This window comes from Podarcis liolepis (genome assembly GCF_965112155.1).
Source record: "Podarcis liolepis genome assembly, chromosome: Z".
Classification (NCBI taxonomy): Eukaryota; Metazoa; Chordata; class Lepidosauria; order Squamata; family Lacertidae; genus Podarcis; species Podarcis liolepis.
Genome location: NC_139570.1, coordinates 21,772,371 through 21,844,459, shown reverse-complemented (window position 1 = coordinate 21,844,459; position 72,089 = coordinate 21,772,371). Strand labels below are relative to the sequence as shown.

Below are 72,089 nucleotides of genomic sequence, written 5' to 3'. Positions count from 1 at the left end.
AAAACACACACACACTACAGTACTTTAAAGGACATTGAAGATCACAGAGTATTAAGAGTGGGACTTCATTACAATAAAATGGGCACAGGGAACAATGGTGTGTTTTATGCCTATCAATTACATTTTTCTTTTAATAAGAACAATAACATTTTTATCGAGCAATATAGTGATACTTAAGACTGGAAAGATAGATTTAAAATAGCGTGCGAAATTAAGAAACAAGTGCCTGGTTAACTATCAAAACCTGCCACCAAATAGTTGACTGGTTAATTCAAAATAATGTGAAACTCAGGTCACATCCACACCTTACATTAAAGGGCAAATTTAAAACATGTGACTTCCCCCCAAGATTTCCGAGAACCATTACTTAGACCTCATAAAATTACAATTCCCTTACCTTTAACAAACTACAGTTACCAGGATTATTTGAGGGAAGGCATGTGCTTTAAAGTGGGACGCGGGTGGCGCTGTGGGTTAAACCACAGAGCCTAGGACTTGCAGATCAGAAGGACGGCAGTTCGAATCCCCGCAACAGGGTGAACTCCCATTGCTCAGTCCCAGCTCCTGCCCACCCAGCAGTTCAGTTCGAAAGCACGTCAAAGTGCAAGTAGATAAATAGGTACCACTCCGGCGGGGAGGTAAACGGAGGTTCCGTGTACCTCTGGTTCGCCAGAAGTGGCTTAGTCATGCTGGCCACATGACCCGGAAGCTGTACGCCAGCTCCCTCGGCCAATAAAGCAAGATGAGCACCGCAACCCCAGAGTCGGTCACGACTGGACCTAATGGTCAGGGGTCCCTTTACCTTTATGTGCTTTAAATGTACTTTAGATGTGTTTTAAATGTGTGGATGTGACCTCTGATCTGCCACCCTACTACCCAAAGATGTGCTCTCCCACATGCCCAGCATGTTTGCACTCCTGTTGCAGTGGCATCCACATTGGCTTGGTCATAACTACAGACCAGAGGATGGCAGGATCTCCAAGGAAGGCATTTATAGGGCATCAGGCATCAGACCTGGTGGTAGACTAAATGTGTGTTATAAAGATGTCTGCAAATGCATACCCTCCAACATGTCCAGGCCAAAAAGCGTGGCATGCATCTTCTGGGCTGTGTTCCTTGGTGAGTCACATGACCTTCCTGTGGCCCTGAAAAAAGTGCTTTTTTCAGGGCAAGATTGCAACGTGTGTTTGTGCAAGATCATGCGAGATCACAGTGTCCAAAATTGCTGCCATGCCCTTGCACAAAAACCCCGAGATGTCCTGGTTTTCCTAGGACAATTCCTGGGAATGCAAATGTGACATGAAGGCTGGCAAAATTAACCCTGCTGAAGAGGAATCCCTTGCAAATTACTGCAGCACCTAGTCAGGCTGTGTATCCACAGCAGTGACCAGAGAAGAAATGACTGCTAGGAGGAGCATAGAGAGAAGAAATGCCATGGTACACCTGCATCAGCACAACTGGATGCCATCATCTGTTGCAACTGCAACAAAACATGTCTCTCCAATATTGGTTTCTACAGCCACAACAGGTGCTGCAACTCTCCAAATGTTTTACTGCACCTTCCACGGTCTCCTGAGACAGGTGGATGCCAGCTTTAGTTGCCCCTTTAGGGTCAGAATGGTACAGTGGCAATAGAAACTATACAATCTATATCAGGGGTGGGGAAACTTTTCAGATGGAGTCCGCATGCCTGTAATGGGTGGGGCTAACATAGGCAGAGAAGAGGCAAATGTGGGTGGAACAACAGGCAAGACTCTTCCCTTTCTACTGTAGGGTACGTTCCAGCCCAGGCAAAAGCTAACCGTTTCTACAGACACACTCACACATCTCCATTCTCCATCCTCCATCCAGCTAAGCAAAAGATTTTATCACATTTCTGCCAGGCAAAAGCATGAACACAATGAGAGCACAGAGCAGGTCAAGAGGTCAGGAGGGTCATAATTAGCCATTGACCTTCAGGTTCCCCACCTAGCAATCTTATGCATATATATATAATGTTTTTATTTATTTTCATACTTGACTCCCTCCTTTGCCTGCCCATACTTCCCCTATCAATGGTTCACAAACGTTCCTGCCCCCAGAACCCTTTTATAGTTTTGGCACAGTCCTACATTTCCCTTGGCTTTTCTTTAGCCAATATTGGGTTTCTCCACACTTATCTTTCCTCTGTGCTTTATAGGCATGGTCTGTGCTTTAAAGCTCTGTGTCTGAACACCCTTTCTTGTTTTGCCCTGGAGCCTGCTCTTTAAAGCTCATTCATAGCAAATGGCAATCTACAGGAAACTCAAATTGCCATTTGTTCACATTCAGCTTTAAAGAGGGGTTTTTTGTGGGGAAAGCTCTGAAGCAAAGAAAAGGGTACTTGGACACAGAGCTTTAGAGCGTGGACCTGGGCCTGAACAAGCAAGGCAAAAGGTATGTGTGGATAAGCTCCCTGTGACTTCACACCTCCAGATTTCTTTAGCTTCCTGGTTTTTCATATTTTGTCTCACTTCCCTTTGTCACTCAGTACCTTGAACCAGCCTCCTTAAAATTTCATTTTTTCCTCCTCCCAGTTTCTCCTCATTTTGGTGAGAGGTTTCATCAGAGCACCATTTCTGATTAGAAATGTCTTGCATCATTTCTCTGTACTCCTTTGTCCTTTTCCTTAAGTATTAATTCTTCACTTTTCCTTCAGGTTCCACTTTATTGATCCATTGCCTACTCTCTCTTCATCCTTTGGGATACCTGTTCTTTTGTTTCCCTAATATCCAGGCCTCTTACCAGCTGTGTATGGAATTTTAATCTCCATCAAACTGACAATTCCATCTTCCCTCACTGGGGTTGGACCACCAAATGCTTAGCTCCTGAACATTCTGTGCCACCATGCAAGCTCAGCCAACCAGAGGCCCCACTGCCATGAGTGCAATGCAATATAGATGGGAAACAACACTGTGCTGAAATGCACTTCATGGTGGGAATGGAAACAAGAGCAATACTGTTACCCCTAAATGTACTTATTTGTTTGAGTATTGGTATTAGTTGAGTTTGCTATTGTGAAAGGTATACAAAAGGTTAAATAGAATATAAATACAAGTAGTATACAAGCAATTATGTTTAGTATAATAAGATCTCTATAAATAATATATAATAGAATAGAATAGAATAGAATAGAATAGAATAGAATAGAATAGAATAGAATAGAATAGAATAGAATAGAATAGAATATACAATATAAATACCATGAATAGAATATTAATATTTCAATAAATATTTTCAAGCGCTTTATTTTACTGTTTCTTTTCAAAAAGAAAATGATGGTCTTTCCCTGCCCCTCAGTTTGTTTGAATTTGTTCTCTCTGATCTGTCCTCCCCGACTTCAAACTTCCTCAGCAGAAAATATGAATTCACTGAAACTTGCACTTTATTATTCCAAGAAGAAACAAACAAACGCCATTTCTCGCCTTCCTTCTCTTGCTTTCACCGGAATTGTTAATTTCATCATATATGCCTGTAAAGTAATCCTCCTTTCTGGATCATTGTAAAATGGCTTTTTAACCCAGAGTCCTGGGTACAGCATCCACTGAGGAAGATTTCCATAATTAGTTTCACCTTGCCACCTGTGTCTAATGCAAGAAAGTGTCAAGGTCACCATGACTGTGCAAAAATTAACTGAGGGCTCAGCCAAACTTTTTGCCCCATGCTTTCTAGGCAGAGGTCCGCACTTTAATGCGCTATGTCTGAGCACATTTTTTTGGCCTGTGGCTTTCTCTGTGAAAACCCACTCTTTACCCCTAAATTGGAACAAACAGGGCTTAAAGCTTTAATCAGACATAACGCTTTTAAAGCATAGACCTGTGCCTAGAAACACAGCAATGGAGGAGGCTCCCAGTTGGTGAGGCCCAGCAGAGCTCAGCATAAGCACATCCTAACTCCCTCCAGACTGGGGGTTAGGGTTACTCTGCCCCCAAGTCTTGTGGCACCTTAATGATTAACTTTTTTAAAAAATAACAGCAGAAGCTGTATGGCAGCCCTAACTTTGCATCTGTTGAACTGAATTGCTGCTTTCTATACTTCTGGCATTTCATTTCCCTCTGACTCCACTGCTTACAACCATGTTTATAAATACCCGCAGCTGAAGATTACACTGCATGCAAGTGGATCTTCTTAGCTCATGAAAACTTATGGCAATTTGTTAGCCTTTAAAGTGCCACAACATGCCTTGTTGTTTTAAACTTCCATTTTTTAAAATATTCTGTTGATCATTTTGATTGTTGCAGTAGCCATACTCAGGAAAGCTATTGACTCACTTTATTTATTTATTTAAAAGCATTTCTGAAGCACTTTATATCTTTAAAATCTCTAAGCAGCATATAAAATGCAATATAAAAACAATAAAACAGAAAAATAAAAACAGTGATACAGCATTTTTAAAAAATAATAAAATAATAACAAGAACAGTAAAACAGTTTAATAAAAGCAGATAAAAACAGGAATTTAGTGATAACAAAGTCCAATGTTTTAGGTCATGGAAAGCCTGGGCAAGAAGACAAGTCTTTACAAGACAGTTGAAGCGACTGATGGGTGATGTTCCATGTATGAAAGAAGGAAGAGCATCACAAAGTACAGGTGCAATGTCAGGAGTTGGTCCTGTCATTTTCAGGTCACTTCCCTATGATATTCTTCAGCATGTGGTGCTGTGAGTAAAATTACTCCAATGATCTTACAGGTCTTTAGAGGGGTAGGTGGTGTTTCAGGTAACCTGGTACAGATATGTGCAGAGCTTTATATCTTGGCAACAAGATCTTGAACATGGCTTGTTAGCTGATATACTACTTTAGCTGCATCCCAAAACTTGCAGAGGCTCAGCAGAACCTTTTGTCTGAAGGTTCGCACCATGTCATAAACTGCCCTTGATACATTCCCATGCTTCAGAAGTGGCTCTGCTGTTAATGTCCCTTTGAGCCACTCCAGGAATATTTTATAGAATCCTTGATCTGTATCTCTCTTGCTGTTTGCTATTGCTCATGTTCTTATCACTAGCTCCTTCAAAAGAAAGCTGGAACTTTGCCAAGCATCAGATGTGAGACCACAGTCTGGCTAGACCTCTTCCTTTGTTTTCGAGACAGGGGGCAGCCAATGTAGTGCCCTCAAAATGTCATTTGACTTCAGCTCCCATGAGACCCACCCAGCATGGCCAATGGCCAGAGATGATGGGAGTTGTAGTACATTAACTTCTGAAATGAGTCACATTGACTACACCTGCCCTACATGGTAGAAAGCAATTTTTGGACCAAATTCTATACTGTTGATTTTATCTTAGTTTGAAACTAAGAGCAGCATCCACCAGGAGATTTGCTTGAATTTCTTACTGTGCTAAAATTGCTGGACCTGGTTGTTTAAGGGAAAATGCTCTATCACAAATTATGCTTGACTCAGATGGTTGCTACTAGTGCTAGGAAAACTCGCATTGCTTGAGTTTGGAATCGGCTCATTATTTAGAAGCATTCTTGGTGAGCATTTGGTGACAGATAATCCCATAGGAAATGCAAGCTTTTGACAGAAGAAAGGTTCCCCATCATGCTGAACATATTTACCTGGGAGTAAGCTCCACTGAATTCAATGGAACTTACAGTACAGCTCGGAATACCAATAGCTGGGAATTGCAAGTGGAGAGAGTGCAGCTGTGTTCAGGTTCCTGGCTTCCAAAGGGCATTTCCTGCTCACTGGGAGAACAGGATGCTGGACTAGATAGGCATTTTTAGCAGGGCTCTTCTTACTTCTGAGTAGCCATCAACAGAATTGCAATGTAGTGGTCTTTTCTGTTTCCTCCATTTCTGTTTCACTCCATGTGGACCATTTAAAAGTCACCCCCACCCCTCAAAATCAGGTTGCATGCCCACAGGCAAGCTGCATGCCTGATCAAGATCTATATTCCTAGCATTGTTTACGGAATCACTTGCTGGTCATAAATTTTATGGAAGGCTAATCAAATGCAAAGCACAGGAGTGGTAGCACTCAGAGAAATGGACGCCACAGGGCAAATAGAAACTGCAACAGCATGCTTGTTGTTTTGGTCACTGATATACCAGTAGGATTCACGGATCTCATTAAAATCCAGCCTACAGTTCCGAGGCAAGAAGCCTCACTAAGGATTTCAGACCCTTAAAGCTAAATATAGAAAAATAATGTGTTTCCTTTCGCCTTTTAAACAAACAAACAAGCAGAAAGAGGCTATGGTATGGTAGGGTACAATATAGGTCGAGGTTATCCTAATATTTTTTTGAAAAGAAGTTTATTAATCCCACCAAGTATATATATAATAAAGTTTGGGGGGAGGGTTATTTTAGGAGGGAATACAAACAGAATTTACATAGTAATTCAGGAGGACTATTAACACCAACAATAGCATTGTTAAAACCATATTGTGTGTTCTCCAAAACAAAATTAAAGATTACATTTCCCCTCCCCCCCAAAAAATATCTATAGACATCTATTTTGACCTCACTTAATGTAACACAACTCGTGATACCCCTCACCACCATCAAAACAGATTTTTAGTATATTTATTGTTCTATCCATATATTCAAAATAAATAAAATCTATTTGAAAAATCAACAAACAGAATTTTAGGGTGCTAGTTCTGACAATTATTTATCAATCAACAGTCACATCTTTTTTTCGGTCTGCTAAACATTCCCCCACCCGCACACGGCTGCCTATAAATATTGGATTAATTCCAGATCCCCCATGGCTAGGGTTCAGTGGCAGAATACATGCTTTGCATGCAAAAGGTCTCAGGTTTAACCCCCAGCATCTCCAGGCAGGGCTGGGAAAGACTCTTGCCTGAATAACTGGAGAGCTACTGCTAGTCAGGAAAGGGACGCGGGTGGCGCTGTGGGTTAAACCACAGAGCCTAGGACTTGCTGATCAGAAGGTCAGCAGTTCGAATCCCCACAACGGGGTGAGCTCCCGTTGCTTGGTCCCTGCTCCTGCCAACCTAGCAGTTCGAAAGCACGTCAAAGTGCAAGTAAATAAATAGGTACCGCTCCAGTGGGAAAGTAAATGGCGTTTCCGTGTGCTGCTCTGGTTCGCCAGAAGCAACTTCGTCATGCTGGCCACATGACCCTGAAGCTGTACACTGCCTCCCTTGGCCAATAAAATGAGATGAGCGCTGAACCCCCCCCCCGAGTCGTCCGCGACTGGACCTAACGGTCAGGGGTCCATTTACCTTTACCTTTACTGCTACAGTACACACCAATCTTCCCCAACCTTGTCCCCTTCACATATTTTGGATACAGCATGGCCAATGGTGAGGCTCCTCACCCCTGCTATAGTCTCATGTGCAGAGCAACAGAGTATTCCAGCCTTTCAGAAGTCAAATTAGCCCAACTCTCCCTGCCCAGGAGGACAGAAGTTGTTCAAATTCTATTCCCCCTGCCTCTTTCACAAATCTTAGGGGTACAGCTGGATTTCCCAGCAATAAATGTAAATGTCTGGAATGTCAAGAAACTGCCCATATGAGCCCCCAGTTACGAACATAAATGGACTTGTCTGTTCTGTAGAATTTTGGACACACAAGTAGCAGTCTGGTAATGTGTACACAGACTGGCAGCAACTCTCCAGGGTTTTAGATAGGAATCTTTTTCAGGTCTACCTGGAGATGCCAGGGATTGAACCAGGGACCTTCTACATGCAAAGCAGGTGGACTCTATCACTGAGCCAATATAGGAGTGGCCCTCACCAGTATGACCTCAGGGCAAATTCTGGACTCCAGGTGTCACCATTCTAGACCTTCCCTGGTCGATCAAGGACCCAGAGTTCTGGAACTCATGGGGAGAAGTGACTCGGTTAAAAATTCAAGATGCCTTGTCAACAACTCGACCATACGCCCTTGTTTAACAATTCAAAATAAGGGAAACACAATACAAACACAATACTGCTGAACTTCTTGTCTTTCCAATACTACATTTTTGAATGCCCCAAGGAGGGATGCCATATCAGTTTCATGATAGATTGTCTTTCCTGTGGTCACAAGGTGAAAGGAGCAGTGTTGTTTGGTATGCTTCCAAGCCTACTCTTTTTCCCTGTCTTGGCATGCTTTCTGTCTATACCATGCAAATCTCTTCCCCCTACCTAACCTTTACAACATCACCTTGCTTTTAATGTACTCTTTGTGGCTGTCTCTTTCATCCTTGCTATTAACTGACCCTTCCTTTCCCTGCCCCTGTATTTCATCACATTGCTTCGTTTTTCATATGCTTTCTAATGTATCCTAGCTCTCTTGATGTACTTTTCGCCCATTCCAGCCAATGAACAATAGAAAGCCGCTTCAGACATTAGACCTTCTGGCATCAGACCTTCTGGCAGCTCCCTCACTGGGAGAAGTGAGGTTACAGGGAACCAGGCAGAGGGCCTTCTCAGTAGTGGCGCCCGCCCTGTGGAACACCCTACTGCCAGATGTCAAGGAAATAAACAACTTCCCTGTTTAGGGAAGTTTCTAATGCTTGAAGTTTTTTCCTGTTTTTAATGTTCTGTTGAAAGCTGCCCAGAGTGGCTGGGGAAACCCAGCCACATGGGCAGGATAGAAATAATAATAATAATAATAATAATAATAATAATAATAATAATAATAATAATATTGGAACTGTACGTAGAAATAATAATGGAATAATGTAACAGCAATGTAACTGATATTATACTTAGTTATGTAAATGCCACAAACAGGGAGCCACCACAGAAAAGACCTGTTTTCATGTTGTCACCCACCAAACCTCTTGAAAGTGTGTGGGGGTGGAGAGTCCAATTATCAATTTTGTCACCAGTGGCTTGAATCAAGGTTATGGCTTTTCATTATTCAACATGTGTTAATTAACTTACCAAACACCAGATTGTTTGTGTTGCCAGCAGTGCTGCCTTGTTAAATGGTCACTCCAACTATTTTGCTCTCAGATAATTTCCACTGCCTGTTCTCTGATTTTCCTGTGAACTCTTCTACATTCATACCACCACCACTCTATGTATTTGTCTTTGCCAGTTCAAGATTACCCTTCATTGAAGTGCCCTGTGGTCATTAACAGTTTTTGCCATCATGCTGCAAAAGTTGGGTTACTGCAGTGCTTGATGTGGAACTCCCTTGGGCTTAACCCTCAAGATGCAGCTATTGCAGAATCCAGCCACTAGATTAACCGGGGCACCCCATTGACACCATATAACTGCTGATGGAACCGCACTGCTGATGCAACTGCACTGGCTGTCAACATGCTGCCAGGCTCAGTTTAAGGTTTGCCTTCTAGCATTTAAAGCCCTAAACAGCTGGGAACAGGATATTTAAGGGACTACCTCATCCTCTATTGTATATCCCTGCCCAGAATTTATGCTCCTCATATGGGGCACTGCAAAGACAGTCATATGCCCTGGAGGTGTGCTTGTCCTGTACTAAAAACCAAGCTTTTAGAGTTGCAACTCCAGCTCTCTGAAATTAATTACCAGTTGTAATCAGGCAGGCACCCACTGTGATTATGTTTAGACACCTACTGAAAACATTTTTAAAAAGAAGAAGGCGGCTTTCCTTGACGTGCAACCCACTAATTTATGGAAGGTCAGTTCTACAGCCGATGAAATAGTTTTGTGACAATAACTCACCAATACTATAATTACTCTGCTCAAAATTAGGGTGCCCAGTTGTTGGGAGTCGCGGGCAGGCAGAGCACAAATCCTGCTTGCCAGGGGTGGAGGAAGGGGGTGCAGTGGGGGTGGGCCACCCCAGGTGTCATCCCGGGTGTGTGTGTGTGAGAGAGACGAAATGTCGGGGGGCACGCACCACAGGGCCTGCAGCGCACCCAAGTCACTTGTCTCTCCTGGGAGAGACACAGTGGCTTGGGCATGCACAGGCTCTCCGCTGCCCAAACGGTCTGCCTGCTGCACCCCCCCCAGCTGTAGGGCGGCTGAGTGGGAGGAGGCAGGCAGACTCTGGGGGCCCCACGGTGCACCCTGCCCCTATGGGTGGCCTGCGCCGCCCCTGGGCGCGCTGCCCCAGGCGCCCTAGCGGTTTCATCCACCACTGCTGCTTGCTGACTTCCTATCAGCATCTGGTTGGTCACTGTGATAAAAAGATGCTGGATTAGATGGACCTTTGGTTTGATCCAGAAGAGCTCATATTATGTTTTTATGTTCAGAATGGGATGAGTCCAAAGGGGGTGGGAAGAGAGAAAAGAGAAACATCCAAACTTCAGTGCTGTCTTTGGTAAAATAAATATAAAAATAAGGATTGCAATTTTCTAATGGATTTTTCTAAGATAGTGAATTACATTGCCAGGTAAAGTGTTTTCCCCTACTTTCCCAATGTTATTGTGAGTTTTAAGCGCATCTGAGGCTAAATGGAATGCGGGAAGTAACAAGTATCTAAATTCATTGGTAGCTCTTTTGTTTGCTTATCAAGTGAATCGGTTGTTAACAGTCAGGCCTTTTATATGCTTAAGTCCACTTGCTAATAGACTTCGCATTCTTATCGTGATGTTTCCTTGAACTCGAACTAGGTGTAGAAATGTAAAGATTGGGACGTGGAGAAATGACTAAATTACAGAGCAGCGTGCTGCAACCGGTACAGAGAAATTCTGATATTTTTTCGTGGGGGGGGGGGAAATATTGCCAATTATGGGAGCTGTCAATTCAACAATGGGCTTATTCACTCTGGTGTTTGATTAATGTGAAATTATTCAGTTGGCTACCTTGTAGTTGGCCTATTTTTGTGTCCAATTAGTATGCTAATAATGGTAATTATGTTCTATACTGCATGTCTCATCACCTAGAGGGTTTTTAAAATGATAAAATAATGAGAATAAACAAGCTGATGCTGACATTCACTGGGCGATTCTAATTACTTACTGAGAGCACGCTGGGGAATCAACACTCAACCAAAGAAAATGATTCTTGCTTACTTTGTTAAAACTCCTCTTTTCAAAAGAGCATTAATAGTTTGCCACTGTTTCTTTTTTTTTCTTTATTGCAAGGGACCACAGTGCTTCCCTCCCCCCTCCCCCACCCCTCCGTTGCTTTGTTTATGTACGGCATGGGTGTAGACATATATAATCCAGTCATATTTGGCTTTTCTAATAACTGTTTGCTGGCAGTGTCAGCAAAACAAATTGTCATAATTGCCAAATTATGCACCTTTGTAATGGCTACCATTTGTTTCCTCCTTCTCCCTGATAAACACACCGTCACCTGTGACGTTTACAGTACCTGGTGCATTTTCAGCTTAGGCGAGCAGATAATTGGCACTCATTTTGCCCCACCAGGGCTCGACACTATGGTACCTCGTCATGGCAAGGGAGGTGAGATTAGTTTCAGAGAAAAGGAGGCAAGGGAAAAGAAAGGGTGAGCATTGAAATTCTGTGCCTACTTCATCCAAATGCTGTAGCCTGAAAAGAACTAGATTACTGGGCTACTTCTTTCAGATGGGAGTGGGTGAGACAACAGGTTTCAAAATGTGCTCCTGGATGCTCGAAATGAAATTGCTAAAAAGAAAATGCGGGGAGCAGCTGTACATTTTGAGAGCCCATTTAATAATTCAGTAAGTATCATTCACTTTATTCATTAATCTATCAAGATAGGAACATAGGAATTGCCTTGTACTGACCATATAGTGCAGTTTTGCCTCTAAACTGACTGGTAGCAGCTGTCCAGAGAGTTTCAGACAAAGAGCTTTCCCTGGCTTACTTAGAGAGGCTGAGGACTGAACCTGAGACCTCCTGCAACCAAAACAGATGCACTTCTAAGGAAGTGCAGATAAAATCAACAGGCTTTTGAAACAAGTAGATGTAACAAAGTGATCGAAATATTGATAAACTTGACAGTTTAAAAATATGCTTTATAAAAATCAATATAACAGTGTTTGAAGCAAGTAAGGAAAGTTAGAGGGTTTCTTGATTTTATATTGGAGGTATTGGCCCCATTATATGCACGTATTGCTGCTGTTCTATTGTCCCTATTCTGTTGTATTTCTAAGTGTAATGTAGTAATTTTGTGGGCCCATGTGCAGTGAAGCCATGAGGGGTGGGTGTTGAACACACAGTTAAGACATACTGTAAAATAAGCACAAGCCACCAGAGCTGGGATCAAATAAGGCTACAACTTTGTTAATTGCAGGTGCATGCAAGTTTTAGCATATGCATGCACCTGCAATTAACAAAGTTGCTGGTGTCGATCAACCAGCAAGCAGACTAGTTGACTACTCTGTATGTATGTGTGTGTGTGTGTGTGTGTGTGTGTGTGTGTGTACACACACACACACACACACATATACATACATACAGAGTAGTCAACCAGTCTGCTTGCTGGTTGATCGACACCCCCCTCCCCAGCAGGAGGTGCTAAGGCCCTTCTGCCCTTGAGTTGGGCATCCGGACAGAAGGCACCCCACCCACTCTCTTAAGGGGATACCTGCTTATGGCAGGGCCCCCAACCTCTTGCCTGCCTGGACTAAGGATGCCTGAACCAATGCCTCATCCACCAGAAAGTTGTTAGGATTGTTATGAGGTAGTCAAAACCTGCAGACAGGTCCTATTAGGCTGCAATGAAAATTCCTCCCTGGCTCTGAATATACCAACTGATTGCCATAGCAAGGTCCACATTTGACCCAACCCTATGTTACCAACGGAAGTCAAATAGCCCCATTTTGCGTGGGGGTTCAGTCCCTGGCCCCTGCATGCTCCACCCCGTCCTGTCCCTGTCCTGCCCCCACTCTCCCCTCTTCTGAGTCCCAAAAGACCCACATGTTGGCAGTCTCGCATCATCCGGAAGCGCACAACATGGTTGACACCTCTCTGTGTGTGTAATTGCGGTACTTTCTCTCTGTGTCTCTCTCTGTGTATATAGTCCCTGAAATGTTAAGAAAACACACTAAAAAAAGAAAAGCACATGAAGAAAAATTATAACCAAGGTTAGAAGCTTCCTGGGGCTTTCACCCTTGTTCCATGCAACTGCCCAGATAGGGAGTGTGTCACAAATGGAACAAGACGCTCCATCTCCACATTGTTCATTTGCTTGGAGAGGGCATTTGTGGCAAGAGACGGCAAGTGAACAGGCCAGAACAGCAAGGAGGACAGTAAGCAGTGTGCCCCATGCAGCATAGTGAGTGTTGGCAAATGCCCAGTGATTTTGACCCCCATGCTGGCCTTGGATGCTTGGAATTCAGCCTGGGTCATTTACTTGCAAAGGAGGTGCTCTAATATAACAATAAACATCATCTAATAAATGATCAGGAAGCAGGGAACTATAGTAATATTAAACATATTTAGGATAGACCTCTGAATATTCTATTCTACAAGGCAGTTGGGTACAACTCGGTGAAATCAACAGGCATGGCTAACTCAGGTGCGTTAATTTTAATGGATCAGATCAGGAAACCTGATTTATTATTTGTTTTATTATTACATTTATATCCCACTTTTCCTCCAAGCAACTCAAAGTGATGTACATGCTTCTCCCCTCCTCCATTTTTTATCTTCACAATAGCCCTGTGAAGTAGATCAGGCTGAGAAGTAGTGACTGGCCTAAGGCCATCCAGAGTGCTTCATGGCTGAGTGGGGATTCCTGGCCTCCCAGATCCTAGTCTGATGCTCTAACTGTGACACCACACTAGTTGGACACAACCCATGATGGGCAAATGTTTTCCATGTCACTGAAAACTTTTGCCCTCAAAGACACTTTCCTTAGGAAGAAACAGGATTGCATAAGGTACAATAACAACCCCTTGCTGCATTGAAACATCTCTGTTCTCAATGGTCACATTTCATTAATGTGTAGATAAACACGAAAGAGAACTTAAGGCCTCCTCCTCCACCTGGAGATGCTTAGTCACGTCTCCAAAGATCAGCTCCAGTCGCGGCATCCTCTACCAGCCTCTAGCCCAGAAAATAATAAGATGTTAATTCATTTCAAGCTACAAGCCAACTTGGGATGTTTCCTAGTGCACGAGTAATGTAAACATTGGGGCATTCGGTTCTCTCTCTGGGTTACGGCTTTTAAAATGTAATTAAATCATGTTAAAAGATACATTTACAAAATAGCGGTCCAAGCAGACGTGCCTGATCTGCCAGCATTTCTCCTGCTGCTGCTCGTTTTCCAAAATGTGATGCAAATAACTAGTTATTTGCTGCATCATTTACGTTTTATTTTAATGAGAAACATTTGGGGAGGGATACCAGCTATGCAGGTAGCTTCAGGTGACTCTCTGTTGATTAATATTGATTCATTCATTCAGCACTGTGCAGCAGTGCTGTGGAACCTCTGACTCCTGGGCATAATTAAGCCTGCCAGCTGTCCTCGTTTGGCTCATAAGGCCATTCTGACCAAGCCACACCCTCTTGCCCTATCACCAACACTCTATATGACATCAGTTGTTGGGCATGAAAAGGCATAGTTGCACCCACAAAGCCCTCTGCAAAGTCCAGGATTTGCCTAGGACAATGCATGGAGCTTTGAAGCCCCAACAATCAGCTGACCATCAGTGCTTCAAAGCACTGTGCATGATGTGCTTGTGCCCACAAGGTTTAATTCCAAACCTTGCATATGAAAATGGGTCACCTGCCATCGCTGTGACATCAGAGGATTGACAGGTGTGTGGCCCTTCTGATCTATCATACTCGGTCCACAGGGGGTGGGAGATAAGGATCACGTCATCTTGTTGTATCCAGGGTAGTGCTAAGTTAAAGTCACTTAGCAGTATATATTTTTCCGCTGGCAACGTGTATTGCACCAGAGGAACATTGTTCTGCAAGAGAATACATAACCAGGTTGCTGGTAGATTTGCTACACAACACATAGTACACCAGTGCAACTGTTGTGTTAGGTTCCTCTGTTGTGCAACATTTAAACTCAACCATCCACTAGTGCAAGAGCCTCTGCACTAGCAGACAGAGAATGTTGACAATAAGTCTTAGTATTGATGTTTTTGTCTCAGGTATGGTTTTATTGCTGTTGGCTATATTATGGGATCTTTGTATTCTAAACTTTGGGCTGCTTTATGACTTTCCTGCGGAAAACTACAAATAAATTTCACAAAATTTAAAAATTAAAAATGTGATCGTCTACTTTCCCTAATTATTGTATAAACAAGTAACAAAAGGCTAGGCCCATCAAGACACCTTGTGGGGCCTTCTGGGGTCTCAAACAGTACACACGAGATTCTTAATCTTGGGGTCATGGTTTTGAGCGCCACATTGGGCAAAAGACTCCTGCATTCCTCTATGTTTTCCTCTGTCTATGGCCTTATCTGCACTATAGATTCTCCCCGCCTCTCAAAAAAAGAATACTGGGAACCGTAGTGTGTTAAAAGTGCCGAGACGTCTTAGAAGGCCTCTATTCCCCTTACAGAGCTCGAGTTCTCAGAGTATCCTGGGATTAACTGTCAAACTATTCTGAGAATTGTAGCTGTGTGATGGGAATAAGGAGCCTCCCACCAACTCTCAGCACCCATAAAAACTACAGCTCCCAGGTTTCTTGGGGGGGGGAAGGCATGACTGTTTAAAGTGGTATGATACTGCTTTAAATGCAAAGTGCAGATGGGGCCTGAATTATGTGCTTGGGAATTAAAATGCTGCATCACCTTCTCCCCCTTCCCGCTTTACCTCCCATCCATGGCAATTAATTAGCTAGTTATAAACAACTGTCATTTGTCTGCTGGATGTGTCAAGTGCTTTCCTGCTACCCACAGCTACTGCTATACTCTGCCAGTGCCAAGAAGTTCCAGACCCATCCTTGGCTGAGAATTTCATTTGCAGGGGGAAAGCTATGGGAGGTCCCTGCAGCATGCTCTTGCCAAAGTAATTGAGCGTGCAGTGGGAGGACCAGATCCTCAGGAACCTAAATGTGTGCATGTTACTGAAAATAGAAAATAAAACATTTCAACCGTCCGTGCACTTTCGTTAATTGTTCTCTTGATAAATGAAGATCATTTAGGGAGAATTCCCTACTATGCCCAGGAATAATTATTTTCTGCTTTCCCAAAATGGCACATCAAAATGTACAAATCCCTGATTTCATTTTCCTTCCTTTTAATGCATGGGGGGGGGGAGGGCATGCTGAGTGTGTCATAAATCTATTAAAATATTAGAAATGCCCCACAGCTTTATAGCCACAGACGTCACTTTCCCCTTCTGGGTGCCTTTTAGCACATTCTTACAGTGCCATCATTCAGAACTTGCCAGTATGAAAAAAGAAACATTGGTGATGGTGGGGAGGAAGATGAGGAAGAGACAACCACTTTGCCAAGAGGAGTGCCAGAAAACCTCGATATTATAATGGCTAAGATCATGCAGTTCTCTACAGTTCCAGCCAAAAGCTCATTAAAACAGGAGGGTTTGGATTTAAGCTGATTAACAGCCAGCTGACATAAGCATTCATGTTGCTAGATCAGTAAGTGAGGATTTGCATGTGACAAACAGTTATGCCAGGTGAAAAACCACAGAGAGAGCCTTCACACCACCTTAAACACATTCCTTTACAATGCAGCCATTTTACAGATGGGACCAAATGATAAAAGAAAGAGCCCTCTTCATTGGTTACTGAAGTGAAGAGGGAAAAGGAATATAAAAGGGCTGTAAGGCCACCTTTTCAATCCCACGTCCTGTGCCCTCTATCATTTTAAAAAATATTATGGTGATTGTTGATGTTCAATGTGCATCAGTGAATTGGGGTGATTTGAGTCTGGATCTTATGTTCCCAAACAGGATTGCATTAACAAGGTGTCTCAAAGCAGATCAGGGACCCACTAAGCTTCTGAGTCACTTTGTTCTTGGTTTTCCCAAAAAGTTGGAAGCACAAGTTTCCTGCCTCTCCCCCCCCCTGCCCCCGAGAAGCAAAACCAAGCTGACTGGGAAAATCCCCAGAACTCAAGAGGGGACAGGGTGAAGAAGGGAGGATAGGGGAATCTTTTGTTTTGATGGGCAGGGTTATCATTAAATTGCAGTAAATTATTTTCTGAAACCACTCCAATCACAGTGCTTTGGGGGGAGGGTATTGAAGTAAATCAGGTGGTTGCATGCCATCAACAGGAATAGGCATGTAGCTTGTGGGTACCCCAAGGTGCACCTTTGTCACTAGAGGCCCAAGTGACCTCTGTGATTAGAAGTGCCTTTTACCAGTTTTGTCTGGTTAGCCAGCTTTGGCCATATCTTAGCCACTGTAGTCTATGCATTGGTAACCTCGACTGGATTACACAAGAGATCCAATCTGAGTTGAAATATAATTTAGGGACAACATTACTAAGTAGAAATCCAGGGGTCTAGTAGATAGCTGGACGAGACAAGGCAAAGGAGTCCCATTCAGAAGTAGAGAGCTAAGTGACGTTGGGATATATCCAGTCTCATATAGCCAGCATACTTAACTCTAATTAATGCATGAAGGGGTTAAAATCATAGAGTAAGCTGTTCTGCCAGGCTTAGCAAGTTCACATCCCCTCAACTTGGGAGCAAGGGTTTCCAAACTCTTTGTTCTCCCTTATTTTCCACCATGTAAGCCTACCAGAAAGGAAGTCTGGGTTGGTTGCTCCAAGCCCAGACCACATGGCTTAAGCAAGCTATCTTTGTGATTCTATAAAATAATTTGGAAACATTTAACATTTTGAAACTAGGTTATACTGCCTGTCTTTTCTTGCTGCTGCATGGAAAAGCACATGAATATGACCTTTGAAGAGCTTGTAAGTAAACCATGTTTAACTTATGAAATGTGTGGTCTCTAGCAATACTAAGGGAAGTGGGGAAGTTTTGAATAAATTTAGAAGGGGAGATTGTATAGGTCTAACAGCCTATATTTCCATGCTTTACTTTGCTGCGTGTTTTGTGATTTTAAATCTCTGCTGTGGCTCTCATTGAAGAATACTTACCCCAAACCTGGAGCTAGGCACCCAGGAAATTCTCCTATTTTACCATATATAGCAATTTATTCTTTTCCCAACCAACAGTGACATGCATTGATGCAACCTCCTCATCTGACTTGGCCAGGTTCTCTCACTAGAAGTGGGCCACGAACCCACATTGAGAATTCTTCCAGGCCAGGTCGTCCCCTTGAGGTGGGCCAGAGGAGCTGCTTCTCACTCTACCAGCAGCTTTAACTCTGGAATCAGCTAGCTCTGTCTGCTAACAGTTATTTGGAGGTCTGGGTCCTTGTCAGATGATTTGTTGCCCTGGGTAGGAGTAGAACCCAGCATTAATATGTGCATCCAGACTACATGGAAAAGACCATGCCATGAGCTTTTGTAACCCAGCTGTAACAAATGCCATGCACATTGCACAGGGATAAATGTGGCATTGCACAACTTAGGAAATCCTGGCAACATAAATCTCTTTGCCCAATTGCACTTGGCTTTGTATAGTTTAAATAGCTTCACTCCCTGCTCCCCTGCCTTCTTCTGGAGCCAAACGGTTAAGAAGGGTCAGCTATATGATATGCCCGAGGGAAAGGAAAGCGAAAGGAAGTACTGGTGGCTTGTTCTAGATAATAAATAGCAGTATTATATAGTGTGTCAGGGGATCAAAACATTAGAATAGGATATACAAACATCAATGGGAGTCTTCACAAGATGTGAAATGAAAGAAAGAGGAGAAAAATGAAAATAGGAAAGGGGGGAGGGAGAGAGAGAAAGAGAAAATGAATGAATGAATCATGGAGCTGCACCTAACATAGGGTCAGCGGTGTAAACCTCCCAATTTTTGGTGGTGTGGGGCTCAGGATTAGGCCAAACCTAGGAAAAAGTGGGGGTGGGACATAGTGGCCACTCATTATGTCCTACCTTTTAATTTCCTTTTTATCTGCAAATGTACAGAGAAAGACCACTTACCTGTTTCCAGGCAGCGGCAGAAGTTGTGGCTCAGCGTAGCTGCCAGAGGGCCGAGTAGAGGCAAATCATTTGCCCGCATGGCTGACTGACATCACAACAGGCCTCAGCTGGACAGAGGGGCTGGTGGGATTGTCCACCAAAACTTAAATTCAAAACAGGCAAATCATGGCCCAAGTGGGCAGGGGAGTTTTCAGCAATGTACCTAACAGAGCCAGTCTTCACTCAGGTCTGCTGCCAGGGCATAAAAGCTGACTGTTGTTCAACATCTTTATAAATGACTTGAATGAAGGCATTGGGGGGATGCTCATCCAAATTGCAGATGACACCAAACTGGGAGGGGTAGCTAATGCCTCAGAAGACAGAATCAGGATCCATTTCCTGGGCCTGGTGGTGAGTAATGCATACCCTCCAACATTCCTCAGATGAAAATAGAGACATTCTATTCTACAGCAGTATCACTGCTTGAGGATTTCTTCCTGGTCAAATACTAAAGTTATTAGAGGAAACACGAAATTGCAGTATTTTAAGCACAGAAATCTTTGAATTTATGTATATCAATAAATGCAACTAAATAAGTGTGTGTGTGTGTGTGTGTGTGGAGACTATGCAGTGTCATCAGGCATTTATGAGTATTTAGGCAGAACCATTATTGTTGCAGTTGTGCAAGTGTATGATATGGGGTATTCCAATGTTCATTTTAAGGTATTTAGATTTTTGAGTTCGGGGTTACATAAACTCCATTTTTAAAACAAAAGGGAGAAGTTTATGTACACTTATGTTATGCACACGCACATGAAAGCCTATACCAATAAGAAACTTAGTTGGTCTCTAAGGTGCTACTGGATGGAATTTTTTTATTTTGTTTCAACTACGGTAGACCAACACGGCTACCTACCTGTAACTAGAACTATGGAAGGCACCACATTGAGCTGCATGAAATGGAAGTCCATCAACTTCTCCCTTTTTAGTCTTTCAAACTTCTGAACAAATTCGGTCAAACCACAGAGCCTAGGACTTGCCGATCAGAAGGTTGGCAGTTCGAATCCCCGCGACGGGGTGAGCTCCGTTGCTCGGTCCCTGCTCATGCCAACCTAGCAGTTCGAAAGCACGTCAAAGTGCAAGTAGATAAATAGGTACCACTCCAGTGGGAAGATAAACGACGTTTCCGTGCGCTGCTCTGGTTCGCCAGAAGTGGCTTAGTCATGCTGGCCACATGACCCGGAAGCTGTACGCCGACTCCCTTGGCCAATAAAGTGAGATGAGCGTCGCAAACCCAGAGTCGGCCACGACTGGACCTAATGGTCAGGGGTCCCTTTATCTTTACCTTTAAGTAACTGCAGCATCTTGATATGGGGTGAATCTTGGATGGATCAGCTGCACATACACCCCCCTCAGGGATCTCCTCCCCCCAGCTGCCCTGAGACTCCCCTTCACCCAAATATACACAATGGGGAGACTCACCAGGTTTCACAAGGGGCCACTAATTCAGCTCATATGAGAGATCTGAATTTTGCAATGCAGTTCTCCAACTAAGAAATGTGTATAGATATGGAGATATTTGAGGAAAGTGTCTATCAAAATCATATATGAGGGGGCATACAAAATTGCACTATAGTAGGTGCAAGTGCTTGCAAAGATGTCTAAGACAGAAGAAATGAGTATTAAATTGCTGAAGAATTTTCATGAGGAATTAAAAAAGATGTGGAGATGTGGAGATAAGGTGAATTAGACGGGGGGGGGGGACACACACCACAATTTGAGAGAAATCAAAATTGACAGATTCATTAATCTTTTATTGAGGCCACAATGGAAAAAAAAATAGAAACTGACCATAACAGGCCATTGGACCACCTGACCCAACATCGTCTCTCTGGACTGGTGACAGCAGCTTTTCAGGGTCTCAGTCGAAGTGGGAACTTCCCCAACCCTGTTATCTTTTCATCTGCAGATTCTGGGGGCTATATATGGAGCTTTCAAACCTGCAGTCACAAGTTTGAAGTAAGGGAGATCTGCACCTGAAACCACTTCCCATACAGAGAGTTGTGTGCGCAGTTGACATTACTGTAGATGCACGTCGTCAACACAGTGCTCACCCCCACCCCACCCCCACCCTACACATTGAACTTGATATATTGTTCATATATTGTTGCCTATAACTAAAGCTGGAACACACTCATAGTGTATGAGTGACTCTTGCAATGAGATGTTGCAGTTTGGAGTGCTCCTGTGATTCTAGCCACTGCATTCCATTTCCCTCCTCCAGTTTTCCAGGGTGTCCTCCCAATAACTAGGCAGAATTCCATAGCCACTGTGCATGCTCAGTTCTCAGTGGTGAATGAATGAATGTTTAATATTATGGCCAAACAGCCAACATAATTCTCATTGGTGTGTTTTTGGACATCTCTCCATTTAGGAGTTTTCTAAATAAATCGGACTTATACAAACCTTAGGGTTCCTCCAATCTTACTATATACCCTCTTGTGTGTGTTTAGGGATAGGTGAATCTGTCAGTTTCATTTTTTTCTCCGTTTCTCATTTTTCCAGTCTTAAATCCTTTTCCCCACATTTCTGCAGCAATTCATAATTTTGGTGTGTTTTTAAAATATCCATATGAAAATTAATCAGCATTTGAGTGTGAATTTCTTCAAAACAAAAAAACCCGTTACATCTTATATGCAGTTTAATATACACATTTGCAAACAATTTCCCTGAAATAATTTTTTTGTATGCCATTTTCACTAATATATGCAGTTTTATGCACATTTCCCACAACAGATGCATTTTGTACCCATTGTTTGGTTGGAGAACTGCATTGCAAAATTCAGAGGAGTGTAAAATTCCAAGTATAGTTTTGCTTCAGTTTACAAATCGGTTTGAATTAGGAAGTTGCTCATGAAAATGCCAGCAGATTTTAATTTCTCCTGCATCTCTATGTGTGGGTGATAAGGTCTGGTTACAGAAGGAATGACACAGCCTGAATATCAGCAATAGATGGAATGCTAATATTTCTTTTCTTTGGTGTGCAGGGTCATCACTTACAGCAGACACAAGTTAAGCCACTTTTGTTGTCAGCTATCATGATTCCAAAATGGGAAAAGAAATCTCTTAAACAGTTTGAAACTGCCATGTCGTCGAGTTCCTAATTGGGATTAATGTTCAACTGAGGAGGAGGAGGGGTGGGGGTGGGGTAACAACACAAGTAGATGGGATTTCAGCAGAGCAAAATTTGGAAAGGAAAATAAAGCAGGAAGTGCAAGGTGAAATTGAAGAGGACAAAGCAATGAAGGGAAAGGACACTGAGGGGAAATAGAATGTGTTCAAAGACAAATTAATGCGTGCCCAAGGGTTATACATGCCATCTAGCAATAATTGCCCAAGCACTGCTTTTCAGGGCCAGCATTAAGGAACAGAGAAGTGTAAAAGTAATCAAGGGTGAGAAAGAGGCAGGCATGAGTTATAAAGCATCAGATGCAAAACAGTGTTGGACTGATTGCATAATGAAGTTTAAGGGAGCATGAAAGGGGATAAGAATAGCAAAGGCATAGAATGGAGAGAACTTTCACCAGACAATAAAATGAAGTACCGGATTTCTTCTCTCCCACCGAATCACCCTTGTTTCCCCTTAAGACAAGCATCCAGTCAAGCGGATTGTAGAATTCTGATACGTATATAAGAAAGAATACATTGGTGCAGTATTAGATGCTCAGGAGTGGGGTTATGCTATAGATCAATGGTGAATCTTGGGCTCATTTGGAAATGCAATGGGCGTGGTGACACCAAAAACATGGTAAATCGTCGTCCTTGTCATTGTTGCATTATGTTTCCTTTCCCCTTTTCTTTTCTTTTCTTTTCTTCTGGAACTTTTCTGGGACCAGCCAGTCAGAAAATCTGCATTTTGCTCAAAGTTCATTGAGGAATACATAATTCCTAGCCAATTCTTAGCCAGAACAGCTCAATATGCCTGGTCTGGTAACAGGAGAGGCTCCTAAGTCTTTGTTACTGTTCTATTGAAGTGAAATAGTGCTCTAAAAGAGCCACCAGATTTACTAAAATCAACATTCCCACATTAAATCCACAGCACATTGATTCATCTAGGAAATAAATGAGGTTTTTGAAGAGACTGAATTTTTGTGAGGGATAAAAAACCCCTCATGCAATATATTAAGGGCTAGAAATTTGATAACAGTTTTTTAAAAACAAAGAAAAATGGGAGGATGATTCTGAGTTCTGTTAATTCAACATTTGTATGTCACAACTGTAAAATCACAGAAAAGCTGAGAATCTTGCAGACTGATAACAATAATCGTAGGATGCTTTCGAAGAGGCTTCTACTGTAGATTATTATTATTATTATTATTATTGTAGCCACTAGAGGGACAAATCTGTTATTTGGATTTCCTGCATTCTATCCTGCTTTTTCTCAGCAGACTTGTGATTATAAGAAGACTTGGAGTCCATTTTGTTTGGGATGGCTTCTAATTACAACAATAGTGACTGCGGAATAATTTTAAATCAGTGTGGAACTTTAGCACTTTAAAAGGCATTTCATTTGTCCTGGGGTTTATTGGGCTGTTAGCATTAGAAATGCTTTCCAGTTCAAGACCATGGAATGTGGTTGATTGGAAATCAGAACTCTAGACCTGCCAATATATAAGTGGGGGAAAGTATATGAAACTTCTTTGGCAAAAAACCTGAAAAAAATCTTCATATAAATATGGAGTAAAGATTTTGTTAGCCCATCTCCATGTAAATGCCCAAATCCAGTGATACCTTGCAAAATTTCCCCCTTTCCAAGTCTCCATTCACTTCAGATGGAGCTGTTCCATGACCAGAGGAACACAACCCTGTAGCTCCCCTACATCTGGAATCTTTATATGAAGTGCTATATAAAAAGATAAGCCATGGCCCTGTCTAGCCTAGTAAAGCCTACTCCAGCCTTCCCAACACAATGGCCACCAGATGTTTGGGACTACAGTTCCCTTCAACCCTGACCATTGGCCATGTTGGCTGCGGTCGATGGATGGACACTCAGTTGGCAAAGGATGGTTTATTGCCAATAGTCCTCCAAGATCTCAGGGTCGTTGATTCAGGCCTCACATTATGCAAATGATTCCTGCATTGCAGGGGTCTGGACTAGATGCCCCTTGTGGTCCATTCCAACTCTTCAATTCTATGATTCTGTCTTCTAAATGAGACAATAAAGTATATTCCTCCCTGATAAATGGAGGTTGTGGATAACCTCCCTCGTTTTGCTAAAAATAATAAGGTGCAGGCAGTTGAGGGTCACCCCATCTTTGTTATTTACATTTACCTTTCCTCAAAGGAGCTCAAAGTGGTATGCATGGTTGTTCTCCTCATTTTATCCTCATCACAACCCTTTGAGGTAGGTTAAGCTAAAAGACAGTGACTGGCTCAAGGTCACCCAGTGATTTGCAGGGCTATGTGGGGATTTGGACCTTGGTCTCTGAGGTCCTAGTCTGGCACTCTGACCACTACACCACAGTGGTTCAATCTTGACATACCATTGGGGTTAAGAAATTCCCACTCTCCACCCCCCCCCTCTTGCATTGCTTGATCAGCTAAAACCCACATTAAATATTTGCTGCAGAGTGGTTTGTTTTTACTTTTTATTTTAAAATTGTTACTCATGCCTTTAGAAACTGCAATTTTCTCTGTGGCAACCACTGTGCTTTTAAAGCAATGTTTTCGTACAAGAAAGCATTAAAGAAACATTCCTGTTGTGAATATAACAGCACCTCCACCAGGGTAATATTTCATTGTAAAAGGGTTTCTACTTCCCGTCAGCCTGGCGAAGTTATATGGGGGATACAGTAAACATGCCATTCACAAGCATCTCTTTTAATTGCAAAGTTTCAAACAAGATGCACTTCACATAAACCTGAGTTACAGGTTGGGCTGCGTTTTAAAGCATGAAACGTGAAGTGAGATCATAACATCTAAATTATTCCGTCTTCCCTTCCTTTCATTCCAGCACTGCAATATCAGCTTGGCAAGCTCTAGACTGGGGAACCTTAGACCTGGGTTCTGAATGCGGCCCTCCAAGCCTCTCCAACTGGCCCTTGGAATTCTCCCCAAGCCAAGCTACATCTCTTCTCTGTAAGGCTTCACACCCTCCCTGGTCTTACTTCAACCCCCCCCCCCATGTATTTTTGCCTGGCTAAAATGTGTCCTTAAACTCTGATACCTCTTCCTTGTTTGGATAGAGAGGTGTGCATGTGCACACACACAGAACTAACCAACTGTACAAAATTAAAGCTTCCATCTATTGTTCTGACTTTATTTATTCTTTTTGCCTCTGGAAACATGCAAACCATTTTCCATTTCTAATCTAGAACCAAAGCTTTCACTGTCCTCAGTTGCATGCCCCTCTTCCTTCTGCCATCCTCAAGTGCTTTTGCCTGGCGGGAATATGTCCTTGAACTGCGATAAAGCCTCATGTTTGTCTGGATAGAGAGGCCGCATGCACTGCAACAGAAGCAAGGTCAGGGTCAGATCACTAACTGCAGTTCTGTTTCATACATTACTCAGGAGCAAACCCAGATGTACACCAAGCATATATTCAACAAAGGTTGGGAGTAGCAACCCCTGGAAAACATAGCTGTAAGAGGCATGAATTTGTTAAGCCACATGCCTGCGCACTGTGTGTGATGTGGCCCTCATAAATCCCAGATAACCAAATTAAAAGGCGGGGTTCTAATTGCTGCAAAGTTTCTGTACAACATATTGATGTTTTGTGGTAATGAAAGGTCAAGGTCGATTCATCTTAACATCACCCCATATCCCTCAACTGTCCTGATCCCGTGGGGCGGGGCTGTGCCCTCATGTGAGAACACAGCCCTGGAAGCTAGACGCCCCAATTTTCTTCTGCAACATGTGGGAGGGTATGTCATCCCCTGGGCTCTACTCAGTTTAGGCCCATAACACCCCTGATTTCACTGACTAAAGATCCAGTTCCAGAGACCTTTCCCCCCCATCTTTTGTCCTGGGTCCTCATTGTACCACCCAGAAGTGGCTCTCTGGAACCCAGTGTGAATATGGAGTCCCCACTCCCCCAGGTGCAGGCAGAGTAAATGACCCACTCCACATAGAGGAGCATTGGAATGCTTACTGAGTGTGGCATGCTATGATGCATCTTTCAGCACAAATTGTGTTTCATGCACTGAAAAACCCATGTGCATGGCAAGCTATGGGAAACACCCCAGGTGCATGGCATTTTGAGATGAATGGGAATTTCGCAGTACAGCAGTACTCTTCTTACAACTAGTATGCTGCTAAGTACCAGTTGCTGGGAATCACAAGCATGGAAAGAGAACTCAGGTCCTGTTCCCTAGAGACATCTTGTAGGACACTGTGGGAACTGGATGCTGGACTGGGTAGGCTGCTGGCCTGATCCAGTAGGATTCTTCTTTTGTCCTTATTTTCTATCAAGATTTCCTAGAAAGGTGTGCCTTTTCTGTCTGTTCCTTTGCATGCATATATATATATATATATATATATATATATATATATATATATATGGAAAATCTGATTTATTTAAACATTGCTTATTTGGCCTCCACCAAAATATTACCTGGCTTAGCATCAGATGCAAATCAGGGCCTCTGTAAAATGATTGTGCTGCAGGAGTACCATGGGTCATTAACAACAGATTTGCAAGGTTAATTTTCAATTATGTATTTCTTATTAATTTCCTGGTTATCTTACTATTATTAAATTTAAAGGGGAAGAGACTTCCAATCTGTCTGCCTTCTGCAGCATTATTGCTGATAATTATTTCTGTTTTCCAATTTGTGTTACTCCTGTGACTTGCAAAAATTTGTTATTAACGAGCAAATAATTATGGCTGCATGTACTGGAGCATTATTTTGCTAATGCTGTGTCAGCTTTCACACTGGGGCTCCCCTGTTTTTACAGCTCAGGCACAAAATCTGCACTTCTCATAGGGCCTTCTGTCATACAATCAGTCTATAGGACCAATTTCCTTGTTTTGTCTATTTTTCAAACAGGCACCATTTGGCTGCTTCTAAATTACTGAATATACCTGTATCTACCTGTATCTATATTGCTGCAAGAAGTTCACAGCATTTTCATTGTTTCTTTGTCCTGTGGTGACGGCAACATGATATCTTTGCTTTGCTTTGTTTGAATTCTATTGTGCAAAGGGTGGTTGCAGGACATCTCAGGTGAGGGGAATTGTTTTAATATGGTGAACTCATAAAGCAGGACATATTAAACAGACAATGTGGATGCACATATGAAACTAATCTCCACTACCTGCTGCTAGCTCATCTTCAATGAAGCAATGGACCCTTCTCAAGGGACTACGTAGCAGAACAATGTGCTGCTCACCAGATGTTGGTAGATTACAACTCCCACCATCCCTGATTACTGGTCATGCTGAGTGGGGCAGATGAAAGCTGGGAGTCCAACAACATCTGAAGGGATATAGGTTAGCCAATCTTGGTTTTAGGGGAGCCCTAGCCACATCTACTATTCTGAATCTTCATCAGGGGGATTAAAGGCTGGAAAGTTGGCTGAGTCTGGATTTGTTGACAGAAGACTTGGCTAACATTGTATAACCTCCAACACGCTGAGGCAAAAACCGGGAGCTGTCTTCTGGGGCTGTGTTTCTGTGCAAGTCACATGACCTGTGAGAGATCATGACCCTCAAAAGTGCTTTTCCCGGGCTATGCCCTTGCATGATATAATGGCATCAAAAGAAAGCATGTTTTGGGGTACCACATGAGGTTGCAGCCCTGAATAATGCTGTTTCAGGGCAAGATTGCGGCATGAGATCGTGCGAGACCACAGTGCCCAAAATGGCTGTTGTGCTTGCACTCGAAAAAATGGGATGTCCTGGTTTTATCGGGACAGTTGAGGGGTATGACATGGTCTCTCCACGTGTTATTGGACCACAACTCCCATTATCCCTGCTACTCTTTAAGTAAAACATTGTAGCTCAACCCCCTGTGATCCTGAGCAGAAAAATATGCTATCAGTATCACTGCCTTAGCTGTGTTTTCAGATTAGTTTTAAGAAGTAGTGTCTTGATGTAGTTCAAGGGTGCTGCTCCATTCTGGCCCCAAGGCGAATTGCTCTAATCCTTTGGTTAATAAAAAGGTAAAGGTAAAGGACCCCTGGACAGTTAAGTCCAGTCAAAGGCGACTGTGGGGTTGCGGCGCTCATCTTGCTTTCAGGCCAAGGGAGCTGGCGTTTGTCCACAGACAATTTTCCGGGTCATGTGGCCAGCATGACTAACTGCTTCTGGTGCAACAGAACAGTGTGACTGAAGCCAGAGCGCACAGAAATGTCATTTACCTTCCTGCCACAGTGGTACCTATTTATCTGCTTGCACTGGTATGCTTTTGAACTGCTAGGTTGGCAGAAGCTGGGTCAGAGCAATGGGAGCTCACCCCATCATGTGGATTCGAACTGCCAACCTTCTGATCAGCAGGTCCAAGAAGCTCAGTGGTTTAGACCACAGGAGAACAGCATGGGGTGGGGGAACTTTTTAGCCCAAAGCCTACATTCCTTTTAGGATAAGGGGCCACATGCTGGTGGCAGGTGGGGCTAGAGGCAAAAGTGTCTGGAACAGCTAATATTAATTCTACCTTCATACAGAAGTTGGTTTCTAACCCCCACCCAGACCCCTGGTCTTTCATACAGACAAGCAAGAGGCATTACCAACCAGAGTCCAAGGACACATCCCAGCTGGGCAAAAACATGCCAGGCCCTTGGGGGGTATGGCTGAGGAGAGTTTCAAAGCCCAGATAGATAGCCACATTCATCCTTTAGGTCTGAGTTTCCTGACCCCTGGGGTAGCGGGTGGCACTGAAGAATCAGTTCCTTCACATATTATTTTGAATGCTTTTAAAAACAAAAACAAATGAAACCTCGGGGATTTTTGAGTATTCAAGTAGAATGCTCCAAGGGCCTGATTCCTTCCTCAGGGTGAGCAGAAAGCTGCTTTCTCCATCTCTCATTTTGGCCTCAGAAGGTCTCCCCACTGCAGTCCTTCTGTTTCCCTTTCCAGGACGGATGTCAACACAGCACGATTCGTAAAAATAAAACAAGGCATGTCTGGAGTGCCACATTCAAGACCTCTTAATATGACATCCACTTTTTATCCTATTATTAGTATTCGTACCCACTGCAGCTGTAAACCTCTGCCTGCCACATGAATACTGATATCTTTATTTCTACAAAACACACAGGCACACAGCTGAGCCTTGCAAGGCCTAATAAACACGAAGGACTTTATTTTCTAATAAAAGCCTTGCTCTAAATGTCACTGCATCCTTTCTTATCTCAGGAAAGGGGTGGTGGTGGTGAATTGTCTATCTTTTAGGTTAATATCCCCCAGCCCCCACTCACCAAATAGTATATGTAACTTGCTCCCACAGTTTGGATTACTTTGGTACATATAATGAAAGAAATGTATATACCCCCATCTTTCCTTGTTGCGGAGGACCTTGCACTGAGACATTAGCTGTGGCACTGTTAGATTTATTGTGACTGCAATGGTGTGCCGCGGGTCTCATTATTCTTCCCTGGCAACACTTTTTTTTAAGGCCATGTAAACAAATTTACATTTTCTGAGCATCTGAATGAAAACGAAAACCAGCACTATGACCCAGGAAGAGAGATTTTATGCAAATTTTAATTAAAATGCAAATCCCATTCCCCATACAAAAATAAAAGAACATCATCTCCAAATGGTTCGTAGCGTGTTTCCTTTACAAAAAATAAAAATAAAAATGGGAATTTTGTTTTCCCCTGGGACTCATTGCTGAAAATATAATGCACAGAATGATGCCGTGTAACCTTGTAAGCACAGTAAATAATCACATCTATAACTCTCAGCGGGTTATATGTGTGTTGATGGAATCTGAGAGAAAGTTTACCCAAGCTGCAGTTTTCTTTCCTCAGTGTTATCAAGGATATATTGACACTAGGCATCTCATCTCTTCTCCTCCCCTCTCCCCAGTAGTTACCTCATGGTTGTAGCTGGGTTGTGGTTTTTTGTTGTTGTTTTTTTACTTTTGGAAAAAGTACACTTTCTTACATGTGTATCCTATGCCCTCCCTAAATCTGCTCTGGGATGTTGCGGGGGGAGGGGAACCAAGAACAGACTTTGGGGGCACATGGGGAAAGGATAAGAGAGAAGATCCACTGCAAAGCCAAATGTCATTGCACTGATGGCATTGAATACTACTGCCCCAGATGCCCTGTCTGCTGCCCACATGCTGTTAGTGGACAAAGGCTCTGCTTTCCATTCTGTTCCTTTATCTTCAAATGGTAGATGCCTTCTAACAGAGGACTCTCCTCTCCTCCTCTTCAGAAAGAGAGGACTGTCACAAATTTAAAACAAGTCCAGTTCTAGTGGACTATTGTTTAAAGGGCGGCGCCTCCAGTGTTTTGTTTTTGATGCCTGTTCAGGCAACCCTAACCCAGACATGCAATTTTAATGCAACTTTATTATGTACATTTACTTCAAAACTACTGATATTTATTATCATTTGATAAGTGTTATGTCAATTTGTTTTTAGCATTTGTTTTAATTGGCATTTTTAAATTAACTTTTTCTCTTTTTTTGTATTGCTTTATGCTTAGAAGTTTCTGCAGACTTTGGCCCAAGATCCCAGGGCAGGTTGCAACATTAAAAACAGTTTAAGACAACTTACAACCACAGAAATGAGGTGGGTTCTAAAAGTATATGTCTCAAATGTCAAAAGGCAGAGTAAAGAGGTGCATCTTCAAAATTCACTGAAAGCTGCAAAATGAGGGTGACTTTTTAATGCTAAGTGGGACGGCAGTTCCACCATTTAGGGACTGCTGCTGAAAATGTCTTCTCCTGGGCCACCCCAACCCCAACCTTCTGAGACTGACAGTACAACCAAGAGGGCCTCCTCTGCTAATCTTAGCCCCCGAGGGTGGTCTGTGGGGAAGCAGGCCTGAGTTGTTTAGGGCTTCGAACACTAACATGAGCACTTTGATTGGGCCCAGATACAAATTGGCGACCAGCACAGCTGGTTCTCTTCTCAAAGTGGCCAGCCAGATGTTCATGTTCATGAAAGCAGGGCTTGAACACAACAGCGCTCTCTACTCCTGCAGTTCCAAGCAACTGTAGAGGTGCTAATTTCAATTTGGAACGAGGCAGCCTTAATTTGTGAATAGTCCTCATTTTCAGTGAATGAATGTCTGAAAACGAAAGGAAAGGAAAGGAAACAGGAAGGCATCACACGATTTCTGCCTTTGGGACGTGCATTGGCTCTTTCACTCTCCCATCCCTTTCTTCACTCTCTCCTGGGCATACATCTAGGCAGAAGCTTTAACAGATGCTGACAGGTTGACAGAGCCTGGTAAATGTACTTGGTTCACTGACATTCGATTCCGAGCAGAGATGGCAGTCCGCTTGGCAGCTCTAAACAACGCAAACATTTGGACTCTGTGCAGAAAAGTTTTAAGTGTGGTCATGTTTGCAGACCAGGCCAAAAATGAAATAAAATAGATATTGGATTTCAGCCATATGAGAATTTCATTGTCTTCCTAAATTAGGTGGGGAAATAAGACTACGCTGACAAGCAATGAAGAAGCTCTAGAATGGAAACAAACTCATGGAAGACATTGCCTTGTTTGCTTCAGGCTCCTAAAACTTGTGACCCATGAAGCCAAATGCATAGGCCAGGATGTAAGGAACTGGATCCAGCCAGTGGGCATAATTGTTACCTCTTGTATCTCCCATGAGCAAAATCTGAGAGATAGGTGTGGTCACCTACCTGTCAGTCACCTGTTATCACAATGATGGTAGGTAACCCACTTTTGCCCACATGGTTTAAAGCCATGTGGGAAAAGGCACAGCCTACAATGTGTGATGATCAACTGATTATAGGGTAATCTCAAGCTCTGTGCAAAGAGCTCCGCAAGTGGCAACAATCAGCTGTTGGCACTTGCAACAAGGCTTTGCAAGACCTCACAGTTAATCAGTGGACCCTAGCACTCTGCACACTCCTCTACAAGACCTGCTCAGCAGATGTCACTGGTTTCTGGCTGACTATTCTCTTGTTAGGTTGATGGCTAGTTAACAACCCAGAATGGGACTTCCGGGTTAGCGCCTCCGGCAATGGCGAATTTTCTCTGATCAGGAGGAATCTGCTTTGTGGAAATTAGGGTCTGGACCACCACGGCGAGGCGGAGACCCATTAAAAACCACAGGCGGGAGAAGCCTGTGGATGTGGGATTCGGCAGGCACCTCTTGCGCCTTCCCTACTCGCGGGGAAACCCGGTTTCGGGGATCCGGAGCGACGTGGGGTGAGGGGCGCGGTGCTTCAAATCAACTGCTCTTTTCACGGAGTGAAGCCGCATTGCTGTTGCCGGAGTGCACTGACTTTTTCCTGTGGACAATTGGACTTTAAACAACTACCCATGAGTAGAACGGAAAATTGGACTATGAAACATCTTAATTTGGCACCGAAGGGGGAAGGTTCTAAACAGGAAGTCCGCCTTCCGCTTTTGTAAATAGATTGAAGCAAAGACATTGCAAGCTAAAGTCTGGAAAGTCTTTTGTAAAGGATTAAATCTCCATCGGCTAAAACTACTAACCCCCCCTTGGAAGCAGGAGAAGAGGGGGAAAATTTTAGATTGTTCAAGCCTGCAGGAGAGAGTAAAGAAAGATAAATTTCCACCGCCTTGAACCTGGGAACGGGTTGCTAGGAAGACAGACGTTTTGGGAAAGTTCATTGACTGTGAATAAAACGTTTGTTGACAGATTGTTAAAAAAGAGAAACATATTGATTCCAATGTTTCCTTTTGCATTTAAAAGGAACAAAATATTTGAAAAACGAAAGTAATTTTGTTGCTGGATCTGCTTTTAAAAGGACAGATACAAATAGAAATTGTTTCCCCTAGAGGGAGCTTTTGAAACTGTTGTTGGAGTCGATCTGGGGAATTCTCCAGCTGTAGAGATTAAAGATCATGAGAACCAGACATTGACCTTGAACAAGAATGTGCCCAGAAGAAGCCTTAGTGATTGCTTTTTGCAAGACAAGTGCTTTACTGGAACAGCTACATGAGAAGATGGATTTGATTACTGTTGTAGTTAATAATTTTGGACAAACAGTGAATACCTATATAGAAACCTCTCAGGAACCGACCCAGGAATCTGCTTTGACAGGGCAAGTTGTGCAGAAGACAAAGGAGGAGGTTGCTGTTGAACCTCAAGTAATACAAGTGGAGAGGAACATAAGCTGTTGTTTTTGATGACCGAACCTGGAGAAAGTCAGATTTGGATAGATGGAGTCTCGTTTGGATTGGAGATGGGAAATTGGATAGATCCTCCTATGCAGGGCTGTTCTGGCTTCTGGGATCTGGTTCTGCGCCGGGGGAGTCTGGAGTTGTCGGGGCCTTTAACTTTGGAGGGACTTTGAAACATGCCTTGAAATACCTTTTGGATTTTAGTGCTAACTATGGAGAATGGGCTGACCTGTCGAGAAGGGATAAAGACATTGTTAGGTTGGAGTCTCCCCGAGATCTACTCCTCAGCGATAAAGGAAGGAAATTAAGAACAAGATCAGCAGAAGACAAAGTAAAGTGCAGGTATAAATATGAAGAAGATCAGCAGAAGGGACATGGAAAAGAGTTAAGAGCCTCGGATAGAAGATCACCAGGTTGATGGACTAAATGGAATGGATAGAAAGGACTGATAGAACCCAAGACCAGGAAGAAGAGACGGTGGATGAAGATTGGAAGAAAGTTTAAAAATTCATTTAGAGAAATATTGTAAAATTAATCAGTGTTAGAAAAAATGTTGGAATGAAACTATTTGGCTTTAGTAGAAATGCTATAAGGAGTTATGTACAAATAAGCTTTTTATGGTAAGACAAGGTTAAAATAAATTAAGACAATTTAATGACAGAACATAGTGAAAGATGGAAAGGATTTGCTGAGATAATTAATAACTAGAATACAAAAAAGGGAGGTGTGAGGAGGTCGATGAAACAAGATAACGAAAGATAAATATTTGGGAATATTGGATTTGTTTTTAATTTTTTGTTCGCTTTTGTTTTTGGTTTTGATGTATTGTGTGTTTTGTTCTCTTTTTTCTTTTTATTGACTTGTATTGTTTAATTTCTTTTTTTCTTCTTTTTTTCTTTTTTTTCTCTGTAATTTTAAATTCTCAATAAATATCATTTAAAAAAAAACATAACCCAGAATGAGAGTCAACAGGAGCCAGGAATCTCTTTTTTGTGTTTGAATGGGCAGTTGTGTGTGTGTGTGTGTGAGAGAGAGAGATAGAGAGAGAGAGATCTGAATTGGCTGAAGGCACATTGAGGGGACCCTACAAGGTAATTTGTAGTGAGGATGGACAAATCTGTCACTTGGTTTCTCTCAGTTTCTATTTCTTTCCAGTCTTAACTTCAGTTCACATTTACACATTAGTTTATGAGGGTAGAGGGAAAATTCTCATTAAAATTCATTTTAGTGTGAATTTCTCCCATTACACACATTTTTTAATGCCATTTAGAGTACTGTGCACATTTTTGCAATGCACTTTCCTCAGTATAATGCATTGTTGTATGCTACTTACATGAATATACGCAGTTTCGTGCTCACTTTTGCTTACTATAGACATTTTTGTACAAATTACAAATTATTGGTTGGAGAACTGCATTGTAAAATTCAGAGCAGCGTTGATTTTGAAGGATAGCTGTGTTTCTATTTCCATGTTGTTTGGGGTAGTGCAAATTAGGTACATTAAGACACCTTAAAGGATACTGAACCCCGTTGGCTCCAAATATACTTCCCATCCCCTAAGCCTCACAGCCATGCTGTGTGTGTGTGTGTATGTGTGTGTTGCTGTGTGTGTGTTCATTGGGGTACCTGGAATTTAATTTAATTGGAGTTGGGGTACTTGGAATTTACTTTGCAAAACCCCAATGTGATCGCTAACCACACTATTAATCACACCTGGCTTGGCCCCAGCCATACCTGCTTCAGAAGCCAATGCAATACAGGAAATTTGAGAGTCAATGAAGTCAGCTTACAGAAGACAAGAGGAGAATCTTTAGTAACATGCTGAGGGTCATGCAGAAGGACTGTGAACTCCAGAATGAACCCTTGGCTTGCTTGTTGCCTATCCCCATGATGTTACATGTGAAAGAGCAATGCCCATCTGTTTTAGTAATACAGAGACAGTCCTCATCACCTGGATATGTTGCACAGTCTCTTCTTAAACTTGGAAAAATCAATTTGCCACAGAGCCCTTCTTCCAGAAAGCATGCCCTTTCTGAATTAAAATTCACCAACAGCCGTTTCTCAGGTAAAACTGTCACTGACATCATTAAGAATGATTTCTGATGAGGAGCAATATAGGTGCATTGCTGTGCATAAGAACAAAATGCCCTGGGTTTTGTGTGTATGTCTTCTATGATATTCATTTCCTCCACTGGAAGGAAGGAAAGTGTGTTTGTGTGTTTACTTGTGTAAGTAGGCAGGCAGGCAGGCAAACAGATACAATACTTGCTTTTATAACTGTGACAAGCTGGCATTTATTTATGTCAACATTCATATCAATTTAGAATTCCATGCATTCTTAACCTTGATGAACAGCAACAGGAGGCATAATCTGTGTACCTGTGTGCACAAATAGTGGAGTTGTATGTCTGTACAGTTAATCACATGTAGTATTCAAGAACTATACACAATAGTTTTCAAGAACAGGTACACAATAGTTGAGCTATACAAATCAAGCAGCTATACACAAACACTAGTATACGTGTAGAAGCAGCTTGTAGATGCATTCAGTGTAATTCAATCTAACAACAACATCAGTTGGGGGTGGGTGATGGACAAACAGGGTGTCAGGTTTGGGCCATGGGTGGCTGTAAGAAATGAGGGAGGAGCCAATGAAGAAAAGCCGTAGAGCAAGCCAAAGCGAAGGGCTAACCAGGAGGCAAAGACAATGAGCACTCCAGAAGAAAGGGCTGAAGGAAAATCTGGAAGACAAGATCAGAGAATAAGCCAAGAGTCAGGGCAAAGAGCAAGAAGATAAATAAAAAAGCACACCAGTGCTCATGAAAACCATGTTGCTGAAGCAAGCCTGGAAAAAGGAAACCCTTTATATTCTTTCTGTTCATAAGGAGCCACTGATCAGCCTGGGTGGGCCACTCTAGGAAGCTGCCCCATGGCAAGTCCGACCATTGCTCCACCTAGGTCAATATTGTTTACATTGACTGTCAGCAGCTCTCCAGGATTTCAGGCAGAGGATATTCCCAGCCCTTCATGGAAATGCCAGGGATGGAACCTAGGAGCTTCTGAATGGAAAATAGACACTCAGACACTGAGCTTTGGCTGTTCCCCTAAGGTGGAGTGAGTCTTGAACATTATTCACTAAGAAGGTTGCCACCTGCATTTCTGTGGTTCATCACACAATGCAAGCAGGAGTGGCCAGCTTGGGAGGGTAGTGCCACTGCTGCTTAGTTAGATGTTGGTGTGGGGTGTGGGTGTGTAGGGTGGTGGTGAGGTTGAGGTTGTGTGGGCATACCAGCAATTGTGCCAGATTGTCTTGGGCAGTGTACTCACTCAACTTCAATTTCACCACTGCCCTCCCCTGCACCACTCAAGTAAGCAACAGGGATACCACTGTTGAGAGGGCAACTCTGTGATTCTGCCCTTCCATGTGAACCACTCCTGCAACACAGTCACACATGGAAACAAGCATCTATTGGCATGGACTGCAATTCAAGATTCTGACAAAATTTAACTTTGAAAGCCCTAATCCAGATTGGGACTTGCAAGGCTGCCTTCTCCTGTATGAATCTTAGAACCTCAGGTTGTGCAGTGGATCACTGTGCCTGGCTATTAACCAGAAGGTTGGTGGTTCAAGCCCCACCAGGAGTAGCTGTGGACAGGATTCCTATAAAGCGGTACCTCAGGTTAAGTATTTAATTCGTTTGGGAGGTCTGTTCTTAACCTGAAACTGTTCTTAACCTGAAGCACCACTTTAGCTAATGGGGCCTCCTGCTGCTGCTGTACCGCTGGAGCCCGATTTCTGTTCTTATCCTGAAGCAAAGTTCTTAACCTGAAGCATCATTTCTGGGTTAGCGGAGCGTGTAACCTGAAGCGTATGTAACCTGAAGCGTATGTAACCTGAGGTAGCACTGTATTGCAAAGGGTTGGACTAGATGACCCTCTGGGTGGGGTTGCCGTATTTCAAAAAGCCTGGACACAAAAGTTATTTTTGAGCCATCTTTAAGGAAATTCTCCAAAAAATCAACACTTCTGACAAGGGTTGCCATACATCTGGCTATTTCTGATGGACGAATCTCAGGTGTGTCCGGGGAGACCTGGACTTATGACAGCCCTACCTCTGGGTCCCTTACTGCTAACAATTCTGAGATTCATTTTTGAGATCTACTATTGAGAGCATCTTGTGACTGCCTTCTGAGGCACGCTTTGTTGCAACGTGTGACAGGGGTTTTCCATCACAAAAACATGTATGTGAAACTACTTGCCCTGAAAGGTTAGACCAAGAATGTGGAACCTTTTTTAATCAGAAGGTCACATTCCTTTTGGGATCCACATGCCATGGTAGGTGGGGACATAGGCAAAAGTGGGCAAAACAACATGTGCAAATTTTACCTTTGCAAAGTAGGCTATTTTTTTCACCCATGCTGCATATGCATTATGCATTTAAAGTACTATGATCCCACTTTAAATAGACTTGGCCTCCCCCAAAGAATTCTGGGAGATGTAGTGTGTTACAGGTACTGAGAGTTGTTAGGAGACCCATATTTCCCTCACAGAGCTACAACTTCCAGAGGGATCAACTGTTAACCTACACTTAGAACTGTAGCTCTGTCAGGGGAATAGGAGTTTCCTAACAATTCACAGCAACTTGAACATAACAAAGTTCCCAGGATTCTTTGGGAGAAGCTATAACTGTTTAAAATGGTATTACAGTAATACCTCCGTGAATGTCCGCCTTGTCTAGCGTCAATTCCAGCGAACATCCGTGGCAAACCCGGAAGTACCGGAACGGGTTGCTTCCAGGTTTGCCGCTCATGCATGCACAGAAGCGATAAATCGTCCATGCGCAGAAGTGCAAACTGCTCCGTGCACGTGCGCAGATGCAGCACTTTGCCCGGTGTCCTTTTCGGCTAGCGGCTGGGGCTCTGGAACTGATCCCGGCTGCAAAACAAGACATGACTGTATACTGCTTTAGATGTACAGTGCAGATGGAACCTAAGTGTTTATATGAAGACTTTTGATTAAAGTTAAATTTAAACATTAACTGGTGTTTTTCAATACTGTTCAATACAAATCTGTGGGGGGTTTTTTAAAGTAAACAAAAACAAACAAGAAAAACGAGGATACTTCCTTCTCATTCCAAATATTGAAAGTCTCATTAATGTTTTAAAATAATCTCTTTCTGAACAATGGAAGCAAGAATGTTTCCACTGGAAGATTATAATTCAGGAAATGTTCACCTTTGCCTACAAAGTAAACCAAGTCAGTGTCCTATTTTTAAAGTGATTGGGGGAAGCCTCAAATTTAATTTGGCATTTCACCTTTGTAATTAAGAGCCATCTGTCTTTATTTCTTTATCCTAGCTCTGCCTCTTTGCCTGGATTCTTGTCGGGAGATGAATGGAACTTATGGAATAAGTTCACTATACTGAAGAGAAAGCTACCACATTATAAATGAACATTCATAGCAGTTATGAATGAAGTGGCCAAATGGTTGCATCTCAGCGAGTCACCAACATTAGTACTTCACAACAAAATTTAGGACAGAAATGTAAGGGCACCTTACAAATTTATTTATTTTATTTACCCACTCTTCACAACCTCAGAGTAAGAAATAACATCGAAACAATACAATAAAGCAATGTTTCAATTAAATACAAACTAATGTGAAACCAATACTATACTAGCAGCCTAACTACAGCAGCTCAACAATGGGTACCACTTTCATCAAAAGCATTGATGAATAGTGACAGGTTCACCAGGTGCTGAAAATCCCAGCAATATTGGTGCAACATACACTTGAGAAAATAGAGCAGTTCAAAGCTGGGAGCCCCCACTATTGAGATATCTAAAAGTTAAGGATCAGAGATGGGGGGTGTTGGTGGTGAACAGCATCAAGTCAGCAATCAAATTTCATTCACTGGTGTCCAGTTATACACAAGCAGGTATTCTACAATAGTAGACCATAATAAGTGGCCAGTCTCAGTTATGTGGAGTGCTTAAACAGGTGCATATTGTTATGTACTGAAGTTCTCACCCTGGGCCAGCAGGGGGATACTGTAGATAGTTATGCAAATAAGGGATCAAAAGTGACATTCAGTGATTGGATAGTTACAGAAAGTGGTTACAGTTGCGTTGTAGTGGAGCTCTATATACGCAGGCTGGCTGAACCCTTCAGTTCAGTTCTGTCCTGGCCTGTGAATAAACAAGAGGTGTTTGAAGAATCGCTGTGTCATCTGATATGTTCACCCACAACTTAACACGTATTCCACTCAACACTTGGGATAGTCAAGCCTATCAATTCTGATTTTTCTCTGTTACACATTTTCCCAGTCTTATTTTCAGTAAACCACATTTCTTCAATAGTCTGCTTAAAAGAAAAAGAGTCCCCATCAGCATATCTGTGTATATTTATCCTAATATGCATACTTCTGTATGCAATTTTGCCTGATACACATATTTCCCCAAACAAATTCTCCTAATAATGCATATTTGTATATTATATGCATTTTAATGCACACTTTCCCATAATACATATCTATTTTTGCACCTTTTATATTTGATTGGAGAACTAAATTGCAAAATCCATGGAAATGAAAAGTTCAAAGGATGACTGAACTTCAGAACACATATTGTTGCAGAAAAGTTAAGTTTGCATTAACATGCTAGCCAAACCATATTTCTCCTTCATCCCTACTCAGTTCATGAGATGGTCAGTGCAGTGACATTAGTACTGGAGGTGGGGGGGGGCTGCTCCAGCCCCCCATTGCATGATTATCTGGACATGAATGCACATATGACTATACCAAGCTTCTACTTTACATGGTGTTTTACCACTGGGTCAAAAGCATGAGTGCAGAAGGGAAATGGCATACAGTTCCCTTACCTTTCTTTATTGTCTCCTCTGTGCTGAATGACAGACTACAAGCCTTCTGGGCAAAGTTTGATGGTGCTATATAAAATAAGAACAGCAGAAACAACAACAAAGGATGAGAAGAATTTTGGTGCACTATATTCAGAGACTGTCCTCCAGAGAGGGCACCACAGTAGTCTGGTCCAGTAATAATTGGTTCATGTATGACTACAGCTGGGTCCACTAAGGTCAAATATTTTCCTTCTGCCCACAGCTTTTCTGGATCCAACCTCAAGATACTACAGCTCAATATGTCAGGCCCACATAATTTGTGAAACTCCCCCTCCCCATGAGGCAACAGAAGCTTGTGCCCACACCTAGTAATTGACAACTGAACAATCCTGATTTTGCGGTTCCAGCCTTGCAAAGAAACAAAAAACTATAGGCTGTGCTTCAGTGAACTCTCTCTACTGATTTTCTTTCTGTGTCTTTTTTGTTTGCTTGTACTAGTGTGGCTTCTAGCAGGTGGGGTAGGGTGGTTGAGTGTGTGTTCGCATTTGGCAAATTGTGCTGTTTTCTTCCCATCTGCTTTCAACTTTTCATTGTTGGGCATGCTCTTCCCCCTTAAAAAAAGAAGAAGCAATGGTAAGACCTTAAAAAAACAACAAGGGGTGGTATTAATGGAGGGTGGGTATAGATGGCAAGTTGCTTGCATATGAGTTGGTTCATGCCGACACTAAACCTCATGAACTCTGTGATTTGTAGAATTCAACTTAATGAAGCTTTTCAATAAACTGGATCTAAAGGTTCCCTATACCCAAGTGCAGGAATCTTTCACCTATAGAAGGAGATGTATTTTCAGAGGATGGGAACCTTTGGGTCTATTCCCTCATCTCTTCGAAGCCAGTGGCAGCAGTGATTCTCCAAACATAAAAGCAATGGCAAAATTCCCTCTGATGGCCATTTAGCACATTTTTAAATCCTCACATCTATAAGCAAGTTGGTATCCTTGCCTCTCTGAGCCGAATAATATAACTTAATTTCAGCTTTCTGATCATAACAATTCAAAGGGAATGTTATGCAATTTATTCATCTTTGCTTGCAGGAATTCATCAAACAATCGCAGCTTAATGCCCCAGTTTCCCTCCCTATTTGCACAGATGAAGAATTATACCAGCTCCAGCTCAGCAAGGGATAGCAGCATTAAAGACACTGCATGGGGAATTTTTCCACTCATATTGCTAAAATCCTTCTCAAAGCTTCTATTGCTATTGAGCTAGCAAACACCAGCCTCTCCACCGCAGGGGCTCCCAGTCCCGTGGCATTAACCAGGAGAGATAGGAGGCAAAGAAATTGTAAATCTCTAATGAGCCTGAACTGGGCTTGTTCCCTTCGCCTTTCTAACCCTGCCAATATAATCCTGCTAACCTCTTCCCCTTTTGCTGGGTTTAGACTGAGGCTGGCCCAAAATTTGCCTCAAATCTTCCCACAAAATATTTCCAGTCCCTGAAGAAAATGGGGGACTGATTTTCTACTACTCATGTCTCATGCTTTTCTCATTTTAAGTCTTTTTAGAGCAGAGGCCTGGAGACAAATCCTGCAATCTGCTTTTCTTACTGTGCAATACATAAGACACCAAAAGTACTTTATAAAACATTCTTCACTGACCCTTTCTTGGGGAGGTTGTTGGTTAATGGTCTAAGATGGTTGATGTTTCAGTACTGGGAGCATATGACTGATGGTTGGGGATCTCTGTATTTTTGAAAGAGGTGATACCCCTCCAGCTGAGGAGAAAGTACACCTGTGTTTGAGAGGGAGTGAGAAGGTGCTCGTGCAGAAAGAGGGCTTATAATTGGAGTGCATCTGTCTGGGGGAACAAAACCCACCCTACTATTAGACAAAGTGAGGCAATGGTTTTGGTTGTCAAGAAATGCAGCAAATTCTTTACTTCCTTTAATTTATTGTAGTGTATGTTCTTCCCTGCTAGAGATGATGAAGAAGAACACTTCTGGGATCTTCTGTCTCAGCTGGCCTTGGGTACCATGTTCCTTGTCTTATTGTGGGTGGGGGTTGCCACCACAAACAGCAAAATATATTGGGCCAGCTTTGCTGGTTGTGTGCGTCGTGCCTGCTAAGGGTTTCTCTTGCCCAGTGTATGTAGCACTACCATGGTGGAAGGATCTGTCAAATTTGGTTCTCTCTGTTTCTTGTTTTTCTGGTCTTAAATACAGTCCTCCAGATTTGCCTTTAAAAAAATATCCTCATGAAATTTCTTCAATATTTTATTGTGGATTTCTTCTATTGTTAAAAAACATTTTTGCCTGCAGTCTGACTAATGTGCATGATTTTGCAAGCAATTTCTTTTAATATAATGCATTTTTGTATGCTGTTTTCACTGATGTATGCATTTCCTATGCACATTTCTGCCTAGTATGTGCATTTTAGTAAACATGCACCTCCCCTTCCACTCTACAATTTCCTCCCTCTGTTTTGTTTTCTGTACTGTAGAAATTTAAACTGTAAGTTCCTGTTTGTGTGTGTTGTGTTTTCTTTCTATGTGTGATAATGTTATGCTACAAAGCACACTGGATATTACCGTACTTGCATTATATAACAGTACTGTCAGGAGCTTTGGGGCTCCCACAAAATTCTGTACACCCAATCTACACAAATAAATGCCAGCTAAGGAATTTCTCTGTTGCCTGTGTCTTTCACAGTTGGCAGGCTCATGGGCTTCCTGTACTTCCACCCACTGGAGGAAGAAGAGTGGGGGGGAACGCACCGCCCCCGGCAGCGCCATCCCGGTGGGTTCTATCGTGGCTGCCCCCCCACCCGTGCTGGACGCCACACCCCCACAGGTGGCATGTCACGACCCCAGGACACGCGCCAGCCTTGCCCCTGCCTGCTCTCCACTACCCCCCGGTGCCAGAGCATGAAGCTCCACCACTGCTTCCGCCTGCCCACCAGTTTATTCATTTTTCTGCTGCTGCATTGCTAAAGCGACTGTATTGCTTTCTTCCAGCTGCCCTGGTTGTCATCAATAATTTCCCTGCATCATCCAGCGTTGGACTATGACAATCCTCCATCTTAAGTGACATCATTTCTGACTCTGGCAGCCTTCTGTTCATAAACCTTCTTGAGATGTATGATGACTCAGTGGGAAATTACTGGCTTTTTGACATTGCCTGGCCAATTTCTCTGGCTCTGGCTCTCCTGAAATTTTCAGCTCCCCACCCCCGATTTATGCTGTGAAACGTTTTGGAAGCGCATTATTTCCCCAGCAGCGTGATTTGATGGTCAACTTACTAAGGCAAAGACTGCTGTGCTGGAGTAATGAAGCAACTCAGGAAAATGCAACCCCAATGTGCAACACTTTATATATATTCTTCATACATACATACCTTTGCACATACATAATTGTATTTCTACGCTACCTTTCCGCAGTTCAAACCACGCTCAAGATAGTTAACAACATGAAAAAATACATAACTACAACATAGGAATAGTAGTAATAATAAATAAAACATTAAAAGGCACAACAAAACTGAACAATCTAAAATAAAGATACAAAAACCAACAACAGCAACAACCTCCTTCCCAACAAAACTACCCAAACAATACCCTAGCCCAAGATTCTGTTAAGCAGCTTCACCCAGGCCAGGTGGGAAAAAACCTACAAGGCTCTTCCGGGACTTACAGCCCTATTCTCTTGACTGTGATTTAACTGTTTCAATAGAATTGTAGAGTTGCAAGGTATCCCAGGGGTCAAGGTATCCCAGGGTAATAAATCTAATTAATAATAATATGGATAAAGAAGGTTGTGTTGAGTTGAATAGGGCAGTCACATCACTGATCTCTTTTCTATCCTGGTCAACAAGATCAGCCCTCCTGCTCCCCTTTGCATGAATGCAAAACTGCAATAACAAAAATGGGAGCTTTGCCTTGAGGACTAATGAACTGCAGTAGCCATGTGTGTGTCCATAAACTGAGGAGTGCCCAAAGTACATATTTCTTTGTTTTTCTAGCAGGGGAGGGGCCTTTGGTTTGATAGAGTTCCAATATCAGGGTGAAGATCTATGAGTCTTACCATCAGTGGTGTTTGCTTTCTCACTTTCCAGCCTTGCAAAACAACAACAATATGCCCTTTATTATATTATGCAAAGATGGTTTGCGCTACAAATGCTGCAACCTAATTGGGACGCAAAACTTGTTAAAATCTAACCACAGACCAGCTTCACAGAGCAACTCAGAACAAGAGAGCATTGAACTGATTCACTGTTGTTAACCTCTGCCCTTCATGGGAGCTAAAAACTGTTCATGTCAAGCGTTTAAGCTGGAGAACCTCAAGACCTTCCCAAAGAAAGAAGGATGATAATTTAGAGCATCAAGGACTATCTAAACCAAAATCTCCATTCAAGGTGGTCAAAGTTGGCATTTACTGGCAGGTATCAATCAGCAACTGGTAAGTGACCAGAAATTCTTCACATGGAATTTTTTTCTGTAGGAGAAAGGGAGGAAAAACAGCTGGAAAGCAATCATAACAAGAGCCTTGCAGAGCTTAGAGGAATATGAAGTATAAAGAGATGATTATTTCCTGTGGATATTGATGATGAATTGAAGGGGATCTGGAGCAAATAAGAAAAATGACCGCCCTCAGAGATGTCTGAACTTGCCTTGTTTCAAGGTTAAAGGGGGTGGTGGAAGAAACATCCTTCCTGGAACACCTGAGGCCTCAGCATAAGGAGAGTACTAAATATCTGGGTCACAAGTAATCAGAAGTTAGAACTTCCTCTTGGCCCCTTTTCATTTAATTAATCCTTCCTCCAGTTGGACAATGTGGCGACAATGTTAGTTATTACAGGGGACATTTTACAGAGGAAATTAATTCATGTCAAAGAAATTGCATGATGTGCTAAGTAGCAAGATAAATAAGCAAACTCTGTCTCCCTTCCTTTAAAAAAAGAAAAGAAAAAAGACCCTGCTTGGGCTGCCTTACTGAAAGGCTACCCACAGGGAGTCTTGCTTCTGTAAACCAGTTACTGTAGTAGATATAATCAGAGTTTGTGTTGAAGTTGTCGATCTTTTCTTCATACAGTACTCTGAGTGAATGGCTTCCACAAACCATGAAAGGTTTGGCGATTAAAAGGGAGGGTGTGTGTACAACACTGGATGCCCCAAGAGGGTCTGCTGCCTGTGAGTGATCCCATGAGGAACAGTGATTTTACCCACTTTTATTTGTTTGTGGAAGATTATGCAATGCAAAAATCCTGCATTTATTCAGCAATTCAAGCTACAGTGAAACAGGCTGGGGGGAGGGAGGAAGATTGCCTGTCAACCACTATCCAGAATTTTGCATCAGCCTTTCCATGCTGGACAATGTGCTGCCAATGCAGAGCAGCCCATGGCCACATCCACACCATACATTTAAAGCACTACGATACCATTTTAACAGTTGTAGCTTGCCCCCTCAAAGAATCCTGGGAACTATAGTCTGGTAAGATGCTGAAAGATGGTAGAAGATACACCCACCCAAGCTATAATTCTCAGAGTGGTTTCACAATCATTCCTGTTGGACTGTGGGAATTATAATTCTATGAGGGGAATAGGGGTTGTCTAGCAACTTTCAGCACCCTTAACAAACTACACTTCCCTTGATTGTTTGGGGGAAAGCCATGATTGTTCAAAGTGGAATGATAGTGCTTTGAATGTATAGTGTAGGTGTTGTTGGTTTGTGGCATCCATCTGTATCAAGAAACTATGGAGTATGCCTCTGCCCTCCAGGGATGAAGTCAAATCGCTGTGTTGGCAGCACCGAAGTGACTTCCATGGGCTGCCCAGATGGCAAGACTCCACTCTTGGCCTCACTGATGTGGTCCAAAGGAAATCAGAGCAATGTATTTGGCACAAGCTTGGCTGAAGGAAGTAGGCGTACAAGGCGCCATCCAGACGTCTTAGGGACTCCACTCCAGATTTGTGTAGGGTTTACTCCATAGCCTTTTATTCTCCCAAAGATATCCCACAAGGCAGCAGAGGTTTAGGATCAGAGTTTTCTTTCTCCTAGATGGGCTACCTTTCCAGGTTGATGAGCCCCATCTGCCCCTCACTTCCCTCTACAGCATGTGCAGAACCTGCCTTCTTGAACGTTGGACCCACTGTTGGTCTCGTCTGCTCAATCTTCCAGAGCCTGTCTCTGCATGCAGGGGAAGCTCCTATCTCACTAAGGGTTTGAGACCCATCGGCTACCCTCATCTGGTTTAGGCAGTCAGTCGAAGCAGTTCCTGGATTGTGGCCACTGTTGCATGCTTCTGGGAGCCACAGGCAGTGCCGGATTACCAAATAGGCAGAGTAGGCACCGGCCTATGGGCTCCACACCTTTTAAGGGCCCCATGACAACAGATCAAAATAATATTGATTTGATCTAGAAAGAAAATTACAATCAAGCTTTCTTAGTTCAATGTTATCCCACTAGAGCGTGCACACGTGAAACCTCCAGATACGAAGCTTTTTGTGGGTAAGTGTGTCACGCGTACCCGCTGACTCCAGATCCTAGTAGAATATTCACAAGTAGCCCAGTAGAAGCTTTGAGATAATTTGTGAGCCCCCCCCCCCCGAGATTTCCACTGCCTAGGGGCCTCCACAGGGTTTAATCCGGCACTGGCTCCAGTTGAGAGCTGAGTGCAGGATGGGAACCAAAGGTGGGCAGATTACTGAAGAAGGAGCATGACGTGTCCCCCACCAGAGGTACTACCCCCTCCTGCAACACCCCACGCATCCTTGTGTGGATGTGGCTCCTGGCATTAAGAGAAATGGAGCATGTACACATCACTGCTTTGTGGAGAATTAGATGCTGGAAGGAAGGAATTTACTTCATCAGTGATCACAGCTCCCTGGGGATTTTCCACAAACATAGGCAGCACCACCAGCTGCACCACCAGCTTCCTACCTAACACATCATGCACAGGTATGACCACCCCAGGACATGGTTTGAGGGCACATAGGAATCTTTCTAAAGATGAGGAAGTCTCCAGTAGGAGACCGCATGGGAGCCAAACACCCTCCTTGTGCACACCGATTATGAAAGAAAACCCGTCTCTCTCTCTCTCTCTCTCTCTCTCTCTCTCTCTCTCTATATATATATATATGCACACACACCATGAAGAAAATAAATAAATTGCAGCTGTACAGAATGGGGAACCTTTGTGGGGGATGCCTGGATGAAGGCTAGAGAGGGGTCGTTGAGAGCATGTAGAAACTAACCTTCTATGCTTAGATAAAACTCAGATAGTCTGCTCCTCCCACTTTTGTCTCTGGCTCCACCCACTAATGGTATGTGGCCCTTGGAAGGTTACCCAAAATGGAATGTGGCCTTTAGCCTGGAAAAAAGGTGTTTCCCACATCTGGGCTGCTGCCCCAATAACCAAAGGATTGCAACAACACACCTTGGGGCCAGGCAGCTCCTTCCTTGAACGTGAGGGTGCCCCTACACGCCCCTTTGTACCCTGACTGAAAACATGGTCAGGGAAATGACGGCAGCAGAATGTAACATACAATGATATTAATCTCTCTGTCCACTTTTGTTTCAAGCCCTGTGGTACATGGAAGGTAACCTAAGAAGTGAATGTTGCCCTTGGAATGAATAAAAACTTCCTTGCTCCTGCCATATAGATAAGAGAAAATAACCACAAGGGCTACTGTTTCATATGTGTTCCTACTGTTTGGTATAGGTTTATATCTTTATGTGTATTTTTGTCTGTCTATCTATCTATCTATCTATCTATCTATCTATCATCTATATCATCTATCTATCTATCTGAATTTAGTATCTGAATTTTCTTTCCTCCACAGAACTTGTTAACTATGCAGACCAAAGTGTAGACCAAAGGAACTAGGCTTCCCATATACAAGGGATTTCAATTTTTTAATTTGATTTTTGTCTGTGATCCTAAGCTCCAAATCTGATAGCACTAACCCCCAAGTAAATACATTAAGCTCAAGCTCTTTCTCTATCAAGCCTTACACACATACAGAAAAAGAGAGGGGAGGGGAAGAGAAAGGCAATGAAAGCAGGACTTATCTGCGGATGTTCCTAGATGCAATCAGCCCACCTTTTTAATGCCCTTGCAATTCCAACCTGGGCATTCGTTCAGAGAAGACAAACCAACTTATTTGGCAGCATAATCCACCTCATGAATTTATGCCTTGCCTCTCCCCAGATTCGAGAGCCTGGAAACACACAATCTTCCCTGCTGCGTTTTTAAGTCTACATCCTCCCAGATACAAGATAAAGGCTTAATAGCTCCAATTCAGAGCTGTTTTCATATTCAGGCATAAGTTATGGATACGGCAACAGATCAGCACTTCTTGGCCATTTTTCATTGGCTCTGGTTCACTGCTTTAAACAGTCTGAGTCAAGGCCATGTTTTAACGCCATAGACGGTCTATTCAAATACCAGTATGACCACATTTTAAAAGCCACCCTGTACCACTTCATTGCCGCAGATGTCCTTTACATCTGGCTGGGGCCATTTCTCTGCATGTCAACAGTAATTCATTTTAACAGCTGTCTCTTTTGACAAGCTTAGTGTCAGACTCTAAAATGACAGGGTGACAGTTTTCCTTTTTCTTGAAACAGAGCATAGTGCAAATTAACTGTTCGGATGCAGGATCCCTGAATGCTTTGTGGAGGGGGGAGCACAGTGCTCAGAACACATTGAATAGATTTGAGGAACCGTTTGCATTGGAGAACTAAAGATGCTTAAAAAAAGAGGGGGAGGACTCAAGAGGGCTTAACAAACTAGGGTACTTCTCATGCGATTCCTATCGGTACTTGAAACTGCGGAGCCCAGAGCACCTTAAATGCAGATGAAAGAGGCGTTGAAAATAAACAGTAGGAATTTGCAAACTAGTGCAATGGATAGATTTGCTGTCCTATGCAAATAGACAAGATAATGTCCTGTCTAGTGATTGAGCACAGTTAAAATGCTTGTTAATATATATCAGCTGATGGTTTCATAGGCATCAACCTACAAACAAACTGTGCGCACACCATTGCATGTAACTGTTTTCTCTCTTTCTCGTGCACACACATGCACACAACAAAACTATTGAGTGTAGTAATTGCATCATTTCCATTTAATGATGTACAATCCAGCATGGGTGACTGTTTTAGATCTACAATTACAGTGGTGCCCCGCAAGACGAATGCCTCGCAAGACAAAAATCTCGCTAGACGAAAGGTTTTTTCATTCGCGATTTGCCTCGCAAGACGAATTCCCCTATGGGCTTGCTTCGCAAGACGAAAACGTCTTGCGACTTTGTTAAACCGTTTAAACCGTGCTTCGCAAGAAGAAAAATTCGCTAGACGGCAAAAATTGCGGAACGAATTAATTTCGTCTTGCGGGGCACCACTGTATATCAAGCCCCTCCTTCTCTGGCTTCCATTTTGGTGTATGTTGAGCTAATATATTTTAGGGGAGCAACTAGACATTTAATGATGAAACATGCTTTCAAGTCAGTTTTGTTTTTCGCATCCGTCTGCCTCAAGAGACAATTGAAGAGTGCACCTTTGGAAGTGAAGTCAAACTGTGCCTGCTAGATGAGACATGTTTTGTTGCAGCTGGGGCAGATGAAGGCATCCGATTGTGCTGTGGCAGATTCCTCCAAAATGAATTACACTGATTATTATTTTTTAATGCATTAAATTCACTTGTACTAATACTGAAACTGGAATGTGAAGGAGGTAGGAGAAGGTAGGTCTCATAAAATTAAATTTAAATTTAAAAATAAGATAAAACACTGTAAATGTTTGGAATAACTAATTAGAAAAATGTGCACTTAACTATGGGAGAAGTTCTTACAAAAAACAAAACAAAAAAAAACCTATTGTTGATTGCCCAAATATAATGGAAGATTGGTACGTTATTTTCACCAACACATTCATTATTGCTACATTTCCCCATAATCTATGTGATTTTTTTTTTTTATATAATGTTTTTTTGGTTTGAGTACGGCATTGCAAAATTCAGAGGAGTGTGAATTTTGAAGGATAGATGTGTTTCAGCTGCATATTGTGTTAAGAAATGTGAAAATTACATTTATCCCCCATCCCTTCAATCTATCCACCACAGATAGCACAACTCGGCTGTACAGCCTCTGTTTTGCATGAAGAACATCCCAGGTTCCATCTGGGGCATCTCCAGGTAGGATTGAGAAAAAACCCTGCCTAAAATCCTGAAGAACTGCTGCCAGTTAGTGTAGAGAACACTGAGCTAAATGGACCAATGTTGTGACTAAACAGCTCCCTATGTTTTTCTTTTCTTTGGGGGGTAGCTTTTCAGTCAGACAGGTGTGATTTTATCTTGATGCACTGGGCCTCTGCACACAAGGTGCAGGCAGACTTCTGCTTAAGCCACAGCTAGTGAAGTGAAACCCAGCTTCCTCTAAACTAGAGATATTCTTGCCTGATCTGCCAGTGGGACTCATGCTGTGTACACATACTGTGCTCTATAAATAGTAATGTCTTCTCTCCACGGAAAAGGCTATTGGAAGGGAAAATAATCCTGTATAGATGCCAAGCAAGAGAAAACTGGTCCCATTCCCTACCCTGCAGGGAAGCTGGAGCACTGAAAACTCATGAAAAGTAGAAGGGATCGCGTGGGGAGAAACTCCTTCATGCTTCATGTACCCCAGCTATATCTCAATCGGTGCACTGCCTGCTTGTTTCTATTTGTCTATTAAATATGCATACAGGCAAAGCAGAGGGGAAGGGTCATAACTCAGTGGGAGAGCATAAGCTTTGCATGTCGAAGGTCCCAGGTCCAATCCCTACCATCTCCAGGTAGGTCTCAGAACGCCCATTGTCTAAAACCCTGGCAGCCAATGTGTTGTTGTTGTTGTTGTTGTTGTTGTTTTTATTTCTTTACCACCCTTCAACTATACAGTGGTACCTCGGGTTACAGACGCTTCAGGTTACAGATGCTTCAGGTTACAAACTCCGCTAACCCAGAAATAGTACCTTGGGATAAGAACTTTGCTTCAGGGTGAGAACAGAAATTGTGCAGTGGCGGTGCGGCAGCAGCAGGAGAACCCATTAGCTAAAGTGGTACCTCAGATTAAGAACAGTTTCAGGTTAAGAACAGACCTCCAGAATGAATTAAGTTCTTAACCCGAGGTACCACTGTAACACAGAAATAAAAATCACTCTTTAATAAATAAAACATAGCATAATTCACTAAGGGACTACGCACCGTGACACAGAACATTTAAGAACCAAACACCTCGACAAACAGGAATGTTTTAAACTGGTTTTAAGGCCACCAGCAGGTATCCCCTAGGAGTGAATTCCAGAGCTGGACCACTGCCACTGAGAATGCCCTTTCCCATGACATCCTCCTCCTGGCATCCATATAAACAGGGCACTTCCCACAGATTGTAATGCCCAAGTTATCTGGTAGCAAGGAAGGTGCTTCTTGTGGTTCTTGGGTCCTAATTCACTCAGGGGTTTATATATATAGCTTCTCATGAACATTGGAATTGTAACGTTAAGGCAGCAATGGCCACAAAAGTGAGAACTGCTAACAGGGATGGAGGAGAAATTCAATTTCATTTACGTTTTAATGGGAAACTGCCTCATTTGCACTACTCAAACAGGCAAACCCAATACAACTAACCTTCAAAATCCACACCTTCTCAAACTCTTATGATGCAGTTCTGCAATCAAACCATGTGAAGAAAAAGGCATATGCGAGAGTAAGGTGTGCATAAGATTGCAAGTATTCGTGAAAATAACATTAAAATACACTGTATTAAGTAAGATTGCTTGCAAAAAATAGTGCATATTAGTAAAAGAAAGGGGGTATATTAGTTAAAGATGCATACAAAATTGGTTTACTAGGAGAAATGTGCACTAAAAGGCTGATGAATTTTCATGTGTGTGTAGCGATAGAGATAGAGATAGAGATAGAGAGGGGGGGGGAGATGAGACCCTAAATTATTGTAGAAATGTGGAGAACTGAAATTAAGATTAGGAAAATGAGTAGTGGAGAGCAACAGATTCATCCATCCCTACTAGTGAAGATTAAGTGTTTGTATGGGACGCGGGTGGCGCTGTGGGTTAAACCACAGAGCCTGGGACTTGCCGATCAGAAGGTCGGCAGTTTGAATCCCCGCAACGGGGTGAGCTCCCGTTGCTCAGTCCCTGCTCCTGCCAACCTAGCAGTTCGAAAGCACAAAGTGCAAGTAGATAAATAGGTACTGCTCCAGCAGGAAGGTAAATGGTGTTTCTGTGCGCTGCTCTGGTTCACCAGAAGCAGCTTAGTCATGCTGGCCACATGACCCAGAAGCCGTTTGCAGACAAATGCCGGCTCCCTCAGCCAATAAAACAAGATGAGCACCGCAACCCCAGAGTTGGTCATGACTGGACCTAATGGTCAGGGGTCCCTTTACTTTACCTTTTACTATTTCTTTTAGCTGTTGATGGTCTTAGGAGCCCTAGGCCAAATGCTCTAGACTGGTCCCTAGACCACCTGCCACATGAACCCATCTCCATTTGTTATGACACCACTGTGCTGGCAGTGCAATGGTCATGCACAATGTACAATGCCGTGGAAGGGAAGCAACCAAAGCACTTGCAAAAATGTGCATGAAATCATCTGTTGCCTATATCACCAGGCAAAGTAGAGTGCAATAGTGTCGAAGGGACCCTGGCTCCATTTGCTAAGATGGGAGCTCTGCTCTGAGTGTTCCACCATGAAGCTTTCAGAAAAAAGGTCTTTTCTACAGGGATGTCCCTTCCCATTTGCCAAATTAGTGTTTAGGCATCAGGTTAAAAACCACTGGGTGGCAGGGGCTTTTGGTGGTTGTATATCTTACTTTATTATTTATTTCCTAAATTTTTACACCACTAGATTGTGGAAAACCTCAAAGCAATTCCAGAGAGTGTCTACTCTAAGCCTAAAGTTAAAGAACTATAAGAAAGGATAGCCAGGAGCCTTGAAGTTACCAACTGGACAACAGACTGCTGTATTGTTTTTAACACTTGATTGGGAGTGGCTGGGGAAACTCAGCCAGATGGGCAGGGTATAAATAAAATATTATTATTATTATTATTATTATTATTATTATTATTATTATTATTATTATTATTATTATTATTATTATTATTAAGCCACATAGGTCACCTTGTCACAGTCTTCCTCACAATGGTGACATGTATCCCATTTCTATCTTATTATTTCTTAATGTATGAGCTGTATCAAACTATGTCCTACACTCAGAGTAGACTCACTGAAAATTAATGAACCTAAGTTGGTTATACACAGAATGGACTTGGCTACAACCATGAATGTGCAACATGCAAATTATATGTGAATATCTGCCTTTCATCTTTTTGTTGTCGTTTTTGGTGATGTATTTCCACTTTGGGATGACTGTAAGTGTCGCCCTGTACATTTTGCTCAAACATTCAATGACATTTGATTAATTGAATTAAGCTGGCTTGCTTTTACACTTGTACTTCCTATGTTATGTCTTTGCATTGCTTTTTTAGGAGTTCTTATTTTCAGTGTTGATAGCTTATGTTACAGTTATGGTAATGTTCCTAGGTGGTGAGTTGTAAGCCACCTTGGGGATCATATGATTGAGATGTGAGGCAAAAACATGATAAACAAACCATATTAATAAAATTGCAGAGGCATGATAAGAGACAAGATAGGGAGTAGGAGGGACAGAGATAACCAGTTTCTTTGTCCTGTTCTAAAGGTGTATCCACAATAAGATAATAGTGTGAGTAAAATGCAAGACTTAATAATATTAATATTAATATTAATATTAATATTAATATTAATAATAATATTGTATTTATGCCCCACTAACAACAAATTTAAAACACTTAATTGTAATACAACATAGAAGCAGCATAAAATGCAGTATAAAAGCATGAATAGCAATAAAATTCAATGTTCAAAAATCAGCTATGGGGAATCCACCCAATAAACATTAGATAGTCACCAGGGCTAGCTGGCAGAATTAGTCCTACTTGGGCCAGCATATTGGCTTATATTAAAATAGCCAAAATGATTATCTATCTCTTCTAAGTGTTTTCATCTCTGCCCAAAACTACTCCTAATTTTGGTGATTTTTGCCACATGGGTTTAAATTGCCTCTCATGTAATTGTTCTCAGCCACATCTTCATCATCAGCCAAATTGGGTGGGCTGTGTCGATCCACATAATTTTATTTGCTAATGTCCAGTGGTGTCACCATGCCAGGCACAGTGACATTGTAACATTGTCCTTGTTTGGGTGGGACCACTGTGTTGGAATTTGGTGTGGTCACTGCAGTGGAGGGGAGAACTGAGTGGCCTCATAAGGCTACCAGTTGAAAGCATAAAGAAACCCAGGGCTCCTTATTCCACCTGGCAAACCAAGTGATTCTGCGTATAAGAGTATAAAGAGTCTTAACATTGGACATGCTAAGAAAGACTGACTGGAGGTGAAGGAAGGAAGGAAAGCCATATACATGGCAACATGTAATAATCACAATAATTTTATTATTTATACCCCACCCATCTTACTGAGTTGCCCCAGCCACTCTGGACAGCTTCCAACAAATATAAAAGCATCATAAAACACTAAACATTAAAAGCTTCCCTATACAGGGCTGCCTTCAGATGTCTTCTAAAAGTTGTATAGTTGCAAGAAGTGAGGTTACAGGGAACCAGGCAGAGTGCCTTCTCGGTAGTGGCACCCACCCTGTGGAACACCTTCCCATCAGATGTTAAGGAGATGAGTAATTATATAACATTTAGGAAACATCTGAAGGCAGCCCTGTATAGGGAAGCTTTTTAAGGTTTAATGTTTTACTATGTTTTTATATATGCTGGAATCCACCCAGAGTGGCTGGGGCAACCCAGTCATATGAGTGGGATGCAAAATAATAATAATAATAATAATAATAATAATAATAATAATAATAATAACAACCCCCACTGGCTCAGATAATTTATTGGAAGCGTTGTCACTTATTGGAAAAAAAATAGCTGTCAAAGAGAAATCAGCACTCCTGAATGGGATTAAAACTAGCCATTTTGGCAGAGCTAGTTTAAAAAATTACCTTCATGCTACACATTTTCATCTTTTAAAGCAGCCTCCTCCAACCTCATGCCCTTGATATTTTGGACTAGTAAGCAACCCCAGTCAGCACTGCCAATGGTCATGGGTTATGGCCCTTTTAGTCTAAAACATGGGTAGGCAAACTAAGACCCGGGGGGCTGGATCTGGCCCAATCGCCTTCTTAATCCGGCCCACGGACAGTCTGGGAATCAGCGTGTTTTTACATGAGTAGAATGTGTCCTTTTATCTAAAATGCATCTCTGGGTTATTTGTGGGGCATAGGAATTCGTTATTTTTTTATTTCCCCCCCAAAATATAGTCTGGCCTCCCACAAGGTCATGGGATGTGGGTGGCGCTGTGGGTTAAACCACAGAGCCTAGGACTTGCCGATCAGAAGGTCAGCGGTTCGAATCCCTGCGACAGGGTGAGCTCCCGTTGCTCGGTCCCTGCTCCTGCCAACCTAGCAGTTCGAAAGCACATCAAAGTGCGAGTAGATAAATAGATACCACTCCAGTGGGAAGGTAAACGGCGTTTCTGTGCGCTGCTCTGGTTCGCCAGAAGCGGCTTAGTCATGCTGGCCACATGACCTGGAAGCTGTTTGTGGACAAACGCCGGCTCCCTCAGCCAGTAAAGTGAGATGAGCGCCGTAACCCCAGAGACAGCCACAACTGGACCTAATGGTCAGGGGTCCCTTTACCTTTACCCACAAGGCCTGTGGGAGAGTCGACCGACCCCCTGCTGAAAAAGTTGGTCTGAATCTTCTAGAGGGTGACAGATTGCAGAAGACTGCTTTAAAGAAACTGTTGAGTAACATTGTGTCCCTTGGCTGCTCCTTCAGTCTCTCTGAATTCATCACATAATTGATCCTACCCAATTATGGATCTCGTGCGTTGGGATTTCTCTTTGACAGCTACTGGCATTTATGTATATGATGTCTACAGTCCTTCCCCAACTTCCTTTAAAACTGCTCGTTCAACTTTCATGTGTTTTAACTCTCAGGTCAAATCAGCTCCATCAATGTCAGGTTGATAAATGAATTAATTTAATTTTTTTATCACTGGAAAACTCTCTGCCTTGTGTATTTTTCACTATCAGATTTTTCCTGCAAGATAATAGGTCCCTTATTATTTTTTTATGTTATCTGCTGTAATAAATATAGATTGAGTTCCCCCCATACAAAGCACAAATGTTGCCATTCCTTCACTGTGTTTGGTTTGCAGATCTCAGCTGAAGAGGAAGCATGGCACTGATTGATTATACTGCTTTTATATTTATTATTAACACAAGCAAGGATATAGTCTAAGCTGTACAACTTTGTTCCAACTGAAGAACTGAGTTGGGCAAAGCAAATTGTTCAAGCAACTGTGCGGAATGCACCACTAAAAAGAAATTCAGCAGCTTCATTAGGTTGCTTTCTGTATTTGCCAGAATTGTACCAGCAATGATATGGAAACCATAAAGAACGAGTCAAGAGAGATACTCAGACGTTTCTATCGATGTCATTGAAACTCATGTTTCCTGATTTGAAAATGTGTGCCAGTCTTCATATATAAATCATTCATATATAAATCATCATTCTGAGGTCCAATGATCCTGCAATGTAGCTTGAAGCAGGTACATCCAGAGCTTGTCTGAGATCCAGGGTTGGAGTCTTGTTAGAATAAAGTTATAAAGGTAAAGGTAAAGGGACCCATGACCATTAGGTCCAGTCGCAGACGACTCTGGGCTTGCGGCGCTCATCTCGCTTTATTGGCCGAGGGAGCCGGCGTACGGCTTCCGGGTCATGTGGCCAGCATGACTAAGCCGCTTCTGGTGAACCAGAGCAGCACATGGAAACACCGTTTACCTTCCCGCCGGAGCAGCACCTATTTATCTAGGCTAGTGGTTTATACCACAGCACCACCTGTGTCCCTCGAATAAAGTTATAAGCTCAAACAAAAAAGCAGCAGGTCCCTGGCACCCTGCGCCCCCTCCCCTGCCAGCTTAGCCATCAAGGGCAAGTGTATTGGGCTGCTTTCCCCCTCCTCATGGGCCTGGCTTGAAGTTGTCCTGAATTCTGTAGAGAAGGTGGGACTGCCCAGTCCAAATCTAAGGCAAAGAACTGTAGGAAAGGAGATCAGGGACCACCAGCAGTTAATACACATGGGTTGTCTGATCACTATGGTGAGATGTACTGTGGCTTAAGAACACAGGAAGAACCTTATGCATCTGCCCAATCACCCATTTAGACCAGTTCTCACAGTGGCCAACCAGATGCCCATGAGATGCCCACATGCAGGGTCTGAGCACAGGAGCATTCTCTCCCCCTGCAGTTTCCAGCAACTGAATCTTTCTGTTCTTTGAGCATCATACTTACTAAGAAGGGAGGGTCTATTTTGTTGTATATGTGCTGTTGATTAAGCTGTAAGAAGAAAAGCAATGCTTTTTTTTCAAAAATAAGAAAGCTTATCAAATGAATAAATAGCATTATTATTTAAATTGTTGCTGTTGGGTTGGGACATTAATATATTTAATATCAGTGGGTCTATTCTGAGCAGAACAATGAGTGGATACAACCCATAGTAATTTACATCTATATTATTATTATTATTATTATTATTATTATTATTATTATTATTTATATACCGCCCTATACCTGGGGGTCTCAGGGCAGTTCACAAAATAAAATCAAGATACAAAACCACAAAATACCTAATAAAAGTTAAAACAACAACCCAATAGCCCCCTGACAAAAAAACCCCCACACTTTAAAAGGGCATAGGATGTAAATCGGATCAATCAAAGGCCTGATTAAAAAGGAATGTTTTTGCCTGGTGCCTAAAGATATATAATGAAGGTGCCAGGCAAACTTCCCTGGGGAGAACATTACCCAAACAGGGAGCCGCTGCAGAAAAGGCCCGTCCTCGTGTTGCCACCCTCCGAACCTCTTGAGGAGACACATGATGAAGGGCCTCAGAAGATGATCTCAGAGTCCGGGTAGGTTCATATGGAAAGAGGTGGTCCTTGAGGTATTGCAGCCCTGAGCAATATATGTGACATATGTGAATATGTCATCATAATATGCAAATAGTTGTCCTCTTTTGGCTTCCTTTTTTGTTCTATTTCTTCGAGACTGACCCTCTGTCTTCCTCTCTACTGCTTTCTGTCACCTGCAGCAGCCTACTATTCTGTTCCCTGGAGTGGTTTGTCTTGTTGCCTCCCGCTGTCAGAATCATGGCACTGATGTCAGCTACCATTCTGGACTGCAAGCTCCATTCTTGCTTGGCCTTCCCTCCCTCCAGTTACATAGTGCATGCTGTGCCTGAAGAAGGGCCTAGGTTCAGTCCCTGACGAAAATAAATAGTTAAAAAGAAATGAAAAACAAATGGGACTAATGAAACTGATTTGAGGAGAAGTCTTATTTTCATCACAGCTTAGTTGGTGGTCCATAGGACTCAAGGGCCAGACCTGAAGCTTGGCTCACCAAGAGTCCGTTCACTTGCTTAGCAGAAATGAGTCAATAATTGGAACAAGTGTCATGCCACTGAAAGAAAGAAAGAAAGAAAGAAAGAAAGAAAGAAAGAAAGAAAGAAAGAACCAATAAAAACAAAAATGTGGAGGCACTCTGATTTTTATTGCTGCAACTGTATTGTATGTTAGTGGGGGTAGCTTAACCTTTCCTCTGTGCTCTTTTGCTGATCTTTGTCACCCCACCTCACAAAAAAGTGGCCTGTTACATAGACACAGGATATGGGAACCTGCTTTTTCCTCTCTTCCTATGGGGCAATCATGGAAGTAGGGAGTGGGGAGAGGAGGAGCAAAGAGGGGGTGTAGATCGGGAATATTCCAAGGATGTAAAGGGTCAAAACTGCTCTGATCAAAACTGATCCCTTCCCAAATTCCCACCAATGCTTTAAATTTAGAGCAAAAAGTAGAGATCTAATAGCAACAGAGCTTCCACATCATGTCTGCTTTGGCTCAATCAAAATAGTCACAGCAGTCGTGTTCAGTTTCTGATAGTATATTTAATAACATGCTACAACCATGTTGGTGACAAAAACAAACTCTAGGAAACCTCACATGAGCAAGACTCACAGTGTGTATGTATGTATGTATGTATGTATGTATGTATTACATTAGCTCCTAGCAACAAGATAATACAATCATTGTCATACATATAGTCACACACAATTTGATTTCCTGATCCGCGTATTAAATATTTACTTCTAATTATAAACTTATGGAGGAGCCAAACAAAACCTAATTTGCATTATTAATGATGCAAGAAATGCAAGATGGGGGACCTCTGGAGATTTGTAATAAAGAGGAAAATATTTTTGAGACTTACTCCATGTACGTATTTATTTTTATTTTAAAAGTGGAGTTAAAACTATCAAACTTATTTAATTAACCGAGATTTTGCTTATGAATTAGTTGTTTCTGTACCACTAAGAGGGGGGCGGTTGATGTCCGCCGGGGGGGGGGGGCGGAGGAGACTCCACATCTGAAATGAAGTAGAGACTACAAAGAGTCCATTTTCGGCTTCAGAGTCTCAAGGGGAAAATCAAAGACTTTCTTTCTTTCAGCGGTTTGGGAGGGGTGGGGGGATGATATTTTGAGATGTTGACAGCTGCCAAACTGCAAAAACAGTGAAGAAGTACCAAAATGAAATCTTTTTATCTTTGTGGATTTCTTTCAATATTTAAGCTCAGCTTTCTCCCCATCCCCAATATACAATTGTGATTTCTGCCATGTTAAGAATCTTTCTTTCTTTCTTTCTTTCCGTTACAAAGAGCAAATGACTTTTATCTTGTGTTGCCAAACAGAAACACCTTCTCCGACGACCTTGTTGCCTTTCTAACCGAACCAAGAAGTCAAACAGCACATGGGGTGTGGAAGCAACCATGCAAAAATAAGAATGTTCAACATTTTTAATGTATTTATTTATGTTTAAATGTCCTTCCTTCTTTCAATATCCCACCCTCGAAAGAGTCTTCTGAGTGAAGATGGAGGAGGGAAGAGAAACCCATTTCAGTTCTCATTTTAATGCAAACCCAACTAATTCACACACCCTCAAACTGCATATATAAGCTGAAGCACAGCTACCCTTTGAAATTCACAACTTCTTTGGATTTCGTGATGCACGATTCCAACTCACCCAAAACACGTGCTGAAATTTGGGGAGACTGTTCACAAAAACTATGTACACAGACCTGTACAGTTGTGGGCACACAAAAATGTGCACGAAACTGATGTTGAATTTTGGTCAGGACTTGTTTTTAAAAAAGCGTGATCCAACATGGAAATGTGGTCAGCTGACTGAAGACAGGAAGAATGAGAAATTGACAGTGGTGAAGGACCTTTTTGCATGTGAATGGTCCCAGGTTCAATCCCTGGTATCTCCAGGTAGGGCTAGGGAAGGATCCCTATTTGAGACCCTGGAGAGCCTCTGCCAGTCATTGTAGACATTTCTGAGTTCTTGGGTCAATGGGCTGACTTAATAAAATACAACTTACTGTGTTATATGCTTCTTACATAAATCAGACCTTTTATAAGGCATAAGATGAAATTGTATGGGGAAAAGCATGGGGGAAATGAAGAATTTTAACAAGAAGGATTTTGACATGCAAAAGTTGTCCTTTTAAACGCTGATTAAACAACGAGGTTTGATTTTGTTCTCTGATTTGGCTTTACTTATTGCTTCTTTCCCCAGAAACACTTCATTGCAATCTCTTTTAACAGCCAAGAGTGATCATCATCCCTACTTTTTTTATATATATACCTCCAGCATGTGCTTATATTTCATTTTTGCTCGCTAAGTGTATTTACAGCTAAAGATGAAAAGCGGAAGCATTAAAAGAGGGGGAGAAATGTGCCATGAAACATCTTCACTGTTCCCAGCAAAGTCAGCTCATGTTATTCTGTAGAATTATGGTTTTGTTGCAACTAAGATACTGGTGTTCAGATGATTTATCAATTGTCATTTGTGACTAAGCAACCCTTCCTTTTAAAAGGCAAAGCATTACTTGCTTAGTTACTCACCAGAGTGGAAATCATCTTAAAAGCGTGACTGATCTTCAGAAAGCTCTTTTGCTTTCTATTCTGTTCTGCTTTGTTTTAAAGAAAACCCTTAATGTAAGAACACATAAATCAAGCTGCTGGATCATGCCTGTGGACCATGCAGTCCAGCATCATGTTCTTACAGTGGCCTAGGGGGAACTAGCCAGAAGGACCTGAGTGCAACAGACCCCTCCCAACCCCTGCAGTTTTCAGCAAGTCCGCTCACCTTTTCTGGTGGGCAGCATTGTAGCCGGGTATCCAGGACTCGATAGGGATCCAGCGTGAGGTGGAGAATTGACGCCTCCCCATGTGTCGACCCAGTCACTGCACCAGTGCTAGGTGAGGCCACACCCAGTGTGGTCCCACTAGCCAATCAGCACTGGTAGTGGGCATGGCCACAGGAGATTTAACTGTGGCACGGCAGGGGGCGTTCAGAAACATACTGCCTCTGACAAAGGAGGTAATCCTTGTGTCGATTAGTAAAAGTGAAAATTCAGAATAGAGGCACATGAAGCAGAGCTCACCTAGTTTGGAAAGCCCCACCCAACAAAAATGGGGATGGTAATTGCAGGTGTTCACTTAGTTATCCCTTGTTTGGAACAGAAATAAATTCAGTGAATATAATAGGTATTTACTGTTGTTGTTACTATTGAAATGAATGCATTGGAATAATGTAATGGCAACATATTCTATTAAAATTACATAATTAACTGTGTAAGTTATAATTTTGCCACAGCGGACAGTGAGATAAATAACATAGTTTTTGTGTGGCAGAATGGAAATGGCGCTGCATGCGACGAATGAAGAGCAGAACAGAAAATGGTGCCTCCTTACTTTGCTGTAGATAAGATGGTGAAGATAATAAACAATAATGGGCTGTATTCAATGCTAGTATCCACTGAAATTAATGAACATGACTCACTTAGGACCATTAGCTTCAATGGGTCTATTCTGAGTAAAACTTAGCTGGCTACAATCCAATCAGTTCCACTTCCAAAATAAGACCAGGTAATTAGGAAATTCAAAACTCAGAAGAAATTCAGATGGAAAGGATTTTTGGAAGCACCTCACCTATCTCGGGAAGAAAATATTCCACCTGCCAGTCCAGTCAAGACATACCCATATATTTGAAACTGAGATTAAGAGCATTTTCCTAACAAGCATGGCTGTGTGTTGAATTCATAGAACATACAAAAAGAATGGTTGAGGGAGGCTAACTGATTATTTATTCATTTCGTTCAATGTTTTATACTCCTCCTTCCCCATATCAGAGCACATTAACACAACAGTCGCTTACAAACACAACATATAAACAGCAATATAAAGCAAAATGAAATGAAATCATACATCTATTATAAAAACAGCAATACTAAACAAACATCATCAGATTCCAAAGGCCTGGACTAATAAATATATATTTTATCTAAATATAGCTAATGTGGAGGGTTGTCATATCTCATAGGGACCCAGATCTGCCTTCCACGCTTACCATTTATAGTGGAATAGTTGCTGGGTTTTAAAAGATTTTTTGGCACGTTGCCACTTGACATCAGCCTCATCCAGCTAATATTCCAGAATTATGTGTTCAAACCTGCTTTTTCTTACGCCTGGAAAAAAATCCATCTTTTATGAATGATTTGGAATGGATCCTCAATATTTTCAGTTGTGTGGCATGTATACAAGCACCATCTTGGTTTTTGTGGAGGGGTGTGTGTTGAGGGGCCATGGTTTGGGAGATGTCTGTTTTTCAACTTCTTCCCTCTGATGAGTGTGAAAGCCACTTCTGAACTGGCGAGGAGGTGGGGTTGCGGGCCCACACCCTCCCCACAGCGGCGAGCGTTTGCTCGATTGGCGGTTAGGCATTGGTAGGGGTATTGTTATGCAAATGAGGGGGGAAGGAAGTGCCATCACCTTCCCCCAAAGCAAAGGGTGACCCCGGGGGAGATCCTAGTTGATGTACATCAGCAGGACTCCCCCTACTGGTGGTTAACCCTCACCGGTCTTCATGCAATCGGGCTGAAGCCGGTTAGCTGATAGGACCAATGCCTAAGCCAATATCGCTCAATTCCTGCAGTCAATAAAGTTGTGGCCATTTTCTGCCCATTAACCCTATATACCGTGTCCTGTGTCTTTATTTCTCATGGGGGGAGGGGGACTTGCCATGCAACTGTCAGTTTGCAAACTCCGTTCCGAGGCAAGATATGGCAGGTAGCGATGATGGCACTGAGTCAAAGTACTGCTCTTTATAGTAATCATTAAAATTTCACCGCAGTAACTAAGTTCACTATAGCTCAGGAAGACACATAGTCTGCTGGGATAGCTCAGCTGGTAGAGCATGAGGCTCTTAATCTCAGAGTAGTGGGTTCGAGCCCCACGTTGGGCAAAAGATTCCAGCATTACAGGTGGTAGGACTTGATGACCCTTATGGTCCATTCAAATTATACAGTTCTATGATTCCCTTCTAATCCCCTATACTCACACAGTATTCTGGAATGCAAGGCATTAAATACTGCTCCCTCCCCAAAGCTGTGAAAGGGCTGTCCCTGTGTGCATGCTCATAAGTCCAACATTTACTGGCTGGAGCTACATGAGGGTACATTATGGGTGTGACTACAGCCACGGAACCTTTCTCAATTTGGGGACAACCCACCATTAGTGCAGAAATCACATTTCTAATCACAGCAACATGTGAATAAAACTGCAGGCAATCAGCTACAAATTCAATGTTAAAAGCATCAGATCAAACAGCAACTATTCCAATATAAGGGTGAAAAAGACTTGAGTTGGATCACTGATCCATTTAGCTCAGTATTATCTAACTTACTGGTAACTGCTCTCCAGGATTTTAGTTAGGGTTCTTTCCCAGCCTACCTAGAGATTGCTGGGGATTGAACCTGTGACCTTCTGCATGGAAAGCAAGTCCTCTACAAATGACGTACGGTCCTTCTGTAGAAAGGGATTTAGTAAATGGGACACTGCCTGTGTGAATTCCATGTCTCATGTCACCATCTTGTGTCATTGTGCAGCCTTAAAACCAGATGTGACAGGGCAACCAGAAGCAACCAGAAGTGACAACATATGAGCAGATGCATCTCGAGCTTTTCCTTTGATTGAAGAAAGAATGGATAATGTTCAGTGGAACTACACTCAGAACCAGAACATTATTTATTAAATAGGGAGCTGGATTGCTCCTTCTCAAGATCAGGAAAACGGAACTGAAATGGAGCAGGATGGAATTTCTACACTGTGCTTTGCAAATGCAAAGCCTTATGTATTTATTTTTGTAATTACTCTGGCTAGGATTTTTCTTTTTCTTCCTGTTTTCTAAATCTATTCACAATCCTGTCAGACATTTGGTATTTTATGTGGCTTTCCTCACTTCACATTTTTCTCCCTGTGTTAGGTTTCCATTCAAAGACCAAATGCTTCACTCCCCCCCCCCCCCGCTGCTGTTAACACTTTTAGGATCAAACAAGCACTAATGTGTTTTCTCAAAAAATAATCATTAAGTGAACCCAGTATTTGGCTTCAAGTGACAGCTGAGTATTTGTGTTTCATTAATAAGTAATTTGCAATTAATTTACTAAGCCATTTCCAGCATTGTGATGTTTCCACTCCTTTAAAGTAGTAGAAATATTACTCGATTTTTGACATAGCTTCAGTGGAAGTTCCTAGAAGTATTCTTCCAGTTTGGTTTATGATGAGGGTTGCCCTGTTATACCATGAGAATTGACTTCTTTGCAGTATTGCTAAGAATTAAACCCACCCATTGAGCAGACAATTTTTACTTAGCAGAATTACCTGAGGCTTGTGAATGTTACGTAGACAGGACACCCTTGAATTATTTACAAAATGGTTAGATATAACAAATCTCCATCTAGCACATGTTTATTTAAATTATGCACTAACCTAAATTACATATTAACCCATGCTGCTTCAGCTCTTGGTTTCAAATCTCAATGACCTGGTTGTAACAAGAGTCAAGCACTTTAAAATTTGTAGTCTTAAGCACACTTTTTGGGGGGTAAGTCATGCCGAACTCACAAGAACTTTCTTCCAAAAAGCATGCTTATTTGGCTAAATAACTAATCAAATTAGTGTCGGTTGTGCTGCAGTTATTTAGCACTGATATGTAGGTATCAACAGCTGTCTGTATACTGTTATGAGTTTGTGGGTGCTAGACACCCCTAAATTCTTGCATCTAGTAGGAGTTAGAATTTAATCAATGCTTGGAGTATTAAGCCAGTGTGCATTAAACCAGACCCATGTGTTTTAAGTTGTGTGCTAGACACGATTAATATTTTAATTAAGCCAAGTGTTAAAAGCTAATTAAGCCTGACTAACCCCCTTGTGAGGGTGATGTGCCATTAAGAAGAACAAAGGACCAAGGGCCTAAGATGGCAAATGGATGGGGCTCCTCCCTCCCTTAACAGATACAATCAGAGAGATTGGTTGTGTAATGTGAACTAGAGAGAAAGAGGCAGAGCATGATGCTGGATCTCTGATTGGATCCTATCCTAGGCTGCACCTATGGAAGAAATAAGACCCCCTTGGTGTGTTGATGCAGTGAACCCCTCCATCGCAGGCTCAGGTTGTGTATATGTGTAAACAAACCATATACCATAAAGACAAACCATATACCATAAAGACATCACAAAAGGAAACATAGACCCTGGGTAAGATTGCCTGGAACCCTTGGAATCTTGTGTCACTCAGAGATTGGTGTGGCATGCAACAATACTGTTTAACAATAATCAGCTGTTTAACTCCAATTAGCTTTAGAGTTTAACTCTAATTAGCTTTATTGGGCAACTAGTGATGTTCAGCTGACAGGTATTGGCAGGTTAAAAAGCCTTTACCATCAGTAATCAACTTAAGATCATTGGTATTATTGCCCTGTTCAGTAATAAACTTGCTCAGTTTTAAAATTCAGCTTATTTGAGCTGATAGTTCTGGCCACCGCATTCTATAGTCTAAAGGAGTGACAGAAGTGTTCAGTTATGCATCATTCTGAGGCAACTTTCCAAACACCTGGATATATTTTTTGTTCACATCTCTTCCCTTACATCTGTACTGTATCATCAGTTTTATCATATTGGTTAGCTCAGTCCCCTCTACAGTCAATAGCAAACCACTATATTTGTGCTAATTCAAACCTACATATAAAGCTTGGGTCCTTCATCAGAGTGTCACATTTCCCAAGAAAGGAAAGAGTTCTTGTTGCTTCATCCTTGAACTTCCATTGGGAAAACACATTTGCCATAAATGAATCAAGGGATTTTAGGAGGAACTTTGAGTCTGGCATGCGAACAACTCTCTTGTGCCAATTAGGAGAAAATTAAATACCAAGACGTAGGCATTTAGAAATATTATATGTGCAATAAAATGGAAGAAGAGCCCCTTTCATATGCAATTATTGCTGTGAAGCAGTGATTATTTAGTTGAATTAAGAGTTAGGCTTTAAAGAATGATCCGTAGTACATGTGTAAACCAGGAAGGCAGTAGTGGACTTGTTTGCATTTATTCCTAGCATTCTGTTGCAGCAGCTATGGAAATTAGGGACAGACAGAAAATAACTGAAACAAGGAGGAAGGGGGGGGGGGAGGAGAGAGAAAGAGAGAGAAATTGAGTTCAACTGCTAAATATAGCCAGTTTCAACTGTGATATTTATACAAGAAAAGATAAACAGAGCAATGCCACAGATAATTCTATATGACTTGCACAGCAAATCAAAACACCACATCACCTTTTTTTCTGAACATCCTCCTGAGTCCCCTAGAATTAGTAACATACTCTGAAGTCCTATATTGTGGCAAGAACAGAACAAAAAAGAGATGCCAGCTGCGAAGTCAAAACATTACTAGATTAAATGTAACTCGTCCCCCATCTACCCGCAAAAGAACACATTATTTTACCTCATCAATATTTCTCTCTTGAATACTAAAAGTGGATTAAAAAAAGATACCATGCAGCTACGTGTATCATTTATTTATTGACTGATTTATTTAGGAGCAGCACAGGGGTTTTATTTTCCAAATCTGTAGAGTGGATAATTTGGGGGGGGGGAATAAAAGCAGCAAAACACGTAATGAAAGCCAGATATCTAAAGAAAAATATTATTATTACTTTTTTTTAAAAAAAAGCCCTATCCAAGCCTCTCCACAACTTACCCTTTTGAACTTGTGGGATGATCAAACAGCAATGTTCCAATCTAATGAATTTCTTACAGAGATGCTGGCTTCAGCGACAACTACTTTGGCCCAGAAAAGGAAGACAATACAGGATTTAAACCTCTTGTCGTATGCCATTTGGTGGAATTCCATTTCTTAGCTTCTTCCCCTACCAAATTGCAAATTTTGGCTTTCATTATTTGTTCTGCTGCTTTTATTTTTCTACATTATCTGCTCTCTATTTGAAAAATATGACATAGTCATAGATTGCCCTTCACCATACAGGCCCAGGGCAGATTACATACTAGGAATGGATGAATCCATCAATTTTGATTTCTCTAAGTCACTTATTTTTCCAATCTTAAGGTCAATTCTCCACATTCCCATGTCAGTTCCTGAATTTTTTTATTCTAAAAAAGTCCTCATTAAACTTCATCATTTTAGTGCTCGTTTCTCCTGATATACTATTCTTAGTAAGCATTCTCCCTAATATAATGCACTTTTGCACGTTATTATCACAGTTATATGCATTCTTGGGCACACTTTCTCCTCTTTTTCCAGGACACGTCCTCTTTTTCGTGAGTAGAGTCATCATAGTGATCCATAGTTAAAAGCAGAAGTCGGCAAATGTGTCCTCTTCTTTGCTCTTCAAAGTATGCCAACCCTATATGTACACATTTTTGAGCACACTGTTTTGATAGAGAACTGCACTGAAAAATTGGGAAAAGTGGGAATTTCAAAGGAGAGCTGTGGTTTGATTCTCATATTGGTTCAAGAAGTGTGAACTTAACTGACTTGGCCCCATCTGCCCTATACATTTAAAGCAGTATCAGACCACTTATGATGGCTTACCGCAAGGAACCCTGGGAGCTTTCATTGGTTAAGGGTTCTAAGATTCATTAGAAGGCCCCCACATTCCCCTCACAGAGCTAACAATGCCCAAAGCAGTTTAATAACCAGTCCCTCTTCCCAGGGAACTCTGAGAATTGTGGCTCTATGGTGGGAATAGCTGTCTCCTAACAATTATCACAACTCTTGACAAACTACACTTTCCAGGGTTATTTGGGGGAAGTCATAACTGGGGACTTTCTACCCCCATTCCCACATATACAACCATTATTCTGGCTCTTACAGTAGCACAACAGCCATTCCACTGGTTGTTTTTCAGAGAACCTATCTTTTTTTCAGACATGACCCTCATGCTTGAACACCAGGATGAGTCACAAAGGGCCAGCCCAATTTATGTAATGGTCATTGTATGGATTCAAAAAGATAAGAACTGCCAAGTGCTCTGTATCCTAAGCAGTACAATCAAAATTAGGAACAAGTGGGACCTGCAACAAAATGCCCTACTCCAGAGTACTCCATTCCCCATTCCCCTCAATTTCCACTTTTGTTCCCGAAAGAGTCAGTCAGCATTCTGTGGCTAATCAAGTGAGTGTCCTGTTGCCTGTTTAAAGCTGTCCCTCCCCCTTTTTGTTTGTTCGTGGGTGGGTGGGTTTTTTTGTATTTTGTATTTCTGCAAGCCTTCAGACTATTAATACCTTGCTTTCATGTGTGGTTGTGGTGTGTTTTGTTCTTGGCTAGGCGCTGTGGGTTAAACCACAGAACCTAGGACTTGCCGATCAGAAGGTCGGCGGTTTGAATCCCTGCAATGGTGTGAGCTCCCATTGCTCGGTCCCTGCTCCTGCCAACCTAGCAGTTCGAAAGCATGCCAGTGCAAGTAGATAAATAGGTACCACTCTGGCGGGAAGGTAAACGGTGTTTCCGTGCGCTGCTCTGGTTCACCAGAAATGGCTTAGCCATGCTGGCCACATGACCCGGAAGCTGTACGCCGGCTCCCTCGGCCAATAAAGCAAGATGAGCGCTGCAACCCCAGAGTTGGCCACAACTGGACCTAATGGCCAGGGGTCCCTTTACCTTTACCTAAGCATCAGCACTAAGGCCTGAACATCAGAAACAGAAGAGATGATGGTACTCATGAATGAAGAGTTTCTATGCTATGAGAATGCAGGTGCTGCAAAAACAAAAAAGAAAAAGGAAGTCTAAGAAGACATTGCTGACTTGAAATGAAGTTCTTGTACAGCATTCAAGAAATATACCAAATAACCTGCTGCTTTGGGTTGCTGCAAAACTGCCAAGATTGCCTCCTAAGTCCCACCCAAAAAGCAGCAGCCATTATAGTGAACATCTTTATGAAATCTGCAGCTTTAGCTCACCTAAGGGAATAGTGCTGGCTTCTTCTCCTCCCTCTATTCCCCCCCCCCCCATGTGATGGGTGTATTCATCTTCAAAGCACCTTACATATAAGTGGGGAGCCTCAGAAGCAGATCAGGAACAATTCAAAGACTTTTGCATGGCACAGGAGGGGGTCCCCCTTCAAAGTCACCCACTTGCATCTTACCAGAAAAAGAGCACAATTCAAAAACCCCAAAGGTCATCACACCACACTGGAGTGTGCGGTCTGATTTTCAGGTGACTCCAACTAAAAATAATGGATAGACTGGTGGCCAAGACCTCTGGCTATGTTCTTCCTCTTGCTCACACAGACAGTCTCTCTCTCACACACACATACACAGAATCTATACTTGGTAGAAGAAAAGCTATTAAAACTGGAGGCACAATGGCCCTGAGGCAATGTTCCTTCACAGTTGCACTGCCACCTTAGAGCATCTTTTCACCACAAAGACCAGGAAGCTGGAGTGCCATCATCCCAGAAAGCTGAAATGGCTTATTTTTGAGTGTACCAGGATGCAGAAATCACTCATTCCTCTACATATTTGTATAACATTTTTCTACAAAAATGTGTCGAAAGAAGTTCACAACTAGGATTCAGCAAAACTGTTAATTTTGGTTTCTTTCACTTTCCATCTTTCCAATCTTAAGTTCAGTTTTCCATTTTTATATTTCAGTTTATGATTATTTTTTACTTCTTTGTGAATATTCACCAGCATTTAGTGCAAGTATCTCCTTGCTTTTATGTGATTCCCCCTATTATGCACATCTTTGCAAAGCAATCTCTCCTAGTATGTCATTTTTATTAATATATGCATTGTATATAAACATTTTTTGTAAAGATTACTTGGCTGGCATTGTATATAAACATTTTTGTAAAGATTACTTGGCTGGCTACCTGCATTGCAAAATTCAGAGAAGCAAAAATGTTGAAATTTTAGCTTGCGCATTGTTTCAGAAAGGGTGGATTAGATAGAACTGAACTGAAATTCTCCCCCATCCCTACTTACGAAACATAAAATGAACAACAAATATAATAACCCCCCCAATACATATTTGGAACAATTATAGATAATAACAATGTCATTATATAAAAGCAAAAAGAGAACAACAAATCCATGTAACGTATAAGGTGATACAAATAACTAATCTAATTTAACAGCTTGAAACTAAATAGGATGGTGAATAATGCTTAGCACTGTTTCTGCAAATACAGTGATTAGTACTACCTCAAGAAATGCCTTCTCTCTCCTTTATGGAACTGTCCTAGAGCTTAGATGGGCTTCAGAGGACCTGCCCATAGTCCCATCATAGTTACTGAAGGTTTGATGTGCAGGTGAGTGCAAGAGAGCATACCTTGCATAGAAAGGTTCAATCCCCAGCACCTCCAATTAGAGCTGGGAAAGATTCCTGCCTGAAACTATGTAGAGCTACTGGCACTCAGTGTAGGCAATACTATACCTATGCATTAGCACATGCATATTTCATTAAAAAAGCAAAAACCTGTGTTCTTTTTTATCCCACTCTTTTTTGTGTGTGGCGGGGTGTTCAGGTGAGCCACAATTACATGCCACACTGGTACATTTGCCAGAGTTTCTTGAAAAATCAAAACAATAATGTTTTATATATTTATTCCATGGATCAGTAGAGGGAAACCTTTGGCCCTTCAGATGTTGCTGAACTACAGCTCCCATGAGCCTTAGCAAGCATGGCCAAAGGCAAGAGATGATGGGAGTTGTAATTCAGGAACATCTGGGGGGAGCAAAGGTTCCCCACTCTTCCTATTGTTTCCTTCCACCTTGTGGTGTCAAGCTGAATCGAAGCCTCCCATATATCTGATGAACTCCCCTTTCCTTCCAGTCTGTCTGTGGCCACAAAAGTGGGATTTACTAAGCATGTTGTTAGACATTTATAGCTTTGGGCCACATGTTGTACAATCCCGGTGTAGGGACACAGTGTAGGACCACTGAGCCTTGGGCTTGCCGATCAGAAGGTTGGCGGTTCAAATCCCCTTGACGGGGTGAGCTCCCGTTGCTCGGTCCCAGGTCCTGCCAACCTAGGAGTTTGAAAGCACACCAAAAAGTGCAAGTAGATAAAGAGGTACCGCTCCAGCGGTAAGGTAAACGGCATTTCTGTGCACTGCTCTGTTTTGCCAGAAGCGGCTTAGTCATGCTGGCCACATGACCTGGAAAAACTGTCTGCGGACCAAACATCAGCCAGTAAAGCGAGATGAGCACTGCAACCCCAGAGTCGTTTGCGAGTGGACTTAACTGTCAGGGGTCCTTTACCTTGAACTTTTTACATAGTGCTTAGATGAGAGATAACATATCTCCATGCTTAATGTCATATATCATCAGGTGACTGCCAGGAGAGTGCCCCCAAATGAGTTCCCCATCCCTACACTATTGGCTTAATTCAGGTGGACTCTTCTTTGGGGAGGGAGATTTATGGTCTGTCTCCTGACAGAATTTGAAGTTTGAAAGGTGGCTCTGAGAAACCAGTCTGAAGGGACTCCAGAATATATAGTTGCCTTTTCTGCCTCCAAAAATTAAGGGGAAATGTGTGTGCGTCTTATGGAGCGAATGCAGGCTCCAT

At 42.3% G+C, this 72,089-nt stretch overlaps 1 long non-coding RNA gene across 2 annotated transcripts; it reads right to left on the bottom strand.

Annotated features, from left to right (window-relative positions):
- Positions 1 to 35,404: 35,404 nt before the first annotated feature.
- On the bottom strand, positions 35,405 to 48,234 carry LOC310698122. Of its 2 annotated transcripts, none has more exons than XR_014521339.1 (3): positions 48,046 to 48,234; positions 39,974 to 40,039; positions 35,405 to 35,835 (listed from the first exon to the last, which is right to left on the bottom strand). It is a non-coding gene; the product is annotated as an uncharacterized lncRNA (long non-coding RNA). The 2 variants fall into 2 exon arrangements; XR_014521340.1 differs by lacking the exon at positions 35,405 to 35,835 and adding an exon at positions 38,786 to 39,277.
- Between the last annotated feature and the right edge of the window lie 23,855 nt (positions 48,235 to 72,089).